We start from the raw sequence: 72,089 nt of genomic DNA, 5'->3' as shown, positions 1-72,089 counted from the left end.
GTTTGAGCTGAGCATCTAGCGCAAATTCCATTTCCATAGCAGATCAGCTCTTCTGAGGCTTTTCGTAGCGGCTTACTGCAACTCCGACTTCAAAATTATTTTGTCCACTTCATAATATCAAGACCCCGCAGATTCCTACTACGTGGAAAATGGTGAGTTAAAACATCATCGTAAAGCATGATTTGAAATATCCACAATGTTCTCGACCAAGGCCCTACTCTCGATATTACCCTTCATCAAATTTCTTGTATCTGTTATGTTTTTGTTTGTATAACCATGTCATAAGCTTGCAGGCAGTAATATTAAAATGTTCATTTTAGAGTTCTGTTAAAACTGGCTAGTTTTATGCGTGCTGTTTTCTGTTCTATTTTGTTTTGTTTCATAACCATTCTGTGGAATTAGAGCAGCTTTAGCGATAAAATGTCTTGCTAAAGACGTCATGGCATTCCGATTTCAGATTTCAGATTCATTTATTGTTCATTTTAATAGGAAATTCTTTTTGTTGGTACATGGGCGTGCACATAGGAATATCTACATACATGCATAAACTCACATATATTCATGTACATGTACACATTATAAATGATACAATTTTCACTACATACACAATTATGCAAGCATAATTTATACTCACAATACAGTGAACACATACATAATCACAAATTTCAAGTAATTCTTTATATTTACCAATCAACAACAAAACAAAATAGTTAAGAAAACGTGGAATCGGATATTCCTAAGGAAGTGTATCCTTAACATAACCTTTACGCCACCTCCCCCCCCCCCCACACACACATCCCCAAGGATGATACATCGCGTCGTGCCATACCACATTTGATTAATAACGAATAAAAGGAACGGAAGTTGATTAATAATTGTTGATAAACTTATGGATAAATAGACCAGTGTACTAACTAAACTCATAATGGCAAACATTGCACGCTTATCTTTATGCTGGGATAATTCTCTGTAGTCAGGTAGTGTTAGTGGTGGACTTAAGTTCACCCTGTATGCAGAAGACAGTGCATAAGAATTGAACTATACATTAAGCTGCCATGGAGAGAGTTATGTAGTCACATTTACATACGGGGGCAGAGTTAGCTCTTCTGCAAAATTATTACACACGCATGAACAGTGGCCTTGAACTCATGACACTTGATTTTCCTTTTCAGGTATTCAAGCAAGATACAATATGATGAAGTTGCGGGCATTCTCCTGTTCACGTAAACTTATATGCAATTCTGAAGGACAGAGTGATTCCTCAACAGAATATGTAAGTTTCATTGATGGATTAATCCGTAATACATGTATATGTATTTTCAGGTTATTGATTCATCTAGATTTTCAGCATGTGATATCCGTGAAGTATATTATATTAAAGCTTATTATTACACATGAACGCAGTTCTATCAGTTACTATAACGTAGCCACCGTTTAGTGGGTTGCGGAAAATTTGATCAGACTATAGTGCAATTTTTGATACCATCTATAATCGAGAGATATGCTACTCAAGTGGACCACTGCGATCATTCATTATTGCCTTTTCCGTTCTACGTCTTCTCAGTTTTTTTTTTTCGGACTTTTTCCTGAAAACTCTATGATGGATTGTAACTCATACAGGCAGCATCTCTACCCCGCAAGAATCTTCATTTTTTTCTTTTTTATTGATTTATTGATTTATTTGTTATTCATTTTATTTTATTTTATTTTATTTTATTTATTAATTAATTAATTTATTTATTATTATTATCTTTTTTTTTTGGGGGGGGGGGGTAATCTTCTTTTCTGTAACCAGTATTATGAAAGTAAATCAAATCAATGTTATGAATAAGTAGAGGGGGCTATATTTTCACTTTTTGTGTGTGTGGTAGCAGGATTAGAGGTGTCAACCATAATGGGCATCATTACACCCATTGCCATGGCCAGCACCCGGACCATCATCTGTGGCAAGCTCAGCAACGGCTGAATGGCTGAGGTCTATAAGTCTTACTCCTTTCCTAACTGTGTAAAATATACAGCAAACTGATGTTGAATTGGCATGTAATTTGATGTTGTCTTACTTTGTTATTTTATGTTATGAAGACTTTGAGTTCGTCAGGAAAATGTGGGAATATTTGAATATGCCCTATGTCATAAATGTATGCAGGCCTACATAAAAGGTGTGTATTTTCATCTCAGTCCAAATTCGCCACATTTTTCTTTTCAACATGACTTTACTCAGGCTATTCCACATCTATTCTTTTTTTTCAGCTCTAACTTAATGATGTCGGCATGCTGTTTCCTAATTCCCCGTCTGCCTGGAGAGGACATGTTGTATGTCTGTGACAAAGTAAGTGCTGCACTTTTATTTTTTTATGGGAGACGGGAATTCCATCTGCTTTGTGACTAGAAATATAAGAGGAATATTTCTTTGCAACATTATCATGTTTTACTTATATGACAAAGAGCTGAAATAAATCTATCCGACCGGATTTGTTTAGAAACCAATATCAAAGCTTAAAGGGATGGTATAGTATTGGTGGAGGTGAGGATTTGGGCTTTTAACTTTTTGTGATATACCAAGAACCTACTTATGAAATAATAGAGAGTATGCCATTCTAAGAGGAATTCTAAAGATTATTTGATGAAAATTGGTTTTGAAATGGATGAGCCATCCAAAAACAAAATAAAACGCAGCGATCGTGATAAAAAGTGAGTCCTATATTATATTATTATTGCTCTGTTTTGGATATCGCATCTATTTCAAAACCATTTCTCATTATATCAGCAAAAGACGTTAGAAACCTGAAGTAGATCTATGCAATCAATTTAATTTTCCATTTTCTGGTCCATGGTCATAGTTGTAACCTGTTAGTTTATGTAAGCAACACAACTGCGTAGTGTAAACGACCTATTTCCTTCGAAATTTTATTCGGTCATTATCTATTCATGCCAAAATCTCTTTCAGAACCTGACAGGACTAAATCCCACAATCTTCACTGTGAATGTTGCGCACTAGTGACATCACTCTTTGGCTGGATGGTTGTGAAATCTGCCCGAATTCCTGTATACAATCGTGTCTTCCTTCGCTACAATGTTTCCGGCCTTCTGTGCTCTGTGGCTTTCAGTATCTCAGACAAGGCAGAAACACCCGATGCATACTTCAGCAGTACATTGCAAGCCTTGATCTGAACAGGCAACTATCACGAAGAAAAACCTACGACATTTCATTAACAATATTGTTCAATAATTGTCTTGATATAGTTTACCAGCCTAAAGTTTTCATGGTGTATACTTTTACAAGGAATTGTCACCAGAGAAATGATGTTGTTCAGCTTGTCCCTCCGTTCGTACATCAGTCTGTTGTATCACGAAGGGAAATGAAACGAAAAGTACAAGTGGACAAGTTAATGCAGGGAGATTACTTTAGCAGTTGAACACATCGTCACAAATTGAGGAATATCGGAAAATCCGTTGAAGAGCTATACACATATATTTAGAGTTTCAGTGCCGCCATTACGAGCTACATCTTTGACGTCAACCATGGAAAATTATATAAAGAAATGTAAAGAAAATAGGCATAGTTTCACGTTTCTAGCATTACAAAAGGAGCACTTGATTTCCTTCATCCAGAAGGGGGGGGGGGGTGTTAATATTACCCTTAACATTATGGCAACGACAAATAAGTGGAGGCAATTTGTACTTTTCATTTAGAATCAGATTTTATGGAATTCCCTTGATATTTTCTTCATATACGTTTCCATACATGAAAGTGACACTGAAACTTTAAAAAATGCATAACTTCCACTGGATCATACGATTTTCCATGTTCACTTATGTGTTCTTATGATATTGCTCCAATCCACGGGTACATTTGGGTTTCATTCCCCTTTAAGTACTGTTTGAGGTATCCAAATGAAACTTTGCATATGTATGTACGATTGGACGAAGTTACTTCTACCACCTTGTGGGTGCCAGCGTTCAAGGTCAAATATTGTAGGTCATTGTCAAATTCTACAATGTCATTTCGTGCTCTTTCTAGGTATCTCACCTTGTTAGCACTGTCGACATAGTATTGTGGTGTTCTTTTAATAACTTTCCACACTTTTGAGCTATATGACCACCAAATTCACTCCTCATATCATCTAAAGATGGCTGTCAAGTGTTGATATTGGTGAAGTCCGACTCCGTCAACAGTCAAAAAGTCAATGAGCTTACATTTGAAAATCAGTGTAATCACAAATTCGATATGTGGGCAAGACATCACTTCGCTTTTACCTTGTTAGATGGTGAATATTTGTGAAGCTTCCGTTTCTAATTCATACAGCATCAGCATACCTTATGTCTGAGAAAAGAAGATTAGATACTTTGGCAACAGCGTGTAAAATTCGCAAAATTTTATTTTGTGCCTTATTTGCTGAACAAACGTCGTAGGAGGACTACAACCTGCCAGGCAGTATGGCGGAACAATTGCTCTATTATTAGCGTCATAGAATAAATGACAATGATGGAGTTCTGAAGCATGCTATTCATTAGATACCTTTGCAATGGCTCCATGTATACTTTTAATCGAACTAGGTATATAATCATCAATGTCTTCGTACTTGAATAACGACAGAATGATTTCGGTGAGGAAAGTTTTCTGTCACGTCATTTAGGAATAAGGGAACGTGTCAATGTTATGCTATTTGTTCCATAGTTATTTCTGAAGTGGTTAAATGTATTTTCCTTTAAAAAAAAATCATTTTATATATACCTACGTTGCATCCAGATGCCTACTCGTTGAAAAATATGGGCAATATATTCAAAGGTCAAAGATCATACACTAATGGGCCTAGGGTATACAACATTTCACTAGTTGTTGTTGTTTTGTTTTGTTTTGTTTTGTGGGTTTTTTTTTTTTGGGGGGGGGGGGACACGGTTCAAAGTGTCCTGAAACCTTGTATAATGCATGCATTTAGTCATGTATGATGCCAAACTGTTCCCGCTCATACAAATGCAGCCGTTTCAAGGAAATAGCATAAGATTATTCTTATACTCCATGATTTGGTAATGCTTAAGTGGTTCATAAGAGTCCAGTGAAACTGTGTACAGAACAAAAAGTGGATATGACAATGGTATACGATATCCGCAATTTACTCTTTGACGGGGTCTATCATCCGATTAATATGTATAAGCACGGTAGTCCCCTTTTCGGAAACTACAAGTTAGATAAGCTGCAATCATTTTGCACGCGACCATGGCGTTATAGCCAACGGTGATCTGCAAATCCCTGTCTGCCTAGAGAGGATTGGAAAACGTAACAACTTTCTATGTATAGAACAACGAAACAGAAACTGGTGCATGTATTATTCTCAGTCACTTTGTTAGTCATTATGATGATTTGCTCATTGCAGTTCCGGAATCTCAGCTCGAGGGACTCGAATTGATCCCAAATCAGTCGGAATGCGTGTATCACCCAAAACAAAATCTGAATACATAACCATGATAACTGCGATTCTGCCTAGTCTCCATTGGTAGCCCATAAGGGCTGGTATCAAGTTCGATTTTCATATTATAATTATACCTTGTATTTAGATGTTTTCATCGAAATGCCCGTATACCTGTATATGGTATGCGTATGTCAGTTAAGTATCTAAACCATAATAAATTGTAGTCGTAATCTAAGTGCCAAGAATCTCATGATTTGAATAAGTGTGAACACCAAGACATGTCATGATAAGGACTTTAAGACAATTGGCATCGTCATTATAAAACAAACTCCTAATTGTAAGACATGTTTTAAATTTTAGATAAATTCATGTCTATGCTGGAAACATATCTTTTTGATGATTCATGATGACGTCACTGTAATACATGAATATTGTACGCATGGAAATATGTAGGCCTAGTCGTTTAAATGCATACAAACAACTTGTTAAATCCTCTTACATTTTTTTTAAAGATATGGTGCATACTTTAGAAATGTACGTAGCATGCTCTTGTTTTTTGAGGCTTTGTGTACTGGTAAAAAGCATATCTTATTCTTATAGATTATGTGAATAAGTACGTATTCAAATGCGTTTTGAATAAAACGTATCCAGACAAATGTATATCATATTTTTACCTCTTCCTTCATGCAGATGTATGCTATTGCCTGGAGGGTTTGTTTGATAGATAGTGATAGTGCTCACCTCATTGGAAAGGTAATTGAGTAAATATTTGGTTTTAGTATGTCATTCAAAAACAACTATAAGTTAACTTCTACATTAACATTTCAAAACTCACAAAATTCCACACACACATTTCATGATTCACAGGATCCAAATTACACCAATCTTATTTACTTTGCAGAGTGCAACAACAGCATAAGTTTGATATACTGAGCAAGCAGGCTTGCATTAGTTCGCACTATTCAAGGTTTAAAGTAGTTAAGTAACCAAATTGTACCTTGTTATGTGATGCTAAGTATATTTACCTTATAGGTATAATGTTGCAAATATGTGGTGCTTATGTCATCCATAACTGCTGCAAATTGCTTCTTTAAAGGAGCCAATCAGTGTCACTGCCTGTTCCTCTAGGGACGCAATATTGCCCAGTAATCTCAAGGTGCACTTGAGGTTATACTAGGCAACATTGCGCCTCTAAAGGCGTAGACAGTGACACTGACTGGCTCCTTTAAAGAAGCAATTTTGCTGCCGTCATGGATCAAATAAGCACCACATAGGTGCAACATTATACCTATATATGTGGCACAAAATCGCACCCTCAAGAGAGGCTACAATCTTGGAACTTAGGGTGCTTCTTTGCACCCTCACGAAAGGTGTAAAGTTGCACCAAAAGTAGAGGCAAGAGAGGGTGCAAAGTTGCGCCGAAAATTAAAGGGAGAAAGATCGCACCCTCAAGAAAGGTGCATCTCAGCACCAATTAGTGTGGGTGGAAAGATGCACCCTCAAGAAAAGGGTGCAACTTAGCACCACTTATTGTGGGTGGAAATATGCACCGAAGGGAACCACTTCGCACCCTCAATAAAGGGTGCAATGTTGCCCTTCTTTGGCGGTGCAAAGGGGCACCCACAGGTTGCAAGGTTATACCCTTGCGCAAGGTACCACTTTTGCACCCATTTCTCGAGGGTGCAAGATAATACCCATAGGGAGCCACCAGTGTGACATCACTTGGCACCCTTAAAAGGTGCAAGAATGAATCATTTTTTCTTAGTGTGTAGTTTCATGTTATATCTACTTACCTTGATCTATTTGACTCACCAGGAGTTATTGCTCCGCATGAGCTCCAGTATGTGCTGTTGTATACAATTTAACTTTGCAAGGCTATACTATTCTCACGTATTCCCGGAACATTATGCCGGCAGAGCAACTATCCGAATTCCCAGAACATTATGCCGGCAGAGCAACTGTCCGCTGAGCAATGAAGTAAGATGAAAATATTGTAACAAAAGCCTAAGTTTCCATTATTGGCGTTGTATTTTCTCAACTTATATACTGTGTGCATGTTTATGTTAAATAACACTCATATGCAAGTTTATACATAAACACACTTAAGAAAACAAACATACTCACACACTTGGTCATCAATTAAAAGGATGCACCGTTTAGGAGTGCTAATTGTGGACTTAACACACATCGACTAAGCGGTTAGTTGCTTGCTTGTTTGTATGGTTCATTTTCCTTCTTATCATGTTGTTTTCATTTTCCCTGATTTCCTGATTTCGGTTCTACTGAATGTTTCATGAGTCAAATGTTACCCTGTTATTCCCCCCCCCAAAAAAAAAACAAAACAAAAACAAAACAAAACAAAACAAAACAAAAAAAAACAAAAAACAAAACAAAAACAAACAAAAAACAAAAAACAAAAAACAGAAAAAAAAAACAAAAACAAAAACTGATATCTTTATTTACAGGAGAACACTTAACAGATGAGAAGGACCTCATCCAGCGAATTCAGCCTGGTGTCGAACACCTCAGGCGATCCCAGGCGGATTCGGTTCGCATACAAATGACACAGGCACTGACTTCGGTCAATCCAACTCGGCCTAACCTCACTACAGCCGAGAAGTCAGGCATCTCCAGTCTGAGAGATGATAATTCCATCCATATCCTCGATGCAGACAAGAGGAATGCAACTACGGTAATGGATAACAGGATTAAGAGACCATCCATTATTATTTGCTGGATATCGACACCTACAAGAAACTACCCAGGAGCTTACACCAGCCCATAGACAGAATGACGGGTAAATGTCAAGCTCCTCTCGCTACAGCGGAAAGACGCTTTGTCCCTAACCCTATACCGGAAACTACGCAGCGTAGCAGCTCATCGGGCATGATTATGTCTGATACTCTTTGGGTTGGATCCAGAAACCGGACATTCCACCCAGACATGCCTCCTCTACCAGGGTCTCTCCCGCGAATTGCTTGGCTGAACACATGGATTCTATCTTACGGTCTCTTGCTGGCTAGAATGTACATCACATGAAGAACTCCAAAAAATCCTTTGACCAGTTCCTTGTAATGACAGTCTCTATTAAATAGCAACCTCCTCTTCAGTTTTGATATTGAGGCACTCTTCAGGATTGTGCCAGTTAAGATTCGTGACTTGACAAACTATCCCCAAAAGAGGTCCATGACTTGCTTGGAATGTGCCTCAATTCCACCTCTTTTAGAGAGGCACTTCACCAGCAAACGGAAGGAGCAGCGATGGGGTCTCCCTTGTCAACCATTATCGCAAACCTGTTCATTGAAAGCTTTGAAGAGACAGTACTATAATATACAGACATTGACGCTCCTACCCAAAGTGTGGCTTAGATATATGGATGACACCTTTGTGGATTGGCAACATGGAGGTGAGGAAATCAACATCATACATATTTTCTTCAGCACCTCAACTGTCAACACGGCCATCAAATCCACCATGGAAATGGAAAACCAAGAGGCTATCCCCTTTCCCCTTTCTTGACACCAAGATTACGAGGACGGCACAGGAATCCCTTTCCCATCAGGTTTGCAGTAAACCCATTCACACGGACTGATAAGTGAATTACCGCTCACATCACCATCCGTCCGCATTGGGAGCCATCTGCAAGTCTTTGTTAAAGCGAGCCTACGAGGTCAGCAACCAAGCTCAACTATCCGGAGAACTGATGCATATGAAGCAGATGTTGAAACGCAACAGTTATCCCCCTCACAAGACTTCCACTGAGCTCCCACCCTTGTGGAATGATAGCGGAGAATGATCCTCAAATATCATGGGAGCAGCCTTTCACCAGATATAGAGCATTCTAAGAGAAGCCGACATTGAAGTTCTTCCAAGCTCTTCAACCGACCTTCAACCTATCCTCACCACACACAAGGACAAACGACACCCCGAAAACCTTTCTAGAGTCTACCACATATTCCTTGTTAATGCCGTAAGGTCTACATCGGAGAGACAGATCGAACCCTTGCTATCTGGTTGAAGGAGCACCAGGCGAACGGGACAAGTCTTCAATCATCCACCATGCCCGCACCTGTGAACCCAAGATCCTATGGAATGAGACCAAGCTCATCACTCAAGTCTCCATCGACGAATCAGAGAAGCCAGGGTGATTGAGGTGCATGATACCCCCAGGATGATGGTCTCTACCTGAGCAATATCTGGCTTAATCTACATGTACTTGACAGACAGGCTAAATAACAAACATTATCCCACACAATGCTGGTCGTAATACCTACCTACGTTGCAGTTAGACACCCACCACAATGTGTGGAGCCAATCGCGACACCCCCTCACGCGCGCACGCACACACACACATACACATAGGAAGTGACTGTGTGCACTCTACCTTGGCCCTCCTACCTACTGTGATCAAAGACTTTCCCCAAGGAACCCACATCCCTTTTGATCCTTCCTGCGGATATTTTTTTCTGCAATGACTAGTTCCCTTTAGAAGTGCCAAAAAGAAAAAACCAACAACAAAAAACAAACAAACAAACAAACAAACAAACAAATGCTTGCCGAAACAACGTGGCTGTGTAGGTCCTTTTCAGGGTCACATACATACCCAAGAAAAAAAAAAATGCGGCGCATCTTTTAGGCATTTACCGCCCAAAATTATTCATCTAGTGTTAGAGCGATATAGTCATGTTCCTTTTTCCATCGCTTTCCCCCTTTTTTGTTTCATTTGTTGTTATACTTATTGTTTTTTCTTCACCAGAAGTTTCAGGATGACAACCATCCAAGTACCAATACTTCCCCAGCATTCTCCACTATCGGCTGAGACTGAGAGGAACGTCTTGAACGAAATGCGGGTGATTATATCTAGAAAAAAAAACTGGACTGAAAGGATCGAATCGTATTAAGAATAAATCATAATCAAGTTATTTCAAATGTGAACGTGCATCACCAGTCAAACAGAAACTCACGTGCCCCAATATTTCATGAAGACTCAAAATTCATCATGTTTTCTTGTCATTCATTGCACATACACCATAAAGGAGTAATACATTAAGTCATTTAAATGCGTCTATTTGTTCTTTCTAAAGGGTCTGAAAATAAAACAACTTTCTTTTGAAGAGGCATATATCCACATGTCGTCTTTCCTGTATCTTGATTGGCTAAAGCAAAGTCACCGATTATCTTTTTTTTTTTTAAATACTGACTAATAAAACATCCAGCTGAGCAGAATATTGTTTATGAAGATATCATATGAAATTCTTAAACTAACCATGCAAAGGATAATGATGACGACGACGATAATGTTTCTGCATACATTTGTGTTTGTGTATACAAACCAATCTAATAATCAATATTTATTTTCCTTTTCTTATTAGCTATTCTCTCGGTTGATTATTTACGGCGCAGTACTGCTTGTACTATTCGGTTTCTTTTCCATCTTCATGTGGTCGTACTACTCGTTCTACGCAACGCCCATCTGGACAGCAGTTATGGTAATTAGCACGCATCTTAAAGGGATAGTAGGGCCTACAGTATTAGTGGAGATGAAAATTGGGCTTTTAACTTTTTGCGAGATACCAAGAAAACACTAACGAAATAGTGCAGAGCATGCCATTTTAAGAGGAATTCGAAGTTTATTTGATGAAAATCGGGTTTGGAATGGCTGACACATCCAAAAACAAAGTAAAAGTGATCGTAATAAAGTGTGGGTCCCACACTTATTACAATTGCTCTGTTTTTTTATATCTCAGCCATTTTAAAACCGATTTTCATCAAATAAACGTTGAATTCCTCATGGAATTACATGCCCTTTCATAATTCTTAAGAGGTTTCTTATTATCTCACCAAAAATGTTAGAAACCTGACATTAGTTCTTAACCAAAACTATACGATCCCTTTAACGCTAACATTTAACAACCACGTGGTCCAATAATTTTTGTCTGGTATCAATGCACTATCTTTCTGAGCGTTAATTTAAAATTGCCATTAGATGTGATGTCGTTTTAACTCAAGGAGCTTATCATCACTATTGTTTTTTTTTAATCATCGTTAGGTAATTGCTATTTCTTATTTCCCTTTTTTTCTGTGTGTAGACGATCAAAACATTGAGGCGGCAAAGAGACAAAATAATAAGTACAGGACGCACACTCACACACTCCCATTGTTTGTACGTTTCTGCGGAAGCATGTTAATGTTTTTTATTTGTTAAAAAGGCATGAAGAATCGCGATATTCTTCAAAGTTCATTAGCTTATTCCTTTATTTGAATCTCTTTTATTGCATTTTTTTCTAAAATCATAAAGAAACGTCAAATTACAATCACCTTTTATAATTTCATCTTTATTACATCATCAAACATTGTTCCGATATAAATTTTATAGCTACCTGTATTTATCGTGTATATCAAGTAAATAGTGAATAATTTATCCATACTTCATTTGATGATTGCTTTATTTTACAGATCTATACGCCTACTGGAATCTTAGGATTGGTGTCAGTGAAAGGAAAGAAGAGATCATCGGTAAAGATCTATTAACCATAAACTCCAGTAATGATGCCTACCACTTTTGCAATCCTTAGGATAATGTTTGGTCATTGCTATAGCTAGCTATTGAAAGGTAGTCAACCGCAATGTTTTGTTAAAAAGTACAAAACAATGTTGAATCTAAATTCCCAAAAAGACAAGTGATACGTGAGGGTAAATTTACAGATAATCAGAGGATCGTAAGTTTACGTTCAGCAGCTATAATACTTTGTGTTACAGCCTCTTTATTGATTCATTGTCCGTGATCACGACAACGATCGCATAGTATCGTGATGCGATACCCATTTGTCTTGACCTATTACAGCTCAGTTCTTTTTTGTGTGTCTATTATATTTGCTTTTATGTGTGCGTGTGTGTGTGTGTGCGTTTGTTTCTGTCGGATCTAAGCTTGTACGACTTTATTTTTATTATGATTAGTCACACACACATTATTGTATACATATATATATACCTTTTTCTTGGGGGGGGGGGGGGTTGGGGGTTATTAAGCTTTGTCCACCAAGGATTCACCAAAATAATCTTCTTCACGATGTTTTGTTTTGTTTTGTTTTGTTTTGTTTTTTTGGGGGGGTGTATGGCGCGCCATTTGCCCAATAATTCCGAAACACTTACTTTATCGGCGAAAATATTAGTTTATCAGTCGATATTTTAAGTTTTTCGATAAACTCTGTGTATCAAGCGAAAAACTCAGTTTATCACGATAAACTATGTTTTTAAGTCAGCGAGCGATAAACATAGTTTTTCGGCGATAAACTCCGTTTATCGCGATAAACTAAGTTTATCGCCGAAAAAATTTGTTTATCGATAATCAGAGTTTTTCAAGATTTGTCAGTAGTGGGTGCTTTGAGCTTTGAATAGTGTTGCCAGAGTAGAGCCGTGCGGCTCTGAGCGTTGCCACTGCTCGTGGTCGTGTATAGGACCAGTTCATAGAGGATTTACCGCATCCCATTGAGGCTTGACAGACAAAGTGCACTTTGTGTTGGTTTGCGTTAATGTTTCACGTTTCACTTATTTTATCGCAAAACTCTCGATAAACTCTATTTAGCAAGTGAAAAACTCAGTATCGCTTGATAAACTAGGTTTATCTAGAAACTCTGTTTAGCAGGTGAAAAACTCAGTATCGCTTGATAAACTAGGTTTATCGAGAAACTCTGTTTATCGAACGAAAAACTCAGTATATTGACAATCTCTATTTATCGAGGGAAAACCCAGATTTATCGCGATAAACTTAGTTTTTCAGTCGATAAGCAGAGTTACTCTCGAAAAACTGAGTTTATGGACTGATAAACAAAGTTTTTCGGCGATAGACTAAGTTTATCGGCGATAAACTGAGTTTATCGGAACTATTGGGCAAATGGCGCGCCATAGGAGTGCCACTTATGTACCAGTTTGATGAATGTTTTTAGCCGTTGTCATGCTGGAAGACCTAACTCTAAAGTAAAGTAAAAAAAAAAACAAAAAAAACAAACAAACAAACAAACTAACAAAAAAAAAATATCGTCTTTTGAGTTGGCATACCATTTTGTAAACTTCTGGTATAATCTTTATGTTAAGATGCTCTAAATGATTTGATGGCACCGTGAATGATACTAGGCTACTACTACCAATACTAAAGGTGATTTAGATGATGATGAAAATAATAACAATGCTACTACTACTAGGCCTACTATTACTAAAAATGCTAATAATGATAACACAAAAAGAAATATCCACCTGCTTGGGACACGCTATAAAGTGTTTGTTTGTTTTTTTTCAACTTGAAACATTGTGAGTCTTTCAGGATACATGATATGTGTACACATACTATTGTACACACACACACACACACACATTATATGATTTATATACATATTTATATGAGAGGTCCCGTTTCAAAACAATTTAAACCTCTCCTTACCCCCTTTTCTTCATCCGCTTCAATCATATTTCTTCAAAAAAAAAAAAGAAACCTCGATGATCCTATTGATTTGCAAGAAAACATTAGTCACGAACAGAATGTCTAACAAAGTGATGCTATCTTAATCTGAAAATCCCTTCATTGTGGCTGCTGGAGCGTGTCATATCGTGTCTTTAGTACCAATGCAAGGAGCGCAGCTTATTGAGTTTGATGTTTATCTACATTTTGGTGGTTATTGTAACGCAATATATTATCAAGGACTTCCAACATTACCTTGAGATTAGGTCACCCCTTCTGTTGCAGTGAGTAAAATGTGCAACAAATTTACAAGTTCACATAGAATACAAAAAAAAAATGATAACATACAAAATGGGTCAAAGACAATCTCTTAGCAATTCACATTTTGCGAGTTGATATTGCAGGACAATGCTTGGAAATGGCATCGTATTTCTTGAAGATCTTAACTCACTCTCGGAGCTAAACATCGTGCTAAATTACGAAATTCTTGCCTTTCTGTTACATGACAGACACTTGCCTTCTTGATACTAGCTGTGCTTTGCTGTGTGACTTCGTTGGTACTGGTTGGGTTATACATAGCCGCAGGTGATAACGATGCACGAGCCTGTTCCCCGTCTGCATTTAATTTTCGCTGGAATCAGGTGGCTGTCGGTCCATGCGCATTCCCGGTGAGATTTAGTTTATTATCATTATTCTCTGAAATACGAATGCGTGTTGGATAGAAAGGGGTGAATGGATAATATATAAGCCGGAGAAATTCTGAGGTAGGCAGAGTACCTAACACCTCTGCTCTGAGAGTTACGTCACTTCTGGCTTTGAAGCGACTTGTTATAGTCAGTCCTGTGTTACCTGCTGACCTGCTATACAAACTGTGTTTGTGGAGATAAGGCCTGGGAGACATTTTGCCTGCAGAGAATTAATTTGCCTACATTGGAGATAGACTCCATATTTTAGTGTCAACGGACATTATTACGGCAAAGCTGTGACGGGCTGGATTCTTTGCTGGACATTATAAAGTGAATCATCATTCCATGCATCAACTCTACGTGGTCGTCATAACGTTTGGATTCTGCACGTTTCGCTGTGGACATATATCGTGGAGTTTGCCCCGGATCTATACCGTGGACTATCATAACCTGTGCCTTTGGAGTTACGTCGGAGGAATCATTCATCGGTGCGTCAAGGATCATTCATCGGTGCATCGAACATCGTATCTGAACATTTTCAAAGGATTACTTGATAACAAAACATGTAAGTGATTCCACTACCAATTTACAGTTTCCATTGATCATTATTGATTACTGATGTGAAGCCGATTACCAGTCTGTACCCACAATATCACTGTTAATAAACCGCCTGAACATCAGTTGATTGTTTCTTTTGTGCGATCATTTTCAGAGTGATTTTTGGTCGTAACAAGTAATAATTGTCCTTGGCACGTCCCACGCAAAAGCTTGCCCGGAAAGGTGTGACAGGACCTTAACATTCACTTTTACACCCTACTCTCAAGTTTGTGTAAATTCATTGAAGCATTTGGGCCATTGTTATCTGCCAGGTTGGGAAAGCTAAATGTTCTTTGTTTGTTTTCTTGTTTGTTTTGTTTTGTTTTCAAAATTTGAAGCATATTATCATTTCCATATTTAAGTTTTCTCGAGCAGGTGTAGATCATTCTGTACGCATGGGATGTAATGATATCATGGAAGGAGCAACAACCAATGTTAAGGCTATGGTTTGATTTTTGGCAACACATTCAGAAAACGCCTAAGAAATCACTCATAGTCACCATTCGCAATTATAAATGAAAAATCGGTTTTGCTTTTTAATGGGACACGCTGTGTTATAACAAACAATATCAGAAAAGAAATGGATCACCATTTGAGGTGCGATTGCATTCAAATTATTCGATTTGTTGTTTAACTGTTCTAAACAAAGTTGACTGAAATGTAGGAAATTGCTAAAAATAGGTGCTGGGTTAATTGCAGTCCTTATATGAACAGAAACTTATAACTGACTTAAAACACACACACACACACACACACGCACACACACACTCACACAACATTATATAACGTTGATAGCATACAACTCACGAAAGAAAACGTACAAACATGCGCGAAAATTCGAGTTCGCTGCAGAGGATTTGGAAAATAGGCCAGCAAAGAGGATTCAAATGATCAAAACCAGTTTACACAAGATGCATGATAAACCACAATTATTTGTTTTAAGGCATATTCTAAATGTGACTAAATGATGAGTTTGAATTAGGCACTACTCTGGCTCTCATGGAGATTTAATAATGTGTAATATATTTAAGACAAATAAACGCATACAACCTACATAAGGAAATGTTTAAGCTGTTGTCAAGAAAATGCAAACACTATATTGTTACCCTGCATCAAAAAGCCAACAAAAAGTGGCATCTGATTTCGTGTAAGGACTTAAAGTAGGTGAAATGAGTCAACCTAACCAATTCTGATTTTTTTTTATATTTTCTGGAAGAGAAAGTCTTCTGTTACATTATGCTAAAGTTTGAAATCATAAAACGAATAAGAAATTGTGGTTTTAGCAGTTTTCTCGAAAATTCCTTCTGTAAATTGTGTGATTATGTGAGTCTTACAGAGTTCCATTTTGATTTCTTAAAAACCTTCAACGCACTCTTCACTTTAAAAGCGTTAAAATGATGTATAACTCAATTCAAATGGATTCCCCTAGCCTATGTAAATACTGGAAAGAAAGTACACACTCTGGAAAGAGTGAACTGGGAAAAGAGGCTCTGAAGTACAAGATCTATTCAAGTGCTAAAACTTTACCAAGCCGTAATACCCGTGCCTTGAATGGAACAAAACATGCTATTAACCACTGTAGCACCAAAAAGTAAGGGGTTATCAAATGGTTATGAGATTAAGCTTAGACTGAGCATGGTCTATTACCATATTATTCTAAACATCATAGATTTCAACTTTCAGAGTTTAGCATCATCGTTTCAAAAGTTATTAGAGTTCAAAGTGAACAGGGTGCAAAGGATTTTTTTTTTTTAAAGAAATGAAAGGGGCCTCTAAATAAAAACCTGATCACAATACTCTACCCAAAAAGGGGGTTGTAGAAAAACTGCTGAAAACCCACTTTCCCATTCAATTTGTGATCCCAAACTCAAGAATAATGTAGAAGATTAGTACTTTCAGAAAATATGGAAAACTCAAAATTGACTCGGTTCACTACAAAGTTCACCTTTTTTTTCGAGTCCTCACGTAAAATCAAGGGGTGCGACTTTTTGTTTGTTTTGTGATGCACAGTCACATGTGTGCATCGAGTAATGCAGCAAGAACACATCATTCTTCGGGGGGGGGGGGGGAGTAATGCAGCAATATTATTAGAACACATCATTCTTCGGGGGGGGGGGAAATTGAAAATTTCTTCAAAAGTTATGCATTTTTAAAACATCTAGGCAGTCACTGGTGGATTAGAAGACTACTTCAAGTGAATAACAGTCCAATACTACAGTGCGTGGAATTGTTGATGTTATCTACAAAAAGCAATGTCTTAAATCAGCTGAGATAACTCTTTTAACGATATTTCCTCTTGTTTTCGTTTTGTTTATTATTCCAAGAAGTATCATTCATAGTCAATTAAACTTCTCAACTCTCTTTGGAAAAGGACCCAGTGAAACAGTATTACCAGAACTACACCATTTTCAATACAATTCCGAAAAAAAAAAGATACAACTACACCGTACTGATCTCGCTGTTGCTATACATAACAGCTGACGTTGTACACTTGAGCTTCGAGTCCATTACACCTTGCAATGCATGATAATTGAGCGGTTACTGAAATGTACATAATATGATATATATATATATATATATATATATATATATATATGAAGAGTTTGTTCGCAAAAACCGATAAGTCCATTTTTGAAGATTTTGAAGTACGGTCTCTGTCATAAAGTACAAAATAATACCTTTTAAATGATAGATTGGTCACTACATATAAAGTTGCATTTTTGAAGTTATGGTCAAAAGAAGCAAAACATTCTTATTATTCTCTTTTTTTTTGATCTTCAATCGCAAATATCTCCATTTGGCAAATATGGACGAATCGGTTTTTGCGAACAACGTCCTCATATATATATATATATATATGTGACTCTGCACCTCAACACAAACAAAAAGTCAGAAGATATAAATTTTTAGTTAAGACCATATTCTGAAAGAGCAGACTTTAAGCTTTAAAATGATGTATAACTCAAATCAAATGGACTCTCCTAACCTATCTAAATATTGGAAAGAAAGCACAAACTCAGGAAAAGTGTGAACTGAGAAAAGAGGCTCTGAAGTATAGTGTCTATTCAAGCGCTTAATCTTTACCAAACCGTGCTGGTTGTGCGATGAATGGGACAAAAAACAGGAAGTAAACCACCAGAGTAACAACAATGAATGGATTATCAGATTAAACTGAACTTAAGCATGCCTCATTAACACATTCTGTCCATAATTAATGCCAACTTTCAAAGCAGTAGCACTATCCTTTCAAAAGTTATTAGAGTTGAAAGTGAAGAATGTGGACAAGGTTTTTCAGAAAGAGGCTATCCCCTTTCCCCTTTCTTGACACCAAGATTACGAGTACGGCACAGGAATCCCTTTCCCACCAGGTTTTCCGTAAACCTATTCACACGGACTGATACCTGAATTACCACTCACATCACCATCCGTCCGCATTGGGAGCCATCTGCAAGTCTTTGTTAAAGCGAGCCTACGAGGTCAGCGACCAAGCTCACCTACCGGGGGAACTGATGCATATGAAGCAGATGTTGAAACGCAACAGTTATCCCCCTCACAAGATATCCACTGAGCTCCCACCCTTGCGGAATGATAGCGGAGAATGATCCTCCAATATCATGGGAGCAGCCTCTCACCAGAGATACAGAGCATTCTAAGAGAAGCCGACATTGAAGTTCTTCCAAGCTCTTCAACCAACCTTCAACCTATCCGCACCACACACATAAGGACAACCGACACTCCGAAAACCTTTCTAGAGTCTACCACATTCTTTGTAAATGCCGCAAGGTCTACATCGGAGAGACAGATCGAACCCTTGCCATCTGGCTGAAGGAGCACCAGGCCCATGGCTGACGGGGCGAACGGGACAAGTCTGCAATCATCCATCATGCCCACACCTGTGAACTCAGATCCTTTGGAATGAAACCAAGCTCATCACTGAAGTCTCCATCGACGAATCAGAGAAGCCAGGGTGATTGAGGTGCATGATACCCCCAGGATGATGGTCTCTACCTGAGCAATATCTGGCTTAATCTACATGTACTTGACAGACAGGCTAAATAACAAACATCATCCCACACAATGCTGTCGTAATACCTACCTACGTTGCAGTTAGACACCCACCACAATGTGTGGAGCCAACCGCGACACCCCCTCAGGCGCGCGCGCGCGCACACACACACACATGCACATAGGAAGTGACTATGTGCACTCTACCTTGGCCATCCTACCTACTGTGATCAAAGACTTTCCCCAAGGAACCCAAATCCCTTTTGATCGTTCCTGGGGATGTTTTTCCTGCAATGACTGGTTCCCTTGAGAACTGCGGAAAAAAAAAAATGCTTGCCGAAACATCGTGGTTGTGTAGGCCCTTTTCAGGGTCACTTACATACCCAAGAAAAAAAAAATGCGGCGAATCGTTTAGGCTTTTACCGCCCAAAATGATTCATGTAGTGTTAGAGTGATATAGTCATGTTCCTTTTTCCATCGCTTTCCCTTTCTTTTTGTTTCATTTGTTGCTATACTTGTTGTTGTTTTTTTCTTTACCAGAAGGTTCAGGATGACAACCATCCAAGTACCAATACTTCCCCAGCCTTCTCCACTATCGGCTAAGACTGAGAGGAACGTCTTGAACGGAATGCGGGTGATTTATCTCAAAAAAAAAAAAAAAGCTTGACTGAAAGGATCGAATCGTAATAAGAATAGATCATAATCATAATCATGTTATTTCACATGTGACCGTGCATCACCAGTCAAACAGAAACTCACGTGCCCCAATATTACATGAAGACTCAAAATTCATCATGTTTTCTTGTCATTCATTGCACATACACCATAAAGGAGTAATACATTAAGTCATTTAAATGCGTCTGTGTTCTTTCTAAAGGGTCTGAAAATAAAACAACTTTCTTTTGAGGAGGCATATATCCACATGTCGTCTTTCCTGTATCTTGATTGGCTAAAGCAAAGTCACCGAGTATCTTTTTTTTTTCTAAATAATGACTCGTAAAACATCCAGCTGAGCAGAATATTGTTTATGAAGATATCATATAAAATTCTTAAACTAACCATGTAAAGGATAATGATGACGACGACGAAAATGTTTTTGCATACATTTGTGTTTGTGTATTCAAACCAATCTAATAATCAAAATTGATTTTCCTTTTCTTGTTAGCTATTCTCTCGGTGGATTATTTACGGCGCAGTACTGCTTGTACTATTCGGTTTCTTTTCCATCTTCATGTGGTCGTACTACTCGTTCTACGCAACGCCCATCTGGACAGCAGTTATTGTAATTAGCACACATCTTAAAGGGATAGTAGGGCCTACAGTATTGGTGGAGATGAAAATTGGGCTTTTAACATTTTGCGAGATACCATGAAAACACTTACGAAATAGTGCAGAGCATACCCTTTTAAGAGAAATTCAAAGTTTATTTGATGAAAATCGGGTTTGGAATGACTGACACATCCAAAAACAAAGTAAAAGTGATCGCAATAAAGTGTGGGTCCCACACTTATTACAATTGCTCTGTTTTTTATATCTCAGCCATTTCAAAACCGATTTTCATCAAATAAACGTCGGAATTCCTCATGGAATTACATGCCCTTTCATAATTCTTAAGAAGTTTCTTATTATCTCACCAAAGATGTTAGAAACCTGACATTAGGTCTTAACCAAAACTATACGATCATTTAAACGCTAACATTTAACAACCACGGGGTCCAATAATTTTTGTCTGGTATCAATACACTATCTTTCTGAGCGTTAATTTAAAAATTGCCATTAGATGTGATGTCGTTTTAACTCAAGGAGTTTATCATCACTATTGTGTTTTTTAATCATCGTTAGGTAATTGCTGTTTCTCATTTCTTTTTTTTTTTCTGTGTGTAGTAACAGGACACACACTCACACACTCCCATTGTTTGTACGTTTCTGCGGAAGCATGTTAATGTTTTTTATTTGTTAAAAAGGCATGAAGAATCGCGATATTCTTCAAAGTTCATTAGCTTATTCCTTTATTTGAATCTCTTTTATTGCATTTTTTTCTAAAATCATAAAGAAACGTCAAATTACATTCACCTTTCATGTATTTATCTTCATTACTGCATCAAACATTGTTCCGATTATTAATGTCATAGCTACCTGTATTTATCGTGTATATCGAGTAAATGGTGAATAATCAATCCATACTTCATTTGATGATTGTTTTATTCTACAGATCTATACACCTACTGGAATCTTAGGATTGGTGTCAGTGAAAGGAAAGAAGAGATCGTCGGTAAAGATCTATTAACCATTAACTCCAATAATGATGCCTGCCACTTTTGGAATCCTTAGGATAATGTTTGGTCATTGCTATAGCTAGCTCTTGTAAGGTCGTCAACCGCTTTGTTTTGTTTAAGTACAAAACAATGGATTTAAATGAATCTTATTGCCAAAAAAGTCAAGTAATACGAGAGAGTGAATTTACAGATAGAAGAAGTCCATATTTGCTAAATGGACATATTAGCGATTAAAGGTCAAGAAAAACAATGAGAATAATAAGAAAAATTTTGCTTGTTTTGACCAAAACTTCGAAAATGTAACTTTATATGTAGTGACCAATATATCATTTAAAAGGTATTAGTTTGTACTTTATGACAGAGAACGTACTTCAAAATCTTTAAAAATGGACTTATCTTTTTTTGCAAACAAACTCTTCAGTTACGGCTCAGTTCTGTTTTGTGTGTCTGTTATATTCGTTTTATGTGTGTGTGTGTGTGTGTGCGTGTGCGTGTGTTTCTTTCGGTTATAAGCTTGTACGACTTTATCTATTTTTATCATAAATAATAGTCACACACACTATATATATATATATATATATATATATGTATATATATATATATACATTATATATATATATATATATATATTCCTTTTTTTTTTGGGGGGGGGGGGTCATTAAGCTTTTTCCACTTGCCTTCTTTAGGAGTGACAGGATTCACCAAAATAATCTTCTTCACGTTGTTCTTTTTTTTTCTAGGTGGGTGGGGAGGGGTGCCACTTTTGTACCAGTTTGATAAATGTTTTTTAGCCATTGTCATGGTGGAAGACCTAACTCTAAACTAAAAAAAAAAAAAAAAAAGGTTATCGTCTTTTGTGTTGCCATACAATTTTGGAAACTTCTGGTATAATCTTTATGTTAAGATGTTCTAAATGGTTTGATGGCACCGTGAATGATACTGCTACTACCACCACTAAAGATGATTGACATGATGATGATAATAATGACGATGATGATAATAATAACAATGCTACTACTACTACTAATAATAATAATACTTGTAATAATCATAACAAAAAAAAAACAATTCAATCACCTGCTTGGGACACGATAAATATGTTTTTTTTTTCTTTTTCAACTTGAAACCTTGCGAGTCTTCCGGGATGCACATATGTGTACACAACACACACACACACACACACACACACACACACACACATATATATATATATATATATATATATATATATATATATATATATACACATACGTGTATGAATGGTCCTGTTTCAAAACAATTTAAACCTCTCCTTACTCCTTTTTCTTTCTCAGTTTCAATTATATTTCTCCAGAAACAGAATGTCCAACAAAGTTTTGGTATCTTAATCTGAAAATCCCTTCATTGTGGCAGCTGGAGAGTGTTATATCTGTCTTTAGTCCCGATGCAAAGAGCGCAGCTTATTTAGATTGATGTTTATCTACATTTTGGTGGTTATAGTAAAGCTAGATATTATTCAGGACTTCAAAGATTACCTTGAGATTAGGTCACCCCTTCTGTTGCAGTGAGTAAAATGTTCAACAAATGAAGAGTTTGTTCGCAAAAACCGATAAGTCCATTTTTGAAGATTTTGAAGTACGGTCTCTGTCATAAAAGTACCAAATAATACCTTTTAAATGATATATTGGTCACTACATATAAAGGTACATTTTTGAAGTTATGGTCAAAAGAAGCACAAATTTTCTTATTATTCTCTTTATTTTTCTTGACCTTTAATCTCAAATATCTCCATTTGGCAAATATGGACTTATCGGTTTTTGCGAACAAACTCTTCAAATTTACATGCTCACAAAGAATGGACAAAATAATAACGTACAAAAAGGGCCAAAGACAATCTCTTAGCCAATCACATTTTGCGAGTTGATATTGCAGGACAATGCTTGGAAATGGCATCGTATTTCTTAAAGATCTTGACTCACTCTCGGAGCTAAATATTCCCTCTTAGGTCCCTCTCTTTTCCCTCTTAGGTCCTCTTTTATTTATTCTTTATATTAATGACTTCCGCAACTCATCCTCTCTGCTGTCTTTTCTTCTGTTTGCGGATGACACAAGTCTTTTTTATTCTCACTCAGATCCTTATGTGTTGCTTGATTCTATGAATAACGAACTGCAACTGGTATTTGAATGGATACAGGCGAATAAATTATCGCTCAATATAAACAAGACTAATTATATGGTTTTTAGTAATACAATAAAGTTTCTTCCAGGTTCAGTATTAGTGAATGGTTTGCAGTTAAATCAAATAGATTCAACAAAATTTTTAGGTATTTATATTGATAGTAATCTTTCTTGGAAGGTTCATGTTGATTATTTATGTAAGTTGTTGTGTAAAAACGTTGGAGTTGTTCACAAATTGAAGTACCTCTTCCCCAAGCCAATATTGCATTCCCTCTATTCAACTCTATTATTACCTTACTTAAATTACGGAATATTGGCCTGGGGTAATTGCTCTAAGGCTAAAATAGATTCGTTATTTTTTATTCAGAAAAAGGCCTTGCGGATTATAAATCGTGCACATTTTTTGGATCATACAGATGAATTGTTTGTTTCCAGTAAATTACTAAAAGTTTCTGATTTGTATTTGTATCACGTTGGAATTTTTATGTATAAGTTGAGCATTGGCGATCTTCCTAGTTTATTTTCCTCAATGTTTGTTAAAAACAGTGAAATTCATAATTACCCTACAAGACAAAGTGGATCATATCACTTTTCTCCCGTTCGTACAGTTCTAGCCCTTAAGACAATTACTTCTACCGGTCCTTCTTTCTGGAATGAGTTAGATTCTGTTCGGCTGCAATCAAGTTCTCTAAGTTCCTTTAAGCAAAATCTAAAAGCCAATTTTTTACAATCTTATGTATAGTTACTTGCTGTGACCATTTTGATATATCTGTTCTTATTCTCAATGATGCCTCGCTCGGGTGTCTTCATTTGACTTCATTTGACTATATTTCTTTGACCAATAGTGCAATTTTATGGAGCATTGAATCCCTGAGTTTTACCTTGACCATCATAAACTATTTTGTACATTGTGTAGAGTTTATTATCATCTCGACATACCGATTTTCGCTTGTGTTTCGTCATCTTTCGTAATTTAGCATGTTGTATTAAACGCTTATATTGTTTCTTTGGAACCTACATCCTACAAGCATTGCTTTTTAGTAGGTTCCTCATATTTACACATCATTTTATTACATGTCCTTATACATTTGTGAAATTATGTCTAAAATTGAATGTTGTGTTATACATATTTTACTCTGAAATCAAATGGAATATGAAGCCTGAATATGGAATGTGGAATATGGAACTTGAATAAAAAAAAAAAAAAAAATATCGTGCTAAATTACGAAATTCTTGCCTTTCCCTTACATGACAGACACTTGCCTTCTTGATACTATCTGTGCTTTGCTGTGTGACTTCGTTGGTACTGGTTGGTTTATACATAGCCGCAGGTGATAACGATGCACGAGCCTGTTCCCCGTCTGCATTCAATTTTCGCTGGAATCAGGTGGCTGTCGGTCCATTTGCATTCCCGGTGAGATTTAGTTTATTATCATTATTCTCTGATATACAAATGCGTGTTTATTTGTGTTGATTTATGATACCCTTGACATCACTTTTGTGTTTAATAAATTGAATACCTAAAAACATTCCATATATTTTTAATTAGCATAAAAAGCATAATAGTTAGTTCTTTTGTGATTTATTTCCAAAGAATAATGGGTCATGATGAGGTCGTGTGACGCAATCAATTGAATATTACAAAGCAGGCATCTATGCCGTTTTCGGATGTTTCCTTCTCTCCTGAAGAATCCATATCCATTTCCTCTCAGGAGCACTATTAGTTTGAAATGTAAAAAAAAAAAAAAAAAATGTCATTTCCCAACTGAAGGTGAGGTTAACATTCAATAATAAACTCAAGAAATGGCAGGGGAGAAATGGCAGTACTAGCACAACGCACAAATTCATTGATGTTGGGTGATGTCTACAAAAATTTGTCGAGCCGTCTATATCAATAAGTGACTCAGAAAGGTAAAGCACGGAAAAATAAAGATAAAAAAGATTTTGTGTAGGAATGCCCAAGTCTTATGGATCACAAACTCTGCTGTGCCCTGACGTGGTGTGATTTGAGTTTGGTTCCCCTTTGTGTTCACAAAACAAAGAAACAAACATTACTGACTTACAGTAATTATTAACACACAGACATACACAAGTATCACGTACATCAATCTAATTTCGAAGAGTGCTGTTTCGAATTTGCTGTTGAAGTCGTGTTTTATGCATGTTGCATGGCAACATGTTTAAGTATGGTAACTATATAGGAAAGGCAACGAATGGCACATTAGAAGCAAAAAGAGAGGTATGAATGTTGTACACGGAGTTCCTGGTCATGACTTCCGATATCACACTATGTTCTCTTTACGTTCATTGACAGGGGGCCCGGCGAGCTATTGACAGCTTTATCGCCATCGTAGCAATCTTTTTGCTAATCGTGAATGTCTTGTCTCTTGTATGCGGCGTGGTTTTCGCCCGTTCGACAGCAACCACCGACGACGCGTGTGCGCTGTGGGTTGGGCAGGTGTGCTGCTGCAGCACGCCGTCACACTACATGGTAAGAGACGGATACGCGCAATGCAGCTGCTCGCATCCAATGATACCCGAATATCGACCTGGATGGGAAAAGGAAAGGGCATATTACAAACTTGCACACATAAATAAACACAATCATGGTCTTTCGGGAAATCAGTGATTTGTCTTGTTTATTTATTAGTATATTTATATTGCACGCAGACTGGAATATTAATTGCAATTGTATGGCTACAAATCGCATAATCATGGTCACACGAACACGTGGGGTGGTCTTTAAAATCCCCCTTGCTTTTACTATGGTACCGTTAATTCGCAAACTCTTTTTTTTTTTCAGGAAGCCAATAATTTGTCTGCGTTATTTATTTGTATGTTTATATTGCACACAGACTGGAATATTAATTGCAAATTGTATGGCTCCAAATCCGTCATACGTTTGTAAACGTCCGCCACAAAAGCTTGATTAGTCCTTCTAAATGTCATCAGTTGCAAATTACTTTAACACTACTTTACCTCTTAACAACTAATGGGTTGGAAACGCAAATCTCACGATCCGAATGGAATGCACAGGACTTCAGAGTTACGTTCAAAAGTGAAAAATCAATTTCGACATTGATCATAAGTCACACTATTTGTCTTTAAAAATATACAATGACAAACTTTTAGTTGCATGGATGTCTATAATGAATTGCAATCATGAAGAATGACACGTTCGCCATGTAACAATGATTTCAAAGGTCACATACCGGGTACGTAGGTTTATTTCGACAATAGTCTAGTGTTAATGCAGATGTTACTCCATTAAAGGTGTGATTTCACGGAGCACGCGAACTATTTGCGAAGAACGCGAATGGAAAAAAATCCAATATTCGGAAACCTTTTTCTCCGAATGTGTTCCGACAATGAAGCTGAAAACCATTCTTGCGAAATTTGTGCGAAGTTCTCACGACGTATGTGCGAATGTCGTGTGTATCATTGCTTAAAGGGGATGGCTAGTAACTGATCAGTGAGAATCAGTGGGAATGATTGGGGATGATTGTTCCAATCCTTGTGGGATTCATTTAAGAGTACATTATATATCTACTGTTGTATGAAAACTATTTGCTTCAGAACGGTCTCATATTCAAGTAATGTGCAGCTTAATGCCCCGTCACTGACCAGGCACGCTAACCTGGAAACATTAAACTGCACATTACTTGAATATGAGACCATTCTGAAGCAAATAATTTTCACACAACAATAGATAGAACACGCCACGGAAATTTTTCAATAATCATGGGAGAAAATGTATCGAAGGAGAGGTCTAAGCTGTCTTGAGTTGAAGTTTTATTTCGTCTTTCCTGTATTTCTCCTTTCTTTCTTTTTCTCTCATTTCTCTATATGTGTGCGTGCCTAGCGTATTTTCTTAGGACCTATCACCACTAGTAAACCATTTGATTTTATTTTGGCAGTTTCTCCAACACATAATCTTGAGTTTCAAATGTAATCATGACATACTCTAGATTCATTTTAAGTGTATTCTGCGATTTTTTTTTGTACATCAAACATATCATTCTCTTTGGTAGTCTTTCATTTCTTTTTTACTATATCATGCATAGTTGTTAATAAATTTTTACTGTTTAGATGTATGCTACGATTTTGATTTGTAGAAACCGTAGGTCATATATCCCCCAAACATGCGCTAAACGTTCATGAGAATGTCTTAAAAGGTTCGCGAACAGTTTGCGGTTACGTCGTAAAATGATCGGAAAAATATATCGCGAAACATACGCGAGACATTCTCCAAAGCTTCGGGGCCTGATTGGGGTTTCGCGAACATTTTGAGAACATCGCGCGTGTCTTGCGAAGGTCTTGCGCATATGAAGAGGCTTTAAAGACACTTTCGAGAACAAATCACGAGCAAATCACGACCAAATGTGCGGAAAAGGTTCGCAAAAAGTTTCAGATTTTTTTTGAAATTCTCTCCGAAGTAAAAACGACATTCGCGAACAATTGACGACGCTTCCGATCCCTCACGTTCGTTTGGCGATCTTTTGCAGACTAAAATACGAATGCTGGATTTTGCCATTTGCGTCCTTCACAAATCGTTCGCGTGCTCCGTGAACTCACACCCTTGCCGAGCAATGGTGGGTCAGAAATGCACTTTTTGATTTTTCTTTCTGACCCTTTATGACGTTATGTAATCATAAAAAGATGACTGTGTTATGTTTGCCTAGCAGTCAGTGACAATTCTTATACTCATAAGGTTACAGCTAAAATTGAGTCAGATGCTAAATGTTTATTTGCAGTTCAAAATTCAAATCAGGATTCCCTGGTTTGTGTGTTGCTCACAAGTCCTCAGCAAAGTTACAAATAAGTTGGTGTCGGTTAGTTTATAAAACAGAAAATAAAGAAAATAAAACAAAACGAAATGAAACCAGAGTGTAGCACCAGAAATATTGTTCCCCCCCCCTCCCTTACGAAATGCTGGCCCCTGCTTCATGTGTATTGTCGTATCATTGCTAGTTGTAGACTATAATGTAATTTGTATGCAACTATATCATTCATTTCTGATGGCATTTCACAATTTTGCCAATACTACCGACTTTCGATATTTATTCTGTTCATCGAATTCTCACTCAGAGGCTTGATCTTGATTCGTAAAAGATGCGTATCAATCTAGTTGATTTTTATGGTAGTAGGAATATAAGTTCTTACGATTTGATTGGTGTTCTTGCCTCAAAACAGACGATTATCATGTCGGGTGAACAACAGATCCTGCAAAGAGACGAAGAAACTCTTGCCAGGGGTAAGCTAGCGTAGAAAGAAATAAAATGATGATAAAGTTCACTTCAGTTTATTCAAACCAAATCAAACATAAGAAAAGTACAAGACATAACAGCAAAAATTCAGAATGATAGGTTTGGGACCTCAGTGAAGCACAGCTTGTTGTCGGGGCCCCTTTACACAATACACTACAGCATATGGCAAGGTGTAACATATTTACATGGAGTATAACATACACTATAATATATGTACAAATTATACAACATAATAAATGCAGACAAGTACACGTATACCACCCCCACCCCCATACATCACAACACACACACACTCACACACACACGCGCGCACACACACATGCATGTACACTTCACACATGGCTACCTCATGTCATTTTCTACATTCATGTACCTAATTTTAATCTGTCGAAAAGGTGTCTTTTACACAAAATTTTGAATCGAGACAGTATAGTGGATTAATAATTGTAATTATCAACAACAGTGATCAATAAAAGAGGAAAGGCTATAGACTGGCACTGTGTATGACTCTAACTCTCTCTTTCGGATTTCTTTTGTTGTAGCAGGTCACATAATACTGCACGTGCATCAGAAAACGAACAATATCAACAACGCAAGAAATCGTTAGCCAAATTCCTACTGAAAAAAAATATTAAGGTACAATTGTACAACAACGTAGTAATTTTTCGACATTTAATGCAAGAACAATATTCTTCTAGTAAATTCTAAAATTGGGTACAAAGAATGGAAGGGAAATTTAGTGTGTTTTTAGTTGTCCAACTGTTTTTGTTTGTTTGGGTAGAATAATGTAATAACGTTTGCCTTTTAATAATATAAGAGACCTCGTTTGTTTCTTCTATAAAGCCATTACACGTTCTAAACCTTTCAAAATACAGTACTGGGGCTTTCACGGTTAACATAGTTCATGGATAGAATATGTTTATAAAGTATGAAAATTTCAGCTAATTAAAATCTGATTATTTCTTTGCTGTGGTTGTCTTTGATTTGTTTGTCCCTTTTTATCCCATTCATTGCACAGAGCACAGATCGATGTACAGTGGATGGGCCTACTTAACCCATTCCATACTGAATTCTTAGATGCCGATAGACTTAATAAGCAGACTACCAGGCTCACGTACGAAATGGGTTAATTAGGATCCACACTTTAAACATATTCACTATAAGTGAACACTTTTATTATAAGTGTCTACCTTCGTTATGTTATTCAAATCACTTCAGTAATGTCTACTTATAGTTATACCAACTGTTAAAGATCACCGTTTGTCCCCAAAACTCAAAATGCATGTCTTGTATTTTTTTTTTGGAGGGGGACGTGGATGGGGGAGTTTGTGTATCTTTGTGTTTTATTTGTGATTGTTTGAACATAATTTATTCATATTTCAAATTACTGACACAAACTGAGGAAATCCATGATTAATATGTTAATCTATTTAATGCAACCAGCCTCCAGCTCTTAATGCCAATTCAAAGTAATCATTCCAAGATGAATACAGAAAGGAATTGATTTCAATTCCGTCTCCTCGATAACAGTTACGCAACAATATTTGTGGCACCGATCAGAAGTGGAAATCGAGACTATCACCGAGATTGGTTTGATAATCTCATTTCATTTTTTATCTGACAATGAAAGGCAACGCCTACACCCCTCAGCTGGAAACATTTGGCGCAAACCATAATACGCCTTTGACAAAGCAAGCCGGCCCCACAACTGAGGTTCCACCCATCTACCCTGCTAGCGCTGAATCCACTGGGCAGACCGTTGGAAGAACCGAGCCAACCCGACAGCCAGCGAATCGCTTTGTCTACACAAATCTCGTGGCACAATCCTGCCCGATTTAGCTGGTCGAAAGTTTCCATGGAACTAGGAATATCAGTTGAATCCACCGAACATTAAAACAAAATTCTCACTTAAAAGGGCGTATTTAAAGAAAAAAACATATGTGTACATGTGTACGATGTGCTAACAGTGTATGTTTCATTTATTTTCCCTCTTGAGCATCAATCCCTTCAATAACGCTATCTGGGCCCCGTTTTATCAAAAGATAAAATCGATTATAAATATCCTTACTACACAGGCTGCCATAGACTTACAGTTGAAATCAACTATATAATCAATTTTAACTCTTCATAAAACAAGACCCTGGTACTAATAATAAATGAATTTAGATTGCATAAAAAAGAGGGGGTGGGGGGGCTAGGGGACTTGAAAGAGAGAGAGAGAGAGAGAGAGAGAAGGACACTAATTATACCCAGTTCCCCATGAACTTCCACTAAAAGAGTTTGGTTTAACTTGTTATCAATCTGTACCTCAATGGATATTGGGAAACAGTTGTAAGAAATGTAGGAAGATAGTGACCCACCACAACAAATGAAACAAAGTCACATTTCAAGTCAGCTCATCAAAATCGGCAATTACCATCGATTTTTTTTTTTTGGAGGGGGGGGGGCATCATATTGTAGTTTTATGTTTTGTCAATCATCTTCCGAAATTTAAACTATGGACAAATACCCTGGAGCGCCAAGTGCCGCACGGAATATTTCGTTGACAAAATGGCCATTTCGTTTACGAAATAGTTACCATTTCGTCGACGAAATGTTAATTTCGTTAAGGAATGCTGTCATTTCGTAACAAAATAAACATTTCGTCTACGAAGTGACAGAATTTGTAGCGAAATATTCCGTACGACACGTGGCACCTCATGGTTTTTGTCCATGATTTAAACCATGGTTTCAATTGTACCACCTTCGGGAATTCGGACCATTGTGTTTTAGTAAAGAGACACATCATTGCAAAGATGAGAGAAAGGACAGAAGTGCGAAAAAAAGGTATAGTCAAAATAACGTCAAATTTCAACTAGCGACCCCACACCATGTCTTATAAGTCTGAAACTACGTGCATTTTGTTTTCTATGCAAGTAGATGTGATAGAACCATTCACAATGGATTCTATTTGCTTTTATCACACGTGAATTATTTTACATCTTACTCTAAATCTGTTTTTTCTGTCTCTCTCGATTCCTTCTTCTCTTTTGTCTTTTTTTTTTTTTTTACTAATATTTCATCTGTAATGATATCATATACCTTGAAAGTTGTGCTTTTGCTTTGAATTTTTTTTTTTTATTCAACAATTGAAGACCTGAATATAAGAATGACCCAAGTCCAATTTTTGGCCAAATTCAGTTTGACATGGGAAATTGTAGCTTATGCATGGACTCATCTTGTGTATGAATGATAAATTCTAATTACCCCCGGAAGTGCCTGAAATGAATGAGTTAAATCTTATATTAATGTGAGAATGAAGGACTTGGGTTATTCTTGCATTCATATAATAGCGCCCTCTCTCATCCTTCTCTCATCTCTATAGCAGAATATCATGTATATGAATCAAAGAACGACCCAAGTCCACCACACAAAATGGCCTCTCCGCAATTAATGTAAATGTTAACTGTCATAATGTTCTAATTTGTATATACAATGTTGCCTTCCCATCACTGTTAAATAGAATATTGTTGGACAAATAAAAAAGATATGAAGTTTTTTTAGTTTACTCGAAATGGTCTTCCATGGACTTGGGTAGTTCTTATATTCATATACTCAATTGTTCAAAGATCAATAACTTTAGAGGAGAAAAGAGTTGGCCATGAAAACAAGAGAATAAAAAACAAATGCGCTATTAAAGTTGAATTGAAACTTGATTAGACACTTTTGCTCCGTCTTGCCCTTTCAATGCCCTTTTCGGGGGGGGGGGGGTGTGTGGATTTACTCGTGAAATTAGATTTTCATGAACCGCCGCTGTAGTGCATTTTGTTCAAATGTAATCATCGATGACCCCTTAGTGGAACACATTTTGAGAGGTGAATATACATGTACTTACACAATTTCGTCGCAGTCTTTGTGTGACGTTTCATATAAACAAAAAGATGAAATATTTTGATTCAATGCAGGGACAAAATGTGTGACAGATTTGGCAACCTCACCCTGCTGAAAAATTCATCTTTTCTTGAAAACACTTAGCTTTACTTGTTATGATGATAGATGTAGACTTTTTGTCAGTATCTCATTACTACAGTTTCCATTGTAACTGTTAGTAACTGAATAAGAAATTACATACACTATGAGCAATATATGTATATGTATATATATATATATATATATATATATATATATATATATATATATATATAAACATATATAATTCATTAAAGATCAACATTTTACATTATTGGCTCTTTTGCCAGTGTGACCGAGGCTATAATGTGGATGCAAATGTACTCATTTTTACTCAGCTGTGTCTTTATCTATCAATGTTTCTTCATCTGGTTAAAACTCTCTTCTTTATCTTTTTTTTTTTTTTTGGCTTTTCGTTGTACCATAGTTAGGAATGTCAGATATTCATGGATTTTTATAGACTTCTCCGCTATTGCGTACACAATAATACGGTATCTCTTTCATGTCAAGTTGGCTCTTTGTATCATCAATAACTGTGTGTTAGCGTCTTATCTGGATCCTACTTACTCTACGAGGTGCTGGACGATGACCGTGATTCTTAATTCTAATTAACTTTGAATGTTGCTGCCACCAACAATACATTTGTTTGTTTTTGTTTAATAGATACTTTATTTTCTGCAAATCAACAGATCAATCAGCAAATCAATATACATAAGGCACATGATCATGAATATGTGGAAAATATACAAAATAGATTCAAAACAGAGTCGTTTGACTTGCGTAAACAAAGATATAAAAGGTAATTAATGATACAATATACAGTATGCATGTCTATGCAGCGGGGATTACAACAATTATAATTATGGAGCGATAATGCAGAGGGCCGCCATTGTAAGCATAGCTTGAAAAGATGGCCGGCCAGAGGAAAAGGTAGGGGAGTGTACTGGTAATACTACAATACAATACAGATTCTGCTGCGAAGATAGCAGGGGAAAAACGTGATGGTGGTGGTGGTGGTGGATGTGCGTGCAAGTGCTAGAAAGTGCAGAAGGGCAGATATGCTGGAATGTAGAATAATCGAATTGGTTTGCTGAAAAAGGGAACGGTATGCGATGTTGCTATTTGGGAGACCAACATTAATCATATAAATTATTTGTTTTTAATTTGTATTTGAAGTATACTGTAATAAAATGTGCTTCTTTAAGTTTGCTTTAAATGAAAACAAGGAGGCACATTGTTTCAACTCCTCAGGAAGAGTGTTCCATGTATCCGGACCGTGATGTCTAATCGATTTTTGAGCAAGTAAAAGCTTTGGATTAGTTAAATGAAAATCATGGGAACGACGGGTTGGGTATGAATGAATATGGTCATTGGTTACTAAGGCATTATGAAAAAATGGTAATAAATTTCGAGTGTGTTTATACATAAATATAGCAGTTAGATATATATGTATGTCATGGGCTTTTAAAGTTTTTAGGCGATGAAATATAGGATCGGTGTGAGCCAAAAAATTTGAGTGTGTGCATATACGAAGAGCCTTTTTCTGAAGAATAAAAATTGTATTCAATTTACTTTTGCTACAGTTGCCCCATACAATATTGCAATACATTACATATGGTAAAAATAAAGTGTTATATAACATTATTAAAGTTTGATCATTAATCAAATACTTTATTCTCCTTAAAACACCAGTTGTTTTAGATATTGCTGTAGTAATATTCTGCGCATGAGTATTCCAAGTTAAATTGCTATCTAGGGTCACTCCTAGAAACTTGGTTGAGTGTTTCTCAGCAATGTTTATACCATCAATATAAATACTTTTGGGAAGGGTGGGTTGGGATTGAAGAGTATGAAAATATATAAAACATGTCTTATCAATATTCAATGAAAGCTTGTTACTTCTAAACCATTTCGAAATATTACCTAATTCCATATTAAGTGTATCAATCAGTGTTGCAATATCCTTATGAGAATAAAAAACGTTAGTGTCGTCTGCAAATAAGATGAAGTTCAAACGAGGGGAGCAATTGGTGATGTCATTAATGTAAATCAAAAAAAGTAGGGGACCGAGGATAGATCCCTGAGGGACACCACATGACACGTTAGAATATAATGAGTGACTAGATTTAAATGCAACATATTGTTTGCGATGACTTAGATAACTTCTGAACCATGACAAAGTAATCCCTCTCACGCCATAATTCTGTAATTTTCCAAGTAAAATGTCATGATCAATAGTGTCAAATGCCTTACTAAGATCCATAAAAACTCCAATTATATGTTCTTTTTTACTAAGCGCATCAATAATATTATCGACAGATTTGATTATAGCATAATCGGTAGAAAATCCTTTCCTAAAACCTAACTGATTCGTATTCAATATATCATTTCCAATCATAAACGAGTAAAGACGCTTGTAAACTACTTTTTCTAAGATTTTCGATAGAACAGGCAACAATGAGATGGGTCTATAATTTTTCACCATTAATGGATTTTCTCTTTTATAGATGGGGATAACTTTGGCGATTTTAAAAGAGTCTGGAAACTTGCCATTAAGTAGGGATAGATTGAATATATGGGTGAGAGGGGCTGCTAGGGGGTAAATTATCTTTTTCAATAAATTCACCCTCAAATTATCGGGCCCACAGGATTTACTACATTTCAAAAGTTGAACATACTACAACATACTACATACTTCATACTACAACAAGAAATCTCACCACAGTAAGTCATGTACGTCTGAAGTATTTCCATCATTATGTTGCTCAGAGCTTCTATTCCCTCTTCGCACTTTTCCAGAGTGTGTGCATTATTGCCAACATTTAGATGGGTTAGGAGAGCCTTTTTAATTCAACTAATTTCAAAGCTTAGAGTCTGCTAATCTAGGATCTGCCCTTATTCAAAAATTTGTGTCTGGCGACTTTTTGTTGGTTTTGTGATGCAGGGTCATATATATCTATGTGTGTGTTTATGTGTGTGTGTGTGTGTGTGTGTGTGCGTATGTGTGTGTGTGCGTATGTGTGTGTGTGTGTATGTGTGTGTGTGTGTGATTGCATCACAAAAGCAAGAAAAAGGCGCCACACATTTTTTAGTTAAGAGCAGACTTGAAACTTTAAACTGACATATCACTCAAAACAAAACACATTAAATCTGTATAGACAATGGTACTACAAATTGATAATGTTATAACAATATTTTTAAATGTATTTCAATAGTTCATTATGTAATACGTGTTTAAAAGGACCAACACCTATATTAACTAGCACCTGTGCTACCTCTTGGTTCTTTTAGCAACCTCATTGTGTACAACATTGCCATATTGTAGTTTTTTTTTAGATTAATAGTTTTAGATTACATAATCATTTATAATTTTATATTATAGATTATATTCAATATGTTTTGCTTAGATCGTTCAGACAGTTACATGTAGTATGTATTAATATTGATGTATAAACATGTATTCAAACTTTCCTGTACATATGTTGCTGTTATAAATAAACTCAAACTCAAACTCAAACTCAATTCAAATAGACTCTCTTAACCTATATTGTGAAGAAAGCACACACTCTGGAAAGTGTGAACTGAGAAAAGAGGCTCGGAAGTACAGGGTTCATTCAAGCGCTTAATCTTTACTAAATCGTTCTAGCTGAGTGATGAAGAGAACAAAAACAGGATGTTAACCACCGCAGCAACAAAAATGAAGGGATTATAAACAGCTGAACTTGAGCATACTTTATTCACACCATCTGTGAATGATTAATGACAATTTTCGTTGCAATAGCATCATTCTTTTCTAAGTTATTGGGGATGAAAGTTAAGATTATGAATATGGTTTATAAGAAATGAAATGATGACCCTACGAAACGTGGAGAAAAACTGCTAAAAACAGTAAATGGTAAAAAAAAAAATGCTAAATGGGTTGACCCATTTAACCTTTTTTTCAGTCCTTATACGAAATCAGTGCGTGTGACACTTGCTGGTTTTGTGATGCATTGATATGGCCCATTTAACGCTATTTCCAGCCACAAGGGAAAATGCGGAATAAATGATAGTTTGGGGGAAGTTTGATAAAACGTCTAAGGCCAAGTAAAAAAAAAAGAAACCAGTTTCTCGTCCTCGCGCGCATCGATTTTGACCGCCGCATCGATTTTTTTACTATTTACTATTTTCAAAATGGCGCTGAAAATACCAAGAAATTCATAATTCTCGTCCCAGCCCGCTCGCCGCCCGCATCGATTTTCAGTTGCCGCATCGACTTTTTTGATATTTACTATTTTTTCGGCCGCCGAAAAAAAAAAATCAACAATTCACCTACCAATCGTGATGTCTTATTTCTAATTACGCCTTGCGTTCTCTACTTAGCTGTAGTACAGCTGTAGCTTCTGTAGTGCGTATGTAACAACGCATGCATTTCACACTGCGAGCTCGGCAAGAAGGAATGACCCACAAGGCAGTTGAACTGTAGTTGAATGGGCGGCGGGCCTGGGCTGTGATGTACAGCGCACTCGGTACGTCGTGATGTAGACGGGACGTTGAGCACCTTCTGTACATTTCTCTCGTGCTATTCCCCGCTTTGTGTGCTGCTAGATTGATTGCGCAATGTAACCACAAACCCCGTTATTACGAGATCCGTGGGACTGGCGATATTACCTCGTTATAACCGGTACCTCGTTATAACCATACTCATTAAAAACAAAGAAAAACATAAGCATGACGTCATATACCCATCCATGAAACTTAAACATATCCTTTGCGTTATTATTACACAATTATTGAGCGTTATTATTGAGAGAATAAAGGGAGATTATTTGTGAATTAGATGAAGAAATAGAGGCTGAAATGATAAGTTAATTCTTTATTGTAATTCTTGTTTGTTAAGCTTTTTCTAAACACCAGCGCAAATATGGGGGCAAACATTCTACTGTAGAGTAACATACAGGCCTTGTTTACCGTAACTTGCTAGGTATTTTTACGCTGTTTTTACGCCCAGCGGGAATGCGACGATTTCATGAATCATTTCGGCTGTATCTGGTACTGTACATGTACAATGTATGATCGTTGCGCCCAAATGGATTAAAAATGCGTTCTTTATTTTCTTCCGAAAATCTCTTCGCGTTTTGTACGACCGTTCTTGAAAATATGTGACAGGATTGAATGTGGGAGGTTGTCATCCTGTTTACGCAAATCTGTACCAGATCTATTCAAACTAGTAAATGCGTTTGTTTCTTTTTCTTATTTAGGTTAACATGCGTCATTCAACTTTTTTACGCTACTGTCACCTGGCGAGATCGCGATGATTTCAGAGTAACATACGTGCGTTGTTTACCGCTAACTTGCGAGGTATTTTACGCTGTTGGTGCCCAGCGGGAATTCGATAATTTCATGAATCATTTGGCTGTAATTTTATGTAATGTATGATCGTTGCGCTCGAAGGGATTAAAAATGCGTTCTTTATTTTCTTCCGAAAATCTCTTCGCGTTTTGTACATCCGTTCTTGAACTTTTGAATGCGTTTGTTTCAATTTCCGAGCACCGATTAAGTAGGTTAAAGGTAGGGAATCCCATTTGCATGCCTTAAATGAAGAGTTGTATAAATACAGTGGTATGTGGAAGAGAGTATCATTTTAGAAACTCCCATAAAGTATTGAAAGTGGAAGGTAACATTTAGTACATTTTTATTGACTGTTAGATTTTGAATTGAATTTTTTTTGGGGCTCACCGTAAATTCCAGTACATTGCTATAATATATATATGCATGGGTCTGCAAAGGTAGCCTATATTATAGGCTACCTTTGCAGACCCATGCACTGCATGTGTGTCCATCTTGTATATTTTGTGAAGAAAGTTCATCAAAACTTACAAACATTTCTATATACATTCTTGCCACTTGACACACTCTATATGCTATTACATCAGCTCTTATACTTTTAGATTTGTGTTTATAGATAAAAAATACAGAAGACTGCAACAAAAAGGCTTAACTGTGGCTGACACACAGAACTACTGAGTAGTTGAGTTTTGTGCATTATTCAAATTGTATATAACTGTTGACTTCCAAATTTCTCAGCAGTGGCCTAAACAAGTCCCCCGAGGTTCATATTTAATGTTTTGCTGCATTTTGGGAGGTCTGTAAAAGGTATCCCCTACCTTTTAACATGCGTTATTCAACATTTTTTACGCTACTATGACACCCGGCGAGATCGCAATGATTTCATTCATTATTTCTGCTTTAATCATACACACTCATATTTAAATTATCATTCGTTAAATGATGATGAACACATCCAGATCTATTCAAACTAATACATGCGTTTGTTTCTTTTTCCGAGCACCGATTAAGTAGGTTAACATGCGTTATTCAACTATTTTTACTCTACTGTCACCTGGCAGGATCGCGATGATTTCACTAATTATTTCTGCTTTGATCATACACACTCATATTTAAATTATCATTTGTTAAATGATAATGAACAAATCCAGATCTGTTCAAACTAATAAATGCGTTTGCTTCTTTTTTCTGAACACCGATTAAGTATAGGTTAACATGCGTTACTCAACTATTTTAACGCTACTGTCACCCGGCGGGATCGGGGCGATGATTTTATTATTTCGGCTTTAATCATCCAAACTCATATTTTCTCAAAACCAGCAAAAGAACTGGAAGTCGGAACTAAAATTGGAAAGGATATAATGATGAGTTGCACACGCATTCCAATTGTCCATTTTTGGTCAAATTTTATTGTCGCTACATGAAAACTTTTTGAATGCGTTACCAATTGTTTTTTCTCGTTGCGCTGTGGTCTGACCTCATATCACGCAAGCGTTTCTCGCGAAAAAGAAAACCGAATGATTATGTTTAATAATTAGTAGGAACATCGGAAGGTGTTCCTGCGTCTTATCGCGTGATTAAGAAGAAAACATGGAAGGAACGGTTCTCTGCAAAACGGAAAAAGACGTGGATAGCGAGATTTCGGTTTCCAATGTTTCATTTGTCGCGTGTTTGAAAGCGGCAATTTGGTCAAGAAATGGAACCTCGTTATATCCGATCAAATTGTTTATGTTTTTCTTTATCATGATTTTAGCGAAATTGTCCTCGTTATAACCGGAATCTCGTTATGACCGAACACGTTATAACCGATTCGTTCTGCCATTACACGCAAAGGAACACGGGACCGACGCGATCACCTCGTTATAAGCGGTTCCTCGTTATAACCGAACTCGTTATAACGGGGTTTCCCTGTAGTAGAGGGGACCAGCCAGCCAGCATAGCATGCGTTCTGGAGCTGGAAAAAAAAAATCGTGGAGTGATGGGAAGAACCGATCTCAAGCGCACGTGTGCACAACGAACGGCTTTAAATAGTGAATATAGTAGTCAACTGGTTCGTATTCTGTCTTTCAGTAAAAAGGAAATCAGGTGGTTGTTTCACAGGGTTGACAATTGGCAGCACTGTCTGCGGCATTTTAAATCCTTGAGCGAATGAGTTTTCATAGAAAAGATCTAACTCAGTAAGTTTGTGTTGTGTTGAAAGGCAAAAATAATGCTAAATGCATTTCCAGAGATAATGGTTGGATTCGTAGGTTCAACAAGTGATGCATAAATGTGTATATGTTATGTTAAAAAAACATGTTTTTTTTCCATACCCTTGATATGACTGAATGAATACAGTCACAGTGTAGTTAAATTGGTATACTTGTCATGCATAGACAGCAATATACGCAGATTTGGTGCATCACTCAAATGATAAGTGGTTTATATCACACATATAAACACATATTACTTTCATTTTGACAATCCTCGAAAAAATAGTAAGATATCAAATAGTAAGGACCTCCCTCATCGCCTTGCTCAAAAAATCCGGACGAGAAACTACTTTCTTTTGTTTACTTGGCCTAATAGCATTCAGAAGAAATGCATCTACTGCCTTTTCTGCCAAAAAAAAAAAAAAATATATATATATGCCTTTGATAGTATGGGCTCAATGAAGCATTGGTATTGACAAAAACACAAAATGCGTCTTGTGCCACTAAATTCTTTTTGTAAATGAGAAAATAAACCGGTGTTTGTTTGTTTGTTTGTTTGTTTGTTTGTGTTTTTTTTTGAAAAAGAAGATATACGTACATTCCCCCATGACTGGTTTTCTATGCACATCCAATATGATTACACACCCATCTGTTTGCATAGCTGACAATCTCCCCTAAATTTGATATTGATCAATCCTCAATCAGTCCTCAATCCACACACATTACGCCATCTGTGCCCTCAGAACGCACCTCCTATAAGACAGAGCTACCAAGTCTCACGCATTCTGAGTGAGACTCAAGCATTTAGGGGCTGTCTCATGATCTCACGCATGGCACCCATTTTTCTCACGCATCGGGCGAAGTCTGCAATTTGGGCCTATAATAAGGAGCATAGCTCAAAGGATTAAAGTGATAGTTACAATTGAAGGTATATTTTCCTTTTGTCTTTCAAAATAAGTAAAAAATAGTCACTTAAGTAAGCACCTGATCGCACCATTAGAGCTTAAAATTGAAAAGCTCCCTACCGTGAGAGGCCACAGGGGGAAAAAACCCTCCCACACCCTCGCTCGCGTGCACATTCGCTCGCCGAGATGCCGAGTCACGAAAATCTCACTCACAAAAATGTTTTGAACTTGGCATCCCTGTATAAGATGGGAAAAAAAAAACAAAAAAGGAAAAAAAAGAAAAGATCCAGGGGCTTTACACAAAGAAACGGTTCTACAATGATAAAGACTCAAAACAAATTTATGCAAGTGGCCATAGTGTCCGTCTGTACGAGTTTAAATGTGTAATTCCGGCAACACATCTCCAACGTGTCATTCAAGAGCTCAGTGTTTCCTGCAATGCGTTGGCGATTTTATAGACCGATTCTGTGACGCGCTATGTGTATTTCTGCCATGGGCAGCGCCATTAACGCGGTGTCTTAGCCGACCCCCCTCCCCTCTCCCCCACCCCCTTCCGCGCGCGGAGTGAAAAACTGATGCATGGTCGATTTAGCCAATAGGCGTCTCGTACTGAGTGCGCGAATGCTTGCTTTATAGTGCGCGAACCTTTGTTACATGTGCGCGATAAACATGGGGGGGGGGGGGGGTCGGCTAAGACACCTCAAAATGAGCTTAGGCAAAAAAAAAAAAAAAAAAAAATTGTTGGCGTAACCCGCCCGACCCTAAAAATTCCGCCGACCCCATGTTTTTTTATTATTTTTTTTGCTATCGATATCAAATATCTTGTTGATTGCGATCGCGATCGCACAAACCCGGAAGTGGAAACGGCTCTGGGGATATCGGATGTACGAGGGAGAGATCTAGCGCCTCGCATAAGCCTTCCTTGATCAGTACGTCATCTGTTTCCGACACGGACACGTACTCTAACTAGATTTATTCAGTGTATACGTAGCATTCAGACTGCGATGTATTGTGCACAGTTTTGCCGTAGGTTTCTTGTGAAGAGAACTTCCACGAATCTGTATATGTGGGACTGTAATAGAGATCGCCGTGTGCGATGAAAAGATCGTACATATGGGTCAATTTGCATCTATCTTATCTAAGTCAAAATAGTAAAATATGAAGTGAAAACATTCAGGATAGGGATTTCAACATCTTTAAATTCTGTGAAGGGGTATAATTCCAGTAATATCGGCCTCATAAATGATTTGTAGAATAGATGAACACAGCACATTCGGTGCAGCAGTTGTAACTGTTTACTGAGCTAGCTGAGCACGAGTTTTACACGTAAAATGCAGGTAGCAAAAAAAAAAAAAAAAAAAAAAAAAAATCCGCCCCACCGACCCTATTTGAAAATCTCATGTTACGCCAATGCAACAATTTTTTTTTTTTTTTTTTTTTTGGCCTTATTTCTGCGCCCAATGCCACAAATTGTCTGCTGCCCTCAACGAACCCGAATCGGTCTATACAACAAAGCAAAACTCAATTTCTTTCGCAACCCACAGCGCACACGAGTCACCGCTGGATGTGGTCGTAGGCACGAACATCAGGCCGCAAACAAGAGACAGGACGCTGACGAGTAGAAGGAAGGTTGCTACCGTGACGACGACTTTGTCTGAAGTTCGCCGCGGATAACCCTGCCAACAAAGACAAGGAAATTAAGCATTAGTAAGCGTCAATTTAAATCAATGTTAGCACTCACGGGATCAAAACCTTCTACAGTGAAAGAAAATGTTACGGGTCCAAGTCTCCTGACTTTTGCTGACACATTCGAAAGCACTCACAATCGAAAAATTACATTTTTTTTTTACTCGATATTTGTAGTATGAAATAAGTAGAACAAATATAGACAAAGGAAATCATCAGGCAGAATTTAACATTACTTGCTTTTTTTTTTTTCAATGGAAGTCGTAATAAATACTATTTGCATGCAAATACGAACACAGACGCACGTGTTACTAAACTGCCAATTTTTACAGTAATTATTCCACCGGAACAACATCCACGATCTATGATACGGCAAACGAGTTTGAAGAAAAAAGAAAGAGAAAGAGAGAAAAAAAAACAAAACAAACGAAAACAAAAACATGTCAATGAGTCATAAAGTCCACGAGTCATACTCTTTATGAGCTCAACAGCAAGGACCAAGAGTTGGACAGTTGATGAGCAATCACACAGTTGGCGAGCATTCACATCCATAAAATCTTTATTGACTTATCGTAATAATAAACGCACATTTCACTGCCGCAATAATGCACTTTATTCACTTCTCTGCATATGTTGTTTTCTTTTCTTTATCCCACTGGCGTCCCCTTGCGGACGCACAAAATTAGCACATAGAATTTCAAAGGGAAATTGCCCATAATGAAATGAAATGAATATTTTTCTTATTTCCTTTTATTTTTGAGATTCTGAGACCGACATCACTATCAAGCATGTGCTTAAAGACGGCAGGCACCTGCATGTTTTTTCTTCCTGTTTGTTCTGAAACAAGTGTATTCTCGTTTCCTTTGATTTCATTGCTATGTTTATACCTTAAAAAATTGTGATTATGACACTATGGATGTAATATTTTCTTTTTCCTATTCTGTTGACAGAAACACGTGTTGTCATCTTTTCCAATATGCGATTTCTTTGAGAAAAAAAAAATGCAGAAATAATATCGAATTGAACTGAACAATGTTCATGAATCCGACCTTTTACGACATTATATAGCCAGACATTATGTGGCTTTTTCGTTTGTTTTCTTGGTTGGGTTTTGTTTCTTTGTTGTGCTTTTAGTGTCAAATTCGTTGATAGTGTCGGAAACGCCAGTCTTGCATGCCTAGTTTTAGACTCATTGGCCCGTATTCTACTGTAGACCAAGGTTTAAACCCATTTTAGACTCACCTATGGTTTAGCTAGACCCGAGGTTTAATTTTGTATTCTGCTAGCGAGGTTTAGTTAAACCCAAGTCTATTTCGGGTTTAAATTAAACCCGAAATAGTCTTGGATCAAGCCACCATGGTGCCCTCTATGGAAGAAGAAATTCTCCCCCTCTGAGTACTTTTCTCTCCGCAAATCCACTTAAATTTATTATTGGCAGTGTATCAGCCACATGAGCGTGAATTTCTTGGATTTTGAATAGATTTTAAGGGTATTTATGTCGAATAAGGGCATGCTGTATTTTTGCTTGCGACGACTCGTGAAGCACTGTACATTACTGTACAGTTTGTGTACGTGTGCGACGCACATCACAGGATACATGGTAAGCGTATATAGCGTAGTGCTATTTGTATTCCTGGCCTGGCTAGCTAGCTAGCTTTGAATGCTCAGTACCAGCAGAGCCGCCGCGCCGGCCGGCGGCACGGTTGCTGTGTGCGCTGGATGGGACATGGCTTTTTATGTCGATTGAATTGTGAGTTCGGAATGGATTGGCGATTGATCAAACCAGGACTTTGAGGTAGGAAATTTAATAAAAGCTTTTCTCTTAAGATTGTCAGTTTATAAAAATGGAAACCATTCTAAAATTTAGAAATAGATAGCATATCTAGGCCTATATCAACCCTGTCTCGATACACCTACCGTACCACACTAACCTTAAACTTTTAATAGATCTAACGTTAGTCCTAACGTTACAATGTACTCTAGCTATTCGAATAGGTTCTACTAACGTTAGTAGGACCCTACTCCTAGTCCTAACGTTAGTCCTACGATCTAGGTTCTCGATCTAACAGTTAGTTTATCTATGCCAAATCGACCTCAGCCATCAGGCTCGTTACACTCTAGCCCTACTACATTGAGTTCTTGGTGTAGTCTTCAGGTTATTTTCATCGTAAAGTCTAGACTAACTACAGGTAGTAGTATTTCTAACATATACATTGTAGATCTCGAGTCTCGAGTCTCTCCTACGGTGTAACTGCACAAGTACTAGATCTAGTACGTAGTAGGCGTATCTCGTGTGTACACGCGTGTGGCCGGCAAGCTAGCTGCTGTACGTATCCAGCCTGCCATTCGTTTTGTGCCATTGGCATTGATCTGTGTGCTGGTACCCTTACCAGTCATCGTTAGACTCCATTTAAACTCGAAATAAACCTCCTCCTGGGTAGGTTTAATTTAAACCCAAGTTAGACCACAGCTGGACTTAGTAGAATACAAATTAAACCAGGGTTTAAACCTGGGTCTAAACTGGTGGTTTAAACCCGGGTTTAAACCCCAAAAACCCACTTTAGACACAGGCGTGGGTTTAAACTCGGGTCTAAGTTTTTAGCAGAATACGGGCCATTGGATTTATCTGCCTAATACACTTTCACGGATTGCTACAGGGATGACCACGGATCGTCATCCGTGGTGTTCAGGCATGCAAAATATCGATTTTCCTCTCAATGCCGGTGTGAATACGATCCCAACTGGGTATCTACACGGACAAGTACCTGGTACGGAAGCTACACGGACAAGTACGGTGCCTACACGGACAGACAAGGAATGAACGCGGACTACAGCGGAAAAGATACGGAGCTAACACGGATATCAAGGAAGAGCACGGATGCAACTGGGTCCCTTCGCGGTCCTTACATGGATATCCCTAAAATGTTGACAGATGACTCTTGATTTGCTTTTGACACTTTATCACTCTCGGGCGGCATGCCTCCAGAGCTATAGTATAACAAGCACACCAGAAAATCTGCAGGAACCTGCATTCTTTTTTACTTGTCGACACCTCCATAAAGGCAAATTTCTTTGTTTCAAACTCTAATTTTTCTGGAAAATCATGACATAAACAAAGCAAAACAAAGCAAAACTAATCAAAACACAAAAAACAGCAAGGAGGTGTGTGTGAGTCATTTAAGCTTCTCAGACGACCACTGTACGAACAGTATGAAGGGTTGATGGCTGTACTGATGGGGGAAGATGTGAGCAAATTTCACTGACTTTATGAGCTTGTATTGGCAAAATACACGAATTTTTCATCCCGAATGGAGCCAATGCTAATACAGACGTCCCGATGTCTTTACGGATTGTCCCGGAATGAGTACGGAGGCAGCACGGAGTAGCCAGTGCCTACAAGGAAGGAATACGGAGGCAACACGGAGTAGACGGTGCCAACAAGGAAGATTTCGTATTGATTTTCATCCGTGATGTCCGGAATGAAAAATTAAGCAAGCTTAATTTTTTTCCGCGGACATGACGGATGATCAAGGATGATGCCGGATGACTTCACGGAGTCAACACGGTCATGCCGGAAACAGTGCGTATGATCTCGGATCGACGATCCGTGGTTATCCGTGATGCGATCCGGGAAAGTGTAAAAGGGGCTCTAGTGTTAAGCTCATGAGCTGTACTATTCCTGGGTTGTTCTCTTTTAATGTTCTCTTTTAATGCTACCGTTAAAGTGGAATTTCATTCCTTAGAAGTTTTCTTTTTTTTTTCTTCACAATCAATATATTGTAACCTTGTTATTCTCCGAGCAACATCAAAACACCAGTCGAATGGCAAACGCACCCATGATTTGCATGCGTCATGTCTCGAGTCAACTGGCCAGGAAAAATGGTGCGTTCCATATTTTAATGCATAACATTCCCTTGCATCAGTAACACCAGGAGGGTAGTGTAAGTCAATTACCACCACCGAAATCATACAAGAGAGGGCGGAGAGTATCACAAAGGCGATTGTCTGTGATGTTGAAAACGGAAAGAGCTTGTCGTGTTATGAATTATTATTTTTAATCACAATAAAATCATTAAATATTAAAGAAAATGAAAAAGCGGAAGAAGCGGAAATTAATGTGTCATTTTTTTTTTCTGGAGCTTAAGTTTAGGAAGACTTGAATGAATATTCACTTCGCAGTTCCGAAAACACATACATCACTATGTTCTTTTTAGATTGTTACATTTCTTGTTATTTTTTTATTACTTACATTTTGAAGTAAGTTATTTTTTTAATACTAAATACAGTAACATATCTTTTCGGTGGCACTTCTTTTTGCACAAAGAACATATTCTTGCAATTATTTTTATTGTGAATATTGAATAATTCGTCGGTCGCATTACGAACCGGCGAATGTTCGAATTTGCGCGGAAACACGATTACGAGATAATCGCGTTTAAAGAATCGGAACTTCTTTAAACGCATAAAAACGTGTCTTATAACCGCACATTGATGATGATATTAAGAGAGTGATGAAAGCGGAATTTTCTGCTTTGTTTGATACTAAATATTATTTTGTAGCTGCACCTGGGGCTCTGTGGTAGTGATGCAAAGTGCGTTTGCCGGTTCGTAAAACCCCCCATTTCAGCGTTTTACGTACATCGCGTACTAAAGAGAGGGCATTACGAACCGGCAAATGTATACATTTGCCGGTTCGTAAAGCCCATGCTCAATACGTGTGGACGTAGCGAGTGCGCATTACGAACCGGCAAATGTAACATAAAATGGCGCGTATCATCACACATTCCACACGCGTAGGTGGTACGCGCGCAGTGTAATGTATACATTCGCCGCTCTAGGTAGTGGGATTGTGATTCATTCATGCTCATTCACGTTCATTCATGTTAGTTGTATCATAATCATGGATATTAGGAAAGTGTAACAAACACCACAGTTATTTTCTCAAACTATACAACCTACCTGTACTTTTACACATTAATTGTTGATGCGAGTAATGTTATCAAACTGTGCAATGGGTTTTTGATTGGATGAGTACCGTTCTATTAAAGTGTGCCTGGTAGTCACTCACCACTATCTATAAATATTACAAGTGTTAAGTCATTATCAGTATTGAGAGAATATAATTACACCCATACAAACACAAACATACACAAACACACATACACGCACATATACCAGTAAACACATATACCAGTAAACACACTCGAACCCACACACACAACATACTTTCTGACACATTAATTGTTGATGCCAGTAATGTTATCAAACTGTGCAATGGGTTTTTATTGACTACTGGATGAGTACTAAAAGTGTGCCTGGTAGTCACTGTCTATAAAAAAGTGTAAATTCATTATTGAGAGAATATAATTACACCCATGTAAACACAAACATACACAAACACACACTATACATGCACATACCAGTACACACACTCGAACAAACACACACACACACATACCCTCTTACAAAGCAGTCATAATCACCTTGTTCTCCCAATTCTAGGTATCTGTGTCTCTCTCACTCCTCTTTTTTTTCTTTTGTTCTTTTTTTTTGTTTTCTATTCACCAGTCCCCAAGTTTGTGAAGAATTCTGCATTTTATTAATTCAAAATGCACCATTCCACATGTGTGTTCATAATTACATACAGTAACTACAAAACAAAGCATTCTCCTCAAACTTCCAGATATAACCTGTGAATTCAGAGAGTGATTTTTTTTTTTTTGCATTTTCGACAGCTCACAATAATTACATTGCACACTATTATTACAATACATTAAATTACAATTGATACAAAATAAATGTGACATTCTCCATGATACTTCACTATGTAATCTCACTTGGAATGAGAAGTTAGGCATTTGTTGCATTTCAGAATTGTGTTCTGACCACTATAAAAGTGGTGCAATAACATGTACAAAATACAAAATTCTCCCAATACTTCACGAGGTAATCTGACCTGTAAATTGGTGAGAAGTTCTGCATTTCCTTGACTTTAATGTATTACAGTAGTACGCGTGTTAGTCACAAATAGTGCAATAACATGATCAAGTGTACCATTCTCCTCACACTTCCCAAGGTAATTTTGCCCAGGGTTGAATTAATGAAAGTGATACCCAATGTGTTTATAAACAAGAGTCTACAAACTTTAACAATCTGCCAACTACTGGACTGCTGGGAGGAGAGTAGTGTACATCATTTGTCTCTTTTTGCTGTCCTTAGGATGGGGGACAACATGTTAATAACATGTCTGGCTAGCCATTCTCTTTCTAGGACCAGAATTTTCAAGGCATGATAATATTGTCTGATAGACATTCTGTCATTTTCACTGAGGCAATCATAGCCAAAAGATTGATATGGTTACGTGTTAAATCACATCTTTGATGGTTAGAATGTGGTCTACCATCTACAAATATTTCTGACTTTTTGTAGGCTTCCCCACTGTTCAGCATTTTTTGACAATTCTGTTTTAGATTCCATGAATTTTTTCATGACAACTGAAGATCTATCAGGAATAGAACTGATATCAGTACCTACATATTCTTCCACATGAAAATCTTCTGGCTTTGCACTGACATCTATCTCCCACTCCCTCAAAAGCCTCAATGGCAGTAGTTTCCAAATTTGCAATGAAGAGACAATAAATGGAATACATACTGGAACACTACACTTTATTTCTATTGTTTCTTTTATATTTGAATAAGGTCCTCCCGAAGTGATAAAAATTGGTCGATTTATGTGAAACTGTGTTGAAATTATTGAAAGCATGTAGCAAATATGTAACACTGAAGATAAAATAATTACCAGAAAGTATTACAAACTTGATCATGCATCAAGTCTATATTTGTACAAGGCACAATGAGCAAGAAATTCACCAGTAATTCCCTTTCCTTTCTTTACAAGAAACATGTATATACAATAGTTTGCCTAAATGGTCTTTATTTTAGGAAAGTTGGTCAACAGTTAGTGCACTACATATAATAATGTAAATACAACCAGATGTATACCAACAAGACTAGATAGAGGGCAGTATAGAATACATACAGCATAATATGAATATGCTGTACTTCCATTACACTTCACAAACAGTTTTCTATTGCTTTCCTGTGTCCGGTTACCATCAAAATCGGTTCTTCAATGTCTGACAGGGACATTGCTTTCTCGAGATTTAACAGTTTTCCATCATCCAGCAAGGTTCAGTATTCTTTGTAATCTGAAATAAGAGTGGAGGACTTAGTCTGCTTTCAAATTGGAATCAGGTACACCTAATGCAAGGAAAACAAATACATAATTTGATGAAACTGCCAAGTCTGGTTGAATAATTGTTACTTCATTTACTGTTTTTTTTTTTAAGCTATTCTTTGCAGAAGACAAACTATTTTCTTTAAATTTTACAGGTTGCCTGCCACAAACTTTTTCTTACAAGAGTGAAGGATAAAAGAAAAAAAAAAAGATAATCAAAGTATTTATCACATGTTTAAATTATTTTACATTTGTTATTGGAAAATTAAGTTTTGGCTCATAATTGCTTTTTTAGGAATTTGCACCACACAGACAGATAATGCAAGACATACAAACAACAGTTATACAATGCCCTGAACTTCTCAACTCCAGTTGAATTACCTTCAGTTTCAAAGGTAACATTGCTGCGTTGTTTCTTAGAATGCGGACACCACAGTTGCTTGTAGAGGCTCTGCTTCTGTTGCTGCTGCTGCTTCTAGCAGTGTTGCTAATGTTCCTGGAAGTGCAGATGCTAAAGTTGCAAGTAGAGGCTCTGCTGCTACAGTGGTAAGTAGAGGCTCAGTTGCTACAGTTGTAAGTAGAGGCTCTACCACTGTTGTCGTACTTAGAGGCTCAGCTGCTAGGGCTGTATGTACAGGCTCCGCTGCTGCTGCTGCTGCTTCAAGCGGTGCTGCTGATGTTTCTGGGGATTCAGCTGTCACAAATCGACGTTGAGGCTCTGCTACTGCTGTCGCAAGTAACGATACTGCTGGGAAAGTTGTAAACAATGCATCAATGAAAAAAAATTATGTGACCATCCTGAGGGTAGAATCAACAAGATTTATACTAGATATACTTGCAAACATCTATCATGGACACTAGAATCTACAGTGTATTACATGCACATAAAGCAAATTATCAGTAATTGATTTTGTTTTGGGACTGAGAAGAGACGTGGACATAATGAATTGTAAGTAATAATCAGTATCAGACTTTTAAAGAAAGGAAGTGAAAAGCTAACAGTCTTCAGCATCCTACAGTCATTACAAACTGCAATTACGACATTTGTTTTATTCATTACACAGAATTGAACATTTATATTGAAATGGTAATGCAATGAAAGTACATTGTACCTACATGATACTATGCATAAAAATCTCTACATCATTTTAAAATGAAAAAAGACATAATGTATCTTGATAAACTTATTGATGTAGAACAAATCAGTAACTATGTATTCAAATTACCTCAGGCAGAAAGAGGAATGCCCTCGTCATCTGACATCCTACGTCCATCCATGGGCATGTTGAAGACTTGAAGCACCCTCCCTTTCCACCAGCCATTTTCACTTCTCATATGTACGCAGGAACCTTGTTTCGGTTTGGTCCGTTGAGCATGATAGAGGTCACTTGAGCTGACAGGATTCATAGAACCATCCCTCTTCCACTTGACAAGAACATCTATGCCTACGGTGGTTCAAAAACACAAAAAATTGTATGGACAATTTCAGTGAAAAATTTGACAGTTGTGTCATACACTATGTGATAAAACATTACAAGTACCTGCAGGTTTGAAAAATGTGAAGAAGAGTATTTCTTAGAGCTAAAGCACAATTTCAGAAGAAAAAAACAAAGTAACATAAGGAAATTCTCTACAGGCAATCACCTACGACATTTTGTGAGACAAAATGAAAATAGTTACAGCCAGCATACCTATTTGAAATGCAAAAAAAAAATTGTCATCAAAGTCTGCTGATCTCTGAAGGGCATAGTAATTCAGGTGCTATTGGTCGAGCTTTTACACCTTGGGGTTGGCAAAGGTAAATAATGATAACTGCTACACATTCTTTGATTAGAAATGTGATGTCTTTCACATAAAAACCTAACAATCTTATACACAGAAGTGTTAGTGCTTGCTTTTTTCTCTTTTAATACATTGAGTAGCAGTCAACATTGATATACATGTATGAAATAATTACAGTGAGGCCATTAGAAACTTCCCCCAAGTATGCTCAAGCAGGTGCCTAGGGAAGAGCTTGTAATATCAACATGAGCCCGTCCTCACCAGGTTAATATCTGCATAAGATACTTGACAGTAGAGTTAGATAAGATCAACATTACAGAAAAGGTATGACTACATTACATTCCAGATATCAAAACAGTGATTTCTGTCAAATGACATGGTATTGTTCAATCATCTATTCCACTGAAAGTAATAAATGACCTATTCCATTCACCGTAAACTGAGAAATGTTTGTGAATACCTGGTTCCCGGTACACTTTATGGTCCACAAGTACCGGTACCATAATCACTTGTTACGAATCAAACTTACCATTATAGGCAGAAGGAAAAACATCCTCATCACCACTACTCTCTGCGGTTGTACGTAGAGGCTCTGCTGCTACAGTCTGAAAGGCTCAGCTGCTACAGTTGAAAGTTAGGATCATGCTGCTACAAATGTAGAGTTTTACGGTAGCATACGTAGACGCTCTGTTGCAATAGTACTGTCGGTAGGCCTACTGTAGTACATAGAGGCTTCGCGACTACAATTGTATGGAGAAGTTCAGCTGCTACAGTTGCACTTTACAGGCTCTGCTAATGCTGCTCCTGCACCGAGAGGTGCTGCTAATGTTCCTGGGATACTAGCTGCTACAGTTGTAATGATAGCGGTGCTGCCTTTGTTTGTGGGGACTCGGCTCCTGCTTGTAGTGGCCTGCTGCTCCTAGAATTATCCCCAAGATATAAATAAGGAAAATCATGTCAGTGTTATCAGGGCACAAATAGGATACCGCGGTAACTTATATAGAATAAAAATCCCTGGATATAGGCTTATACTTGTACCGGTACACGAGTGTTAAAAAAAACTGTGAGTACCGGTACCGGTAATCAACTTCGTTTAATTTTTCTGAAAGTTCATTGATATCTGTCCCAGTAATCAAAATAAGTAACATACCGGTGAATACAACCTCGATCTAGCCTATAAATTTACTGTTTATGCAGGATTCTAGTTAGACAGTAAAGGCCAGAGCAGCTATTCTTGCATGCTTAAGGAAGCTATATGTAGCTATAACTGACTTAACACTGACGCTAAACAGTCTCATCATGCAATTTCATTCTTGTACTTAGGGCCTGATAAAAACTTCTTTTTTTTTTTTAATGCAACAACATGAATCTTTGAAAACAATGATAATCATTTATTACTTTGGGCCTATTTTCAGTTCTACCTGGGTATTTGCAATTGCTACACGATTTTTTTTTCAGTTTATAGATTCTACTATGCTTTAGTTTAAAAAACAATGCATCCGGGTTGTATGGGAGGATTGCTTTATCTCTGACCAAGAATAATCAAGGACCCCCTTCGACAAAAATGGTGGCTAGGTGTACGACTGTGTAGGATCTACAAGGAAATGAAATACACAGGAAAGCTACTTTTACATGATAATGTCGAGCAATTCTACTTCTCTGATGTAATATTTTATGATTACACATTAACCTGCCCCGATTATCATTACTTTTGTTTTTAAACAGAAGATTAAATAACAAATGAGCAACAAAATGCACCTAGTAGTTACATACCAGCACAATTCCGAGTGCATGGGACTGATGGTGATGACGAGCCCTCGCTCGCGGCCTCGCAAGCTCCTCGATTCGCCCCACATACCTCACGTGTGTTCCGTCTGAACAGGGATTTTACGAACCGGCGAATACGAACATTTGCCGGTTCGTAATGTCACAAATTGCAGCATTTGGACATTTTGAAAATTCGTCACTACCAAAAATACATGTTTTCGTGAATTTTGCGATTTGATATTTTGGGGATAGGTAGAGTTTGGTATGGACATTCAAAAAATGGAAAAAAGTGAATTTTGAAAAATTGACCCAAATTCGAACATTCGCCGGTTCGTAATGCGACCGACGAATTGATTTCCATGCAGTTTTCGTCACAAAGTTCTTTTGGTAACAAAAAAAAAAAATCTTCATCTAATTATGTTCACATTTCATATTAAGTGTCTGTCAAATTATATTTCTCTCCCTAACTAGACAGTACTGATGATTGCAAAATTTCGTCTCAGTTCATAGGCAAAATAACGACCAAATACTATCAAAAAGACATACATTTATGCCAAAGAGTATTACCGGAGTTCGCTTCTTTCCTTTCACCGACATCAATCCTACAATTCCTGTAGGCGTATAGACCTGTAAGATCAAGCAATAATCAATGACTTCTTACTGAATACAGAAGTACCGAGCGGCGACCAAGTAGACACGAGTTTTATCTATCTTTATTTTGTTAACGTCTTCTTTGTAGAAGTAGGAAGCCCTGCTGTAACAAAATCACATACAAAATATGATCATTATTTACATAAACAAATATAAACATTAACAATAAAACATTAGTTCATAAAAGTGGATAGCCTCTGTAGATAGATAAAGGGAGAGAGAGGAAAAAAAAAGGAAAGAGAGATGAAAGGTGACAGGAAGAAAACATGAGTGCAATTTTCAAAGAAACGAGAAACTAACTATCCACATGGATATTGCGAACATTACGTTCAAAAAGGGGCAAAGACATTACGTTAAAAAATAGGAGTAACCAGAAAGAGACGTTGAAATAGTGACAGTGGCATGTAGGTCCTACATTTATTACTTTTCTCGACATTATGCCTCAAGGTTGGCTTATTCATTTGTTTAGAAATTCTCTTTACTTTTTTGAACCCATCTTGCTTAAAAATAAAAAAATAAATGTTAACTTTTTAGAATTTTGCCTGTGCTTTTGTGCCTCAGTCTCGACTCACGAACAGTCAATAACTCGTTCTAAAACTAGCCTGACACCACGTCGGCTTACATTGAATACAGACCTAGCCAAATATACGTGAATGGTTCAGTTTCAATTTTTATTTTCACTATATTTCGTTAGAAATGGGAAAAAAATCCGACGAAGTCGGGTATTGGTACACATGGGCCCGAATTCACGAAGGTGGTACAAACGAAACCATGGTCTAAACCATGGACAAAAACCATGGAGCGCCAAGTGTCAAACGGAATATTTCGTTACGAAATTGGTCATTTCGTCGACAAGATGACTGTTTCGTTAACGAAATGTTAACTAAATGTTCATTTAGTTACAAAATGTTGTCATTTCTTTACAAAATAATCATTTCATCGACGAAATGGCTGATTTCGTAGCGAAATATCCCATGCGACACTTGGCATTCCATGGTTTTTGTCCATGGTTTAAACCATGGTTTCATTTGTACCACCTTCGTGAATTCGGGCCATGATGTCTTTTAGTTTTACACCTATAGAGTTCTGCGTATAAAATGTGTCCCCCAAAAAGTTTCCATATATTTCTTTTGGGGAAGGGATGCTAAGCCTTTGTGGGAAATGAATAAAAAATGAATAAAGTAACAAATAAACAAACAAACAAACAAACAGTAAACATCCTCTGAACATTGGAAGTTAAAAAAAAGTCTTGCTATAGCTCACTCATATCGTGGAAATGGAAAACTTACGTTGACTTTAAAGTTTGTCTCTATGTTTCGTTTTTTTCATTTTTGTATGTCTGCTTACAACAAAATTGAAATATGAAGCCATATAAAAGCATCAAACACACAGTTATCTGCTTATTGGTCATGAAAATTGAAAAGCATACCCTGTAGGAAAGACAACAATCTGGATTTTAAAGGGATGTTATAGTACTGGTTTAGGTAAAGAATCGGATTCGAACTTTTTGCCAGATATCTAGAAAACACTTCATCTTCATAAAATGTTAAAGAGCATACAATTTAAAGAGGAATTAGAAGTTATCTTAATAAAAATCGGTTTTGAAATGGTTGAGATAATCAAACACCAATTGAAATACATGTACTGATTACTCGGTGCTTACAGCCAAACAAGCTTGCTTTCATGTGGGTCCCGTCATACTTCTCTTTGTTCAACCCCATTTCGACCAGCTATCATGACAATTGCTGTGTTATTACCATGTTTATTGTCTGTTTTTACACCCTTGACAAGGTATAAGAATTTGTCTGATTATTTTTGATGTAATATTCATAAGATGAGAAATATGAATGTAAATAAATTAAATTGAATAAAGTTGAAACAAAGCTATTCTGATACAAGTTGGGACACACCTTTCGTTATAATTGCCTTATTTTGGATATCTTAGCTATTTTAGAACTGACTTTCATCAAATTAACTTTGAGTTTCTCTTGAAATTGATTTTTTTTTTCATATTTTATTAGGCAATCCTTATTATTCTTTCCGGTCCCGGCCGATAATTTCTCGAGACATAGTCTATTTGCCACATGTGTTCTAACGGCTGATTCTGCAGCTGCAGGCGGCTACTGTAGCTAGTACACTGCAAGCACTGCACTGACTAATTGCAAGAGCTTGTAATACTATAACTGCTTGTGTATTTGTAACAGTCCAATGAGCGCAGCTGTCATGCTCGCAGATAACAATAACAGGAATATTTCTAAAAAGAAATGTGAACAAAAAAAAATCAATAAATCTTAAGAGGGAAAAGGAATACTGATATTGATATGAAAAATAACAAAGAAATGTATTTCAAATTAATTGATTATTGATATTGAATCGGACTCTTGTTGGAATGCGTTATCGCATTTTTTGCTTAAAGTTAATCCAGAGATGTGAACTTGCCAGCACTGCAGTCCAGATTAGTCTGAAAAAGTAAGTGTAATGCGACGGCATGAAGAAGGTAGACACACTCAAGGTTGCAAGCAAGGATGCGCAGAAGATGAGCAACTTCGACAACAGCTGCCAAGACAAGGATGATAGAATTAGCAAATAGTTATACATGTTATAATGTACTGTTTACTAATCAATAATTATTATCTATATAAACATATGCATATAGTGTATAATTATGTATATATATATATATATATATAAACATGCATATACATATATTATAAACATGCATATATATATATAGATATATATTTATTATAGTCATGTTTACAGTGTGGTATCGTGTCAAATGTGTCTTTTGTACTGGGTATTATATTTGTGATGAACATTGTCCTTTTTATATTGCTTATAGTGTCATTCTCGTCTGTTAAACTGCTCTTATACCCAATATTACGTTGTAATGGCACTCGTGGTATATCCTTTTCTAACATATTCTAAACATTCTGAAAGCTGTCCATTCTGCCATTCATAAGAATATTCAAGAGTCACCCCCGAATTACTACAATCAAACACAATGAGACCTTTTATTCATGACCCAAGTCCAATAGGTAGTATCTGTATCAACCAGTATATTTCACAAATACGAAGTAATCTCGCCCGAACGATCCCCCAGACCAACAGCATTTTTTTTTTCATTTTTTTTTCTGCATTGCCAGTTATTTCTTTTTGGTGCATAGAAACCGGAATAAATTATTCTGAATTTAAAGAGTAGAAAGACGCTGGTCACGATGATGTATGCAAAGTTCTTGTAAAAGATAAAAATGATTTCGTGGTTGATTCTTTGGTGCATGTGTTTAATTTGTTTTTAGGTGATATTATTGTCCCTGAGGATATAAACGTATCTAAGGTCATTCCGGTTTTTAGGAGAAGGACTAGGGAAGACGTTGTGTGATTATAGACCAATGCCTATGTATCCACACTCTACCTATAAATGACAATTCATGTTCAGACTATTACAAATCCATCTCTCCCTCATGTGTTTCATTCTCTCTTTCTCTCTTTCTTACACTAAACTGTATAATAATGGCTTACAAGACAATCTTTGACAATGTCATTGTCTAGGACGATTATATATATGAAGAGTTTGTTTGCAAAAACCGATAAGTCCATATTTGTCAAATGGAGATATTTGCAATTAAAGGTCAAGAAAAATAAAGAGAATAATAAGAAAATTTTTGCTTCTTTTGACCATAACTTCAAAAATATACCTTTATATGTAGTGAACAATATATCATTTAAAAGGTATTATTTTGTACTTTATGACAGAGATCGTACTTCAAAATCTTAAAAAATGGACTTATCGGTTTTTGCAAACAAACCCTTCATATATATATATATATATATATATATATATATATATATATACCTTCTCTTATGCCGGTGAATAGCAGTGGTAAGTGCCCCCTCCCACCTCCCCCTTGAGCTGAGCCCCGCCCATCTCGAGGCAAACTGCATCCCCTTAGAACATTATTTAGAAATTACCGTAATGGTATTTGAATACCTATACAGAAGGCACATTCATAGTTGTAAAGAGATCAAGAGGTTTTATATTGAGAAGACAAACACAGATTATGAAAATAGTCTAGACTTCGAGCGAGGTTGATAATGACCAGACTACAGTTCGCTCCCTACATAGATCAATACTGCTGGAGAATCGATCAAATGATAATGATCTGGAGAGGAATTACGAAAACAAAACACAAACATCAAAAAAAAAAAAAAAAACCAGAAACAACAACAAACGAACGAAGACGGGAACGACACTGGTAAGGGAACTAGCGATGCATGCTCTCTCTGTTGCAAAGAGATCAGCGCTGGCATGACGTGTGCGACTTTCTTTTTTGATGCGAATAGCGAGCAACAGGTTACCTGTATAATATGCACGATACGATTACACCGGCCCTAATTATTATTTTTTTTTTATAGCATGAAAGAAGCTGTAAAATGTAATCCCATTACTTTAATATCAATGAAGTTTCTTGTAAAGTATTCATAGCTCATCACTAGAAATCTATCCGTGTGTGCTGATGTGTGCGTATAATTTGCTTTATTTCCCCCTTTTCTCAGGTAGTTGATCATTATACAATGTAGTTTCGTTTGTTAACTACTGTAAATGGCCGCTCACATGGGACAGCATTCCACCGGCCAATTTTTTTTTCTGCATTTTCCTACATTTCCGACTGTTTTTTTTTTTTAATACAATTCAGCTCTATTTTGCCTATAATGATTGCATTCTCTTAAACTGTCATTTATTAATCAAATCTATAAAAAGCAGCTGCATTGTTTTCATGCGTATATGAAATGTTATTTCTTTATACTTTGTTCAAAATGAAATAAAATGAAATAATTCAATGAGATTATATGGCATTTCTATCTTTGTATTCACCTGTTATCATTATTCCATGAAATATACATCGCTTGTCTCGTTAAACATTCTTTTTCAAAAATACTTATTACCTCCGCCAAGGGAGAAGGTTAAGTTTTCGTTAATGTTTGTTTGTTTGTTCGTGTGCAAAATAACTAAAGAGTTGTAAACGGATTTAAATGAAACTTGCAGGGAAGGTTAAAAATGACACAAGAAACTGATGACTAAATTTTGATAATGATTCGGAAACTTCTATGGATTTTACGAAGGATTTTCGATATCTTGGCAGGTAAGGTCAATGAACTTGGGAGATCAAGCTGCGCATCTTTGAGGTTTTGAGGTTTTGAGATCTCGGCTGTCGATCGGACAACTGCCACGAAAATTGGCACATACATAACCTCCGGCGCAATCTATCAAACTGAAAATAAAGAAAATTTAAATTGTCATTTATCTATATTTCATATCAAAGTAATGTTAACGTATGCTTCGAATGATACACTTTGCTCTATTCAAATCGAGAAATAAAGAATATAGAATCCTTATTCTTTGTGAAGACATTTTTAGAGCATATTCTAGTGGTTTATGAGTTGGTTATGTATATCCTTGTTTCTTGTAATTTTGCTTCGCAAAATTTATCACAGGACCTATTTCAAGAAACTGTACATGTATCGTTGTATTGTGTTATAAAGTCATATATAATTGATGTATTGTAGTAATGTAACGTAAGTGAGGGGACTGCAATCTACAAGTTCGCTTTTTAGCAGCCCCTCAATTTTCATTTCCATGAAGTTCTTTTAAGAACCAATGTGTATTATCATGTTCCAATATATGTAATCATGTCAATGTGTATTACCTGTGTTTGATTGGAAATGAAAATAAAAAGAAAAACATGCATGTGAACATGCATGTGTGAAATGAAAGAATAATTAACCAAAATTAATTGACGTCGGTCAATAAAAGTTATAATAATCATATCTTTTGAGTAAGGTGACACTAGAACTTGTACACAAAATCCTGGCAAGAATGAGTAAAACGCCGCGTCGCGTCGTAATGACGGTATACTCGATTTCCACGAAAATGGAATCATAAGATGTGCAAGATTTAAAATTAGAAAATTCTATAAAGTAAAATAATGCGTGATGTAAAGAATATATGTGTGAATGCATACATCGCAACATACACACACTTTACACGTGGTTTTTATATGTATATGAAGAGCTTGCAAGCAAAAGACGATAAATTCATTGCAAAATGATGGGTTTAGCGCCTTTTGGAAGCAAGCTCTTCATATATATATATATGTATTATATTATATATATATATGTATGTATATATATATTATATATATATATATATATCATATATATATATATATATATATATATTACATATATATATGTGTGTGTGTGTATGTTTACCCAGAGATTATGTTGTGTGCCAATGCAAACCGATCAGTTTAATGGAACATTTCTATAATCATCATTATAGCAATATTTGCCCATTCATCTGTTCAACTGGATAACAGTGACAATTTATTTATTTTACTCGAATGATTCTTTATGTGTGCTATTTGATTTACTGTATTTACCCTTATTCCTTTTATTACGTTACCCTCAGTCTTCGTCGAAAGTAGAGAAGGCTGTGTAAGCATCGGTTCTTTGTCGGTTGTCATCGTTGGAATCTGGTGAAGAAAGAATGATTAATTCGAACAGATAAAAATAAAAAACAAAAGAATATCGATGGAAAACAAATAGGAATATGATCAAATCAGCACATTCTCTGCTGATTTGTTTGTTAATTTTGAGGGGTATAGGTGTTGTTATTACAGAATGCTCCAAGCAGTGTAATATCTCAATCACGAAAACATGACCTACGGAGAAAACAAGGAGAAAAAAAAAGACAAGCTAACAAAGACAAAAAGACATAAATACAAACACACACACACAAAAAAAAACATACAATTTACCAGTCTCAAGCCTTTTCATCGGAGGGACGGTGCAGTTTCGGTTGAGATGGGGCTTCAAGTGTCCAAATTCTTTTGATGGTAATTTTTAAAGATAATAAAAATTGTCTTATGTAATATGAAAAAAGTTAGGGGGTCGGTGCAATATAGTGCAAACCCACACTTTTTTCAAAATTGAGTTACATATGCATTTTCATAATAATCCTTATCCTTCACTCTAACCTCCGTGAAAATGTCATATTTGAATTCAACCAATAAGATGGTAAAAAATGCATGCATTCATGTTTTATTAATGTAAAATGTATGGAATTTCCAAACATTCAACAGCGATTATCTGAAAATGACTATTGTGTGGCTTAGCACTTTATTGCACCGACCCCCTGTTAACTATTCTAAGAGAAATTCAAAGTAGATTTGATAAAAAATCGGTTTTGAAATGGCTGAGATGTTCAAAATAAGGCAATCCTAAAGAAAGGAGGGTCCCAACTTTTATCAGGATAGCTTTATTTTACTTTGTGTTTGACTATCTAAGGCATCACCAAGTAAACTTCGAATTCCTGTATGCTTTTATATGGCTTCGTATTTCAACTTTGTCATAAGCAGACATACGAAAATGAACGCGGTGAAACATAGAATGTTAAAAGGTGTGGAAATTATTGCCAACCTAGAATAATCAAAGTGTAATAAAATAATTATGATAACATTAATGATAATGATAATTACAATGATAGTAACAACAATAATAATGATATTAATAATAACATTAATAACAATAACATGAATAATACCAGCAAAAACGATTATTATCATTATCATTATCAATGACCTAAGAATGAAAAATACGTATAAAGGGTTGGATGTGCTGGGTGACTTTAACCGGCTAGATACAGATATAGAAATCTGTGTCAGTTTTTACTGACAATGTTCAAATTATCGCTTTCTGTCTTGTTTATATATCATCTTTGTGTAATCATGTGGAATTGTAAATTAGGAACATACTTGTTAATACTCATAATTTTAATCGTTTATCACAAAACCAGCCAGGCATGGATATTTAGTCAAGGGCAGATTCTGAAAGAGCAGACTCTAAGCTTCCACGTTGTTAACAACGTGGAATTGAACCAGGTGGAATATATGAAATTCCTTGGTCTTTATATTGATTGTAAGTTGACATGGAAAGTTCATGTTATTCTTTGCGTAAATTATTATCAAAAAATGTAGGTGTTATGTATAAGTTAAAACAGTATTTTCCTAAACATGTTCTCCATTCATTGTATTCTACTCTATTTTTGCCTTATACAGTTATGGAATCCTGGCATGGGGAAACTGCTGTACAACTAGACTCAATTCTTTATTACTGATACAGAAAAGAGCTATACGGATAATTAACTTCGCCACATTTTTGGAACACACTAATGTCTTATTCTTTTCCAGTAGAACACTTAAGATCCAGGATTTATATCATTTCAATATCGGGTCATTTATGTATCAGTTAAACTCAGGTGGTCTCCCTGATGTGTTTTCTTCGATGTTTGTCAAAAATACTGAAGTTCATTCTTACCCTACTAGACAAAAAGATTCTTTTCATCTTTCTCCTGTACGGACCGTATCTGCTTTAAAAACACTACAGGACCTAAATTTTGGAATGAGTTGGATAGAGAAATAATCCAATCCCGGTCTCTCTATTCATTTAAGCGTAAACTTAAACTATTTTTTTTCTGAATTCATATCTATAGCTATTCTTCAATCCTCCTCGACATTCTCTGATCATACTTCACATTACTGACATTATCGATTATGTAACATGTGCCTCGCTCGTGATTTCTGTATCATCTCCTGAACTTCCTTTGTATTCATTTGGTATCTCTGCTATTGTACACTGCATCTGACTTGTAACTCGCTCGGGTGATCACGCAACTCTCAGAAGTCTTGTGCCGCGGACATTGTTTTCTTTGTTTTTTTTCTTTTGCTTTTTACTTTTTGGCGTTTATATTTCTCCAGTTCACAAATTGTCATTCCTTTGATTACATATACCAAGTAAGAAATAATCTCACATCCGCATCGGGAATCTACACCCTACAAGCAATGCTTCTATGTAGATTCCTCATATTTCACATGTTTTATTGTCTTATAAGCTGTACTTGACAATTTATCCAGGCTTTTGTATTGTAATGTTTATGTTTTATGTATTTCTTGAAATGTGGAATATGGAACAATAAAAAAAAAATGATGTGTAACTCAATCGAAATGAAGTATCCTAACATACCTTAATAGTGGGAAACACACACACGCATACACACGCACACACACACACACGCACCCCCCCCCCCCCACACACACACTCGCTGGAGAAAAGTGGACTGAGAAAAGAGGCTCTGAAGCACAGGGTCTATTCAAGCCCTTAATCTTTACAAAGGGAACTAATCATCATAGCTGTGCGATGAATGAGACTTTATGAAGAAAAAAAGAAGAAGATAAAAACCACCATAGCAAAAACAATGGAGGAATTATGAGATTAGGCTGAAATTAAGCCTGCTTTATGAGCACATTCTCACCGCAATTATTTTCATTTTTGAAGCTGCAGTGTAATCTTTTCAGAAGTTAATAGAGTTGAAAGTGAAGAGCGTGCAAAAGATTTAAAACATGAAGGGGACTTCTAAGTCATACCTCATCCATCACCTACTTTACAAAAAGGGGTGTAGCAAAACTACTGAAAACACATTTTACCATTCCTTTTATGATCCAAAGCTCAACTAGCAAACTAACGTAGACAATGTAGAGGAATAATAGCTTTTTCAGGAAATATGACACAGTTACATTTTTTTTTCTCACGTAAAATCAATTGGTGTGACTCTTTGTTGGTTTTGTGATTCGCGGTCACAAGTGCGCTAATGTTGGCCTTTCGACGCCAATTAACCATTTTTGGAAAAAAAAAACAACAACTATGTTTTCACTAAATTTTGTTTGCATCGGTTTATGTGACCGAATGAATCTAATAACAATAGAAAAGAAAAAAAAAACACACAAACAACAAACAAACAGTGATGATCTCAGGTTTTGCAAGTATTAATCAATTTCGATATTTCGGTATATTTTTGCTGCTATATGTTTTCCTTCGACAATTTCCGGTGGTTTAACCATTTCTTTTTCTTTTTAACACACATATGGTGTAGTTTTTCTCAATTTCTTTTGTTTTTATAACTGATAAATATCATGATGAATCTTTGTTCTGCCAATAAATCAAAAAAGAAAAACAAGTGTAATGGATATGTGTTTATTTGATGGGGAAATCCAAAGAAGGAGTACACAGATACTCAAAATTTAATGACATCAGGGCATTTGAAGGTCGGTATAGTTCTGGTTAAGATGGCGATACAGGTTTAAAGGGGCACTGAAATCCAAATGCATGTTGGTTTGTGTTGATATATGATACCGTCAACATCACTTTTGCGGTGAAACGAATATCTAGAAACATTCCATATAGTTTTAAAGATTTCTTCTTCTTTTTTTTTTCTTCACATTACTTGGACAGGCCTATAAAAATCCTTCCAAACCAATACTTATTCTTGAGATTACCTCATGTGGCAATCAATGCTAAAGTACTGAAATGTTTAACAAAAGACATTGGAATGCACCTTCCTCTCGACTCAGCATAACTTGCATGTTTATGTGAGTAGCTAGCAAAAGATATGGCGAGGGAACATGCAAGTTTCAATACTTTAAGTCGAGGAAAATGTGCATTCCAATGTGTTTTGCCAAACATTTTAGTACCTCAGCATTGATTGGCAGATGAGGTCATCTCAAGAATATTGGTTTGGAAGGGATTTTGTTTTGGGCGTTCCCAAGTAATCTGAAGAAAAATAGAAGACAAAATTGTTAAAGATATATAAAATATTTCCAGCTATTCGTTCCACCGCAAAAATAATGTTGAGTGTGTAATAAATCATCACTAATCAACATGTATTTGGATTTCAGGGCCTCTATAACTCTTTGTGAGACAATTAGACGACACCTATATGAAATAATATAAAGCATATAATTTTAAGACTATTATAGTAAAAGTATATTAGAAAAAAAAAATCAGTTTTGAAACGGCTGAGGCTTTCAAAATAAAGGAAAAAAAGGTTGCCAAAAATATAAGCCGGTCCCGCCTTTTATTAGGTCTTTGTTTTGGGATGTTGTGATTATCTATTAGATATTTCAAAACTGATTTGTGTGTGTATGTGTGTGTGTGCTTTGTCACAGAGAGTTGAAACTAAATCCCAATCCCAACCAAAACTATACTGTCCCTTTAAAGGAAACATTTCTTGATCATTGTCATTCATATTTGGTTGGAATGTAAAGAGATATCTTATTTTTAGCACCTGACCAGTTTAAATATCTAAATTTTAATAGCACCTCAATTTCTCTGCGGTTAAGTTAAATTAAGTTTTGTTCTGTTTTTTAACCAATCATGTTTGTAGCCATTTGGACAAAAACGTTTGCAAGTATTTTCCTCAGGTTAGCAGCTGTGGGGATCACAGTTTTGCAATAAAGCTACACTTTAGACTGACGTCTGAAAAATCCCGTTGTAGAAACCGAATTGTTTTATGAACGATGTTAAAGTAAAAAAAAAAAAAAAAAAGAAAATGTACGAAGTATACAGTGTATTCAGGTTACGCGATACATATCCACATTGCAAAAGGGCAACTTCCAGCAAGGAAGGGCCATTGCATCCCACATAAAAACTCTAGTGTAGATTGTACACCCATTGTGTACGTGCACATGAAAAATACCTAAAATTAGCCTACACTTGATTGACTACAGACAATACAGTAACCAATATTAACGTACACCTCTGAGAGTACTAACACAATATAATTACATTGTACAAGCATAGCTGCACTCACCCTGATGTTAGGTCCGAGGCCCTTCGGCTCAATCAGTAGCTGTTCTTTTCTTTGCGGTTCCAGTAATAGGGAGCTTTAGATTTTCACACGCTGACCTTTGACCCGACGCTTGCCTGCGTCGTGTTGACATGTAGCTTTAGATATACGCTTGGACTTGGACACAACGTATAAGAAATAAATAAAATGGTGCCGCGATATGATCGGTGCATCAAGTACTATTAAAGTAGCTCTCTGCGTCGTAAATTGAGAGGACGTAGGAATAGCCCAGAACGCGTAGTGAAAAACTCAGGCGAAGCAAGCTAAAAATAGATCGACTTGACGCGCGCTTCAGCGCATGCTCAGCACATGTCTTTTTTTTTGTCTCTCTCGCTCTCTCTCTCTCTCTCTCTCTCATTCTCTGAACGTCCCCGTCTCGAAAATCTAAAGTTCCCTAATACTGCACACCTGACGGTGTGCTGAGGCAAGCTGCCAAACATGTGTCCTTTTTACGGGTTGTCACCATTAAACTTGCAGAAATGAAGGATAACATTTTTCACTTAATGTAGTGACATACAGAGTACACATTGAACCAAAATGATTAAGAATATGGTATTTGATGCTGCATTTTTGTTGCAGTGAAGTTTGTGAACTGATAAGGCTAGTTTTGATATAAAGTTCATTAGAAAGTTCATGATCTTGTTAAGTGTGTGTGTGCGTGAGAGAGAGAGAGAGAGAGAGAGAGACAGAGCCATTCAACTGAAGTTCACTTACACTGAGACGAAATAATGAGAAATGAGAATGGAACACAAGTTCCAGGGGAGGATCCAGGAATTCCGTAAAGAGGGGGCGTGTTTACAAAATTAAAGGGGGGGGGGGCGCACGCACCCATCCCCCATTTTTTTTTCTTTTTATTTCTTTTGTTACAAAATAATATAAAGGGGGGTGGGGCGTGCGCGGGTTGCGGTCCACCCCTCCCTGGATCCGCCCCTGAGTTCAACTTTGCCTGAGCCGATGTATCAGTTTAAACTGTAAAAATAGTTTCTATCTAGTGCCCAATGGTCTACCAAAGATAAAGAAATTAGATGTTTTGCCCACCATGGCTTGCGGTAAAAGATACAACATCCTTCGAAAGCAAGAACAGCGTGTGCGATCGGCTCACCATAAACTTGTCTTTATGTGTGATTGTAAAATTTCATTCTATTGCTTTGTATCTGGATAATAATATGTCCCCCCCCCCAAAAAAAAATACAAGACTCTCCGCAATGATAACTTTAAAGATAGTGAATCAATCCAAATACAATTTCAGAGTAAGACATTATAACTCATTTCCCACATCTTACATAAACCCCATTTGATTTGCGTCTGTGGTCAAAGAGAAATGAGGAATTTTGTAGAGCATGTCAGGAATCTCTTCCCTCCAAGTTCTGTTATATTGTGTTCACACACAAGAAAATCCAAGTGCTAAACTTGGAAGAGTCAGACTCAAGACATGCTTTAAAACAATCCACATTTCTCTGTGAACGCTTGACCAAATTCAATGGATTTTTTGCTTTCAAAATAGAGCTAAGATGTTATATTTCAAGACCCTTAAGTAGCATTTAGACAGTTTAATCATATTGGGTGTTAATAATGCGAAAATCTGATTGTATTTTTTTTTTTGGGGGGGGGAAGGCATACGGTAATGCTTACAATCAAGGGTCATTTTTACAGAAAGTATAACGTGAAGGAGTGACTGTCATGGTTCCATCGTGACAACAGAGTATTGAATAGATCCCATAATGGCTGTGTTATAAAAAGGCAAACATAAGTGTTATTTTTCCCTTTTTGGATCACGTTGTATTCCAACGACATTAGGATATAATTCTAATTTTCATTGCAAGAAATTTTGTGGCAAAGATAATGGCATTCTGTAGGACTTCTGCCAATCCTTCAGAGGGATTCCTTCACCGAGTTGTCAGCCCACGCTCGCAACTCATCCGCCTGACACCAAAGTCACAAGGAAGTAAAATGTAAGTAGCACGGGTCCAGCAGGTATTAAAGACGCAGGCGAAACTTGCCCAAATCCTTGTCCGCCTGCACACATTGTCTTGCGTGCTGGAAAATAACCACACGCAACAACCTCGCCTAGTCTGCTCGGAAAGGTATGACAGGGCCTAAACGTGGCTGCAGGTGAATATAACTTGAGTGAGCAACTCTGGGTAATTACGGGGGAGATACGCGCTAGGTACTGCCATGCGCGGTCTAGGTAGTAAAAATTTTCCTCGCAAGTCCCACGCAAGGCTTGCCCGAAAAGGTGTGACAGAACCTTAACATTCACTTTTACACCCTACTCTCAAGTTTGTGTAAATTCATTGAAACATGGGGGTCATTGTTATCTGCCAGGTTGGGAAAGCTAAATGTTCTTTCTTTGTGTTTTGTTTTATTTTGTTTTATTTTCTTTCTTTTTTTAAACTAGCCTCTGTCTTGGTAAAATTTGAAGCATATCATTTCCATATTTGAGTTTTCTCGAGCAGGTGTAGATCATTCTGTACGCAGGGAATGTAATGATATTATGGAAGGAGCAACAACTAGTATTAAGGCTATGATTTCATTTTTGGCAACACATTTCAGAAAACGCCTAAGAAATCACTTATAGTCACCATTCGCAATTATAAATGAAAAATCAGTTTTGCTTTTTTATGGGACACGCTGTGTTATAATAAACAATATCAGAAAAGAAATGGATCACCATTTGAGGTGCGATTGCATTCAATTTATTCCATTTGTTGTATAACTGTTCTAAACAAAGTTGACTGAAATGTTGGAAACTGCTAAAAATAGGTGCTGGGTTAATAATTGCAGTCCTTATATGAACAGAAACTTATAACTGACTTAAAACACACACACACACACATACACACACACGCACACACACACACACGACATTATATAACGTTGATAGCATACATATTCTAAATGTGACTAAATGGTGACTTTGAATTAGGCACTACTCTGGCTCTCATGGAGATTTAATGATGTGTAATATATTTAAGACAAATAAACGCATACACACCTACATAAGGAAATGTTTCAGCTGTTGTCAAGAAAATGCAAACACAATATTGTTACCCTGCATCCAAAAGCCAACAAAAAGCGGCATCTGATTTCGTGTAAGGACTTAAAGTAGGTGAAATGAGTCAACCTAACCAATTCTGATTTTTTAAATATTTTCTGGAAGAGAAAGTCTTCTTTTACATTATGCTAAAGTTTGAAATCATAAAACGAATAAAAAATTGTGGTTTTAGCAGTTTTCTCGAAAATTTCTTCTGTAAATTGTGTGATTATGTGTGTCTTACAGAGTTCCATTTTGATTTCTTAAAAACCTTCAACGCACTCTTCACTTTAAAAGCGTTAAAATGATGTATAACTCAATTCAAATGGATTCTCCTAACCTACGTAAATACTGGAAAGAAAGTACACACTCTGAAAAGAGTGAACTGGGAAAAGAGGCTCTGAAGTACAAGATCTATTCAAGTGCTAAATCTTTACCAAGCCGTAATACCCTTGCCTTGAATGGGACAAAACATGCTATTAACCACTGTAGCACCAAAAAGTAAGGGGTTATCAGATTAAGTTTAGACTAAGCATGGTCTATTACCGTATTCTGAACATGATAGATTTAAACTTTCAGAGCTTTAGCATCATCGTTTCAAAAGTTATTAGAGTTGAAAGTGAAGAGGGTGCAAAGGATTTTTTAAAGAAATGAAAGGGGCCTCTAAGAAAAACCTGATCACAATACTCTACCCAAAAAGGGGGTTGTAGAAAAACTGCTGAAAACCCACTTTCCCATTCAATTTGTGATCCCAAACTCAAGAATAATGTAGAAGATTAGCACTTTCAGAAAATATGGAAAACTAAAAATTGACTCGGTTCACTACAAAGTTCACCTTTTTTTTTTTTTGAGTCCTCACGTAAAATCAAGGGGTGCGACTTTTTGTTTGTTTTGTGATGCACAGTCACATATGTGCATTGAGTAATGCAGCAATATTATTAGAACACATTATTTTTCTTGGGGGGGGGGAATTGAATAATCCTTCAAAAGTTATGCATAAAGCATCTGGGCAGTCACTGGTGGATTAGAAGACTACTTCAAGTGAATGACAGTCCAATACTACAGTGCGTGGAACTGTTGATGTTATCTACAAAAAGCAATGTCTTAAATCAGCTGAGATAACTCTTTTAACCATATTTCCTCTTGTTTTCGTTTTGTTTATTATTTTCGTGATTAATTTTGACTTCTCAAGCTATTCCAAAAAGTATCATTCAGAGTCAATTAAACTTCTCAACTCTCTTTGGAAAAGGACCCAGTGAAACAGTAATACCAGAACTACACCATTATCAATACAATTCCGAAAAAAAAGATACAACCACACCGTACTGATCTCGCTGTTGCTATACATAACAGCTGACGTTGTACACTTGATCTTCGAGTCCACTACACCTTGCAATGCATGATAATTGAGAGGTTACTGAAATGTACATAATATGACATGTATATGAAGAGTTTGTTCGCAAAAACCGATAAGTCCATTTTAGAAGATTTTGAAGTACGGTCTCTGTCATAAAGTACAAAATAATACCTTTTAAATGATAGATTGGTCACTACCTATAAAGTTACATTTTTTAAGTTTTGGTCAAAAGAAGCAAAACATTCTTATTATTCTCTTTATTTTTTGATCTTCAATCGCAAATATCTCCATTTGGCAAATATGGACGAATCGTTTTTTCCGAACAACGTCCTCATATATGTATATATATATATATATATATATATATATATGACCCTGCACCTCAAAACAAACAAAAAGTCAGAAGATATAAATTTTTAGTTTAGAACATATTCTGCAAGAGCAGACTTTAAGCTTTAAAATGATGTATAACTCAAATCAAATGCACTCTCGTAACCTATCTAAATATTGGAAAGAAAGCACAAACTCAGGAAAAGTGTGAACTGAGAAAAGAGGCTCTGAAGTACAGTATCTATTCAAGCGCTTAATCTTTACCAAACCGTACTGGCTGTGCGATGAATGGGACAAAAAACAGGAAGTAAACCACCAGAGTAACAACAATGAAGGGATTATCAGATTAAACTGAATTTAAGCATGCCTCATTAACACATTCTGTCCATAATCAATGCCAACTTCCAAAGCAGTAGCACTATCCTTTCAAAAGTTATTAGAGTTGAAAGTGAAGAATGTGGACAGGTTTTTCAGAAATGACAAAGGGATTCTAAAGACACACCTAATCACACTATTCTACCAAAACTGTTCGAGCTAAACTGCTAAACTGCTGTACTGTTTACTAATCAATTATAATATTATATATAATCATATTAGCAATCATTACTGTTTTGCAATCAGGATCTTTCTCTCCGTAGTAAAGTCCCCTAAAACTCTTATTCTTTGGTGATACATACACCATACATAACAAGACTTTTCGTAAAGTCCTTTTTTATAGTAATATCTCATTCACTTTTTTGTTAAATAAAAAGACATTACAAAAATATATTTTCTTAAGGATTATATTTAACATTCTAATACATATATAGGCATTAATTTTCTTTGAAAATGCGACTTATAAACAATTTATGTTTCACTACCTTACTTAAAATGGATCTTCAATGAAATTCATTTGCCTAAGTTACTTTCATTTAGTTTAAGAACTACTAGCGAGGAGTTTCGACCTATGAAACTAGATTCATCCCATTTGAAATATTGGCTTAAAAACGATGCAAAATCTAGCAATGAAACCGGGTATATTGCCTAATACTAACTTGGAAAAAGTATTTCTTGTTGTTTCTGAAATGAAGTAGCATGATTATTTTTTTTTTCTGAAGATAAGCTAACTTAAAAATGTAGTCAAATGACGCCTTACCAGTTTATACAAGGTGTTACTATACAATCGAATTCAGGAATTTCAGTAAATTGCCGACAAGGGAACGCTGTCTGTGGTTACATTCACCCAGGACTCAAGGGTTGATTAAGATTTCTCCACCTCCTCCTCTGTGATTGT

General features: G+C 36.6%; 1 long non-coding RNA gene across 3 annotated transcripts; it reads right to left on the bottom strand.

Moving 5' to 3' along the window:
* Positions 1 to 49,382: 49,382 nt before the first annotated feature.
* On the bottom strand, positions 49,383 to 52,704 carry LOC140226383 (uncharacterized). Of its 3 annotated transcripts, none has more exons than XR_011900944.1 (4): positions 52,464 to 52,704; positions 51,379 to 51,597; positions 50,534 to 50,900; positions 49,383 to 50,123 (listed from the first exon to the last, which is right to left on the bottom strand). It is a non-coding gene; the product is annotated as an uncharacterized lncRNA (long non-coding RNA). The 3 variants fall into 3 exon arrangements; XR_011900946.1 differs by having other exon boundaries at positions 50,534 to 50,897; XR_011900945.1 differs by lacking the exon at positions 49,383 to 50,123 and having other exon boundaries at positions 50,434 to 50,900.
* Between the last annotated feature and the right edge of the window lie 19,385 nt (positions 52,705 to 72,089).

The sequence above is a fragment of the Diadema setosum genome, chromosome 3 (assembly GCF_964275005.1).
Source record: "Diadema setosum chromosome 3, eeDiaSeto1, whole genome shotgun sequence".
NCBI lineage: Eukaryota > Metazoa > Echinodermata > Echinoidea > Diadematoida > Diadematidae > Diadema > Diadema setosum.
The sequence above is the reverse complement of the archived record's forward strand: the minus strand, read 5'-3'. Positions and strand labels throughout refer to the sequence as shown.